Genomic DNA, 72089 nt, shown 5'->3' on the forward strand with positions numbered 1-72089 from the left:
CCAAGGCCGCCTGTTACTGTCCGAGACTTGCAGATTGCACTTCTTGAGGAGTGGAACAGTATTCCCCAAAGTCTGATCGATAACCTCATCGCATCCATGGCAAACAGGTGTGCAGCAGTCTTAGCTGTTCGAGGAGACCACACGCCCTATTAAAACTCATGCATCATGTCTAAACAGTACTTTTTTTTATCGTTTACATGTAACCAAATTGTTGCCCTAAATCATCTTTTCATGTTTTTTCCATATTTTCAAAGAATTAAAGCTTAATTCCAAATTTTTTTACGTCTTTTTTCTGTATTGCGCATTGATACGGCGTGTACTATCCTTTGTATGCCAATACGTGGCTGTCTCGCACGGTTTTCTTCACTTTTTTGCTTGCTCCCCTACTTGTTTTGAGCAGTGTATTTTAGAAACCTTGAATGAGTGCTAGGTGAACACAAGTGCTCCACTACGAACCATTCTCCCAAAAAGTGCTCCGTGGTCTAAAAAGTTTGGGAACCACCGCTCTAGGCCATGTACAGGGAGATTCTAAAATAACTTCACGCTTAAACGAGCCTCTAAAGCAGCGATTCCCAACGTGGTTTTTAACGCCCCCGCGGGCGTTCTGGAATGTTCCAGAGGGCGGTAGAAGCTACGGGTATAACATAGGATCCTATTAAATTGCTTTGGGGGCGATGGGAGAAAAAATTTCTGAAGAAGGGGGCAATGGGACAAAAAAAGGTTGGGAAACTATGCTCTAGAGTCTAGAGGCTGCAGTACTTGAGGTATTCTAGTTAAGTTTTACACAGGATGAAAGTAATGGACTGGCTTAAGTCCGTCTCAGCTTGAATAACTTGTGAACCGTTAGTATATATAAAAAAAGTATTCTAATAACTTCCCATTTTATATATGTCATTTATTCTATTGGGGGGGGGGCGTACATATGAAAGAAAATGTGAATATGCGAATGCCGTGAATGAAAAGATTCATCACGGGGGCTCCCGGGCCTTGTCAGCCCCATCTATGTAGAGACATGGAAACTGCTCGCATTCATTTAATCTACTTGCCCTCATTGTTTGTTAATATGTTTAATTTGTCACACTTGACGACTGAAACACCTACCACCCACCTCCTCCTCTAATTTTTAATTACATTCATATCTATAGGATTTCCATTTCCTCATCAGATGAATTATAATTATATATATATTTGTGGTATTTTCCTTTTATTCCACTCAAAAAATGCGCTTTGAATTATTTGCTGAACTAATTTAATTGTTTATGGTTTGTGAGGATCTATTAAATTTATATCGACTGCAAAATTAATGACGCCAAACAGGGTTTGAAACACTTTTTCTAGAAACTTTTCTGTTTGATAGCTTGCCATTTTTGACACTTTCTAGGCACTAGTCAAGTTTTTGTGCGTGTAATCAGCGTATCGACGGCACCCTAATTTTCGGTTTCAGTCCTTGATCAATCGGTAATAACTATAATTATTATATAACCACGCTTAATTTATCTTTCAAAATAAACGGTACTTTGCTGTAATTTCCGAGTGATGCAGAGAGTGTCTCAGATTCGCACAGTATGTGAACGGTGGAAAATACCTCTACATATTGCAAAACAGCACCAACTCCGCATATACGCTCCCTACTATAATAAAATCTGATTTGATTCCCATTCAGTTCCATACGAAGTGAATCTTTAAAATGCAGGTACCTTGAAACAGAATTTTGAGTTGTTAACGTTTTTAACTAGGCCGTCAATATGATATGTTTGAATGGAGTCGATTTAAGGCGGTATTCACCGACATGTCTTAAGCTATAGTCACAATTTTTTGATAAGAGATCGACACGGATTGGTTAAATTCAGGGTTTTAACCAATCTATGTTGATCTCTTATCGAAAAATTGTAACTACAGGCTTAAACCATGTCTGTGAATACGGCCCTTAAGCAACTAATTCGCAACAAAATATCATAAAGCCAACTTTTTCAGGAGAAAACTTCACAGTTGAAATTCTTTTTATTTAAATGGCTGCCGGTCACTTATTAAAACCAAAATGGTGGATAAAGCAATTCATAAAAGAAAAATTATAATATCAGTTATGAGTTGTAAGAAAATTTTTTATTATGCTCGTAGAAATTTCCTCTAGATAGAACTTATTTTAATTGTTAATAAAAGCAGCCCTGGTTTAAGGTACATACCCACATGCAAACATTCTACCGATAGCTGTTTTCTTATCGCAATTAGCATTTTAAATTTTTAATTTCCTGTTTCATAACAGGAAGTGCTTATTTTCTGATACGAAATAAGACTAACTGGAAATGTGAATTTTCATCTGATGGAATAATATGCTTACAAAAATATTTCAGTTATCAATTTTTATGTAATTTGCAAATCAACTTCTTGTAAGAATACCAAGTTTTTGTTTTCAAAATCTTGATGCTGATTAATTTTTGTTTGTTTGTGTAGTATTCATAAGAAGTAATATGTGGAGCTGTGTTGAATCAAAATATGTGTGTACCGATAAAAAGCGTTATTTAATCAGTATTGTGAGAGATACGTTAAGCCATTTTTTCTCTATCTTTATCATCATTGCGTGTTGGAGTTTTTTTATCCAATGGATAAAAAAGTAAATGAAACAAGAGCAAAATCAGCTGGCACGTGACTTAGACTACAGTCTGGTCGAAAGATGCCCCAAACGATTATTAAGATAGAAGTTGTCGACATATTTTCTGTTGTATACGAACTTGGCATCTACAAAAGTTTCCATTCACAATGCAAATTTTACTTTAGTTGAAGATCTCAGATGATGTAAGTTTTATATTATTTCAATTGGATAAATTAAAATATTTGTATAGAACAAAATTGTGGTGTCGAATTAAATCAGTGGCGTCGGAGCCGAGGGGGCTGGGGGTGATCGTACATTCACAGTAATTTGTGGCAGGGGGTCTGAAACATTTCCGACACCCCTGTTGTAAATGTATACTTTTGATATATTTAATTTAAATTATTTTGGAATTTTAATTTTATAGGGATTTTGCTATCGCTTAAAAAGGAAATTTTCATTTCTATGATGTTCATAATGTACGAAAAATAAACGAGAATTTCATTTGTGACTATTTTGCAAAGTATTCATTTTTTGTATCACAGACATGAAACTAACTATTGCAGCGAATCTGTGAAGAAACTTTATACAGAAACTATGTGGTTATGTAGAGATAAATTTATTTAAATATGCATTTATTATTATTACAAATTTTTAAAGCAAAATATATAGCCAATTAAATTCTGTTCTTGAATCCTACGCAATATATATAATCTAAGTTAATTAATTTCTTAAAAATTATCAGTAACTTTTTGTTTGATTGGAACTATGTTTTACCTTGCTGAAATCAATTTTTGAAGAAAATAAGGAATAATACAGGGTGGTCCAGAAGTCCTGACCCGTAAAAAAAAACAAAAAAAAAAACCATTAAAAATAGAGACAAACGGCTTAAAGAATTCAAAAGAGATTTCGAAGTTTTAGTACAAATTTTCTACATGCGCACCTTTAGTGATGCGGAGGATGTCCAGCCTTTATTGTATTTCTTGCCATGTTAGGTGTTACAAAAAATGGACGTATGGGTAGGAGTAAAATAGATAGAAGTGAAAAAAGTTTAAACCTTTTCTTTTCAATGCTTTAAGCCGTTTGTCTCTATCTTTAACAGTTTTTTTTAAAATAATTTTTCAAAACAGACTTCTGGACCACCTAGAATTGAATGCAAGTACAAATATGATAAAATGAATAAATCCACAAATTCAATTAAAAAGGTTAGTGCCAACAGCCCAAAAAAAATAAAATCAATAAATTATAAGAAAGAAAAAAAAGAAAGTTTTTTTTATTTCCATTCATTTTACTACCATCCTTACTTCCATTCTTAGTACCACCCATGTTGCAAATAACGTGGCGAGAAATGCTATACAAGTTTGACATCCTCCGCATTACTAAAGGTGTGTGTGTGCGAATGTAGAAATTTTGTAGTGAGGGTAAAAAACCTTCACTTTCGAATTACTCAAGCTGTTTGTCTCTATCTTTAATAGTTAACAGTTTTTTTTAATATTTTCCCAAAACAGGTCAGGATTTCTGGACTACCCTGTATCATCGTGTTCTAAGTCGAAGAAAAGATGGTAAAAAAAAGTGAAGGGGCAGGCAAGCTAGAAAGTGAAGGGGCAGGTGGCTAAAAATTCTTAGAAATTTCTTCACCGTTAGATCTTTTTTAGCGAGATCCCGTAACAGGTAGCCGAGGGAGATTAAACGAGTGTTTAGAATAACCAAAAAAAGCCCCCCTAAAAAGGGGGGGGATGTATAAGGTCGAGATGTGGAAAGCTTCTGATACTAGCATAGATTCTTGATACGAAAAAAGCATCAGTGGGGGTCAGGGTAAAGGAAAAAAAAACCAGAAAAAAAAGTCACAGCATTTATTGCCCCCATCTGGCTTCCAAAACAGGAGTCTGCTGTAACGGTTCCTTATGCGTCAGGTGTCTATACTATAAGCAAGGGCAAGGAGAAAACGGTCTCCTCCAGAGAAATGTTCCCACGGAAAGAAAAAAAAAATTCAGGGTTTTTGTAGGACCTATAACAAAATATATCAAGGAACAGCCAGGTGCGGAAGCAGGAAATTTGCTCATTATGGTTTAGACATGTTCCACAACTCTGCTCATTTCGAGCTGAACATCAACCGGACCAAGTGGTATTTATGAACAGTCCTGGGACTTCGAATATGCCGAAAAGTTCTCCCGACTTATTGTTTAGTGGTTTGTGTGATGGACGTTGAAGATGATCTGTTAACACTCAGCAAATATTAGGTAAGTCTTTTAAGATTTCATTCAAGAACTTAAAATTGACTAAAAAAATGAAAGTCAGTACAGTAAACACGGGCTACTTTGGCCCTGGAGTCCTTCTTTGTCCAGAAACGATAAAATAATAAAACGTACCCTGATGTAGAAAACTTTTTTCGGAAATAGTTTCTGTAGTACTGTAGGGTCAAAGTAGCCAGTGTTTACGGTATAGGATGTGCGATTATTATAATCAAGTCGTGTAGAAATGTAGAATTCTGGGTTTACCCCTCCTTCGTGTATTACTCCACTTCCAAGTGGAGCATTGATGAATTGCTCTCTTCAAAATGTTCCTATGATGCTCCACAGTCAGTGTCGTTCTGCCACTGTGTGGTCGTGTGGTTATAGTGACGGACTCGCATCACGCGAGGAAACGGGTTCAAACCATAGGCTCGGAAATCTAGGGGCTGAGGCCATTTGAGCTTCCCCCAATAAATTTTGTAGGGGGGCTGAGCCCTGCACAATAATTTCTGAAAAAACAATGCAATGCACCTTCCTCATCCTGCGTACGTGCTTGAGTCCCGTATATACGAGACGACCAGCAACTTTCAGCCCCTCCAATGCTTTCTTCATGCCGGCGCCTCTGGTTCAAACCCCACTGGCGGCACAGTGGTAATTGGCAAAGGTTGGGTTTCTGTGGCTCCCAACTTCGAGGCGTGAATGCGAGATGATCTTCCCATTGAAAAGTTTCTCCACTGAAAGCAACAGGTCTACAACAGTACAAATTCAATCATTATACTTCACTCATAGTTTGAAAAATAGATGGCAGCACTAAAAGTGGCATATAACACTAGATACGCACTCAGACTATTAGGAACACACACACTTCCGGCACAACTTACTCGGTAGTTAGTTGCTCATGGTGATCGATCGGAGTTGCGCTCGGTTTGAAAGAATGTCAGTGTCGATTGATTGACGGCATCATAAAGTCTGCTACAGAAGATGATTTGTTTTCTAATTTCCAGAAATTTGCTCAGAAAAGTTTTCAAAAATGCTTATTAATTATTGGAAGGATGTCAAATAATTTGAAACTAAGCACAGTGCATATCACAAGAGTTGAATTTTTTTTTCTTTTGCTGTGCTGATTTTTTAGCTATTCTGGTTAGATTAGATGTTTTTTTTTCAAAGATGGTGTGTCGGGTTATATGAAGTACTATAACTATCGCCTGAGTTGGTCTTTGAACCATCGACTTTACCACATTAAGACTATGCAGAATATCTCTTCAAGATGGGAAGTTTTTAAGATACAAGAGAAGAGATCTGGGAATAAAATGCGTGAATGACTTCTTGGGCAGAGAAGAAAGATTTTGCATCTGGGATTTTGGAAATGGACTATTACACCACCAACTATTAAAACAAATGATAAAAGTTTTAATTCTTTATCATTTTTAATAGGCTCATTAAATCTCGTTTTTGATGAATTTTAGTTAGTTTTATTCATTTTGAACCCCCCATCCCCACATTCCATATTACTTCCTAATTAAAAATTTTTTAACTACAGTCAACCCTCGGTTTACGAACTTAATTCGTTCCTGAAGTCTGTTCGTAAACCGAAACAAATTTTCCTATAAGAATCGATGTAAAATGAATTAATCCGTTCCAGGCGTCCCAAGTTTTCTGGTGTGAATTTTTGCATCAGCTCATATTGCTATGCATAACATGAAACGAATGAAAATCATTAAAGCAATAAGTTTCTGAAGAAATAACTACAGTATGAAAAAGACGAAATAAAAAACGATGCTAGGGACACACATGCCTGATTTCATTAATATCACTTATACTCCCAGTGTCAAAGCACTCAAAATCTCTGTCGACAACAAAATCTAGACAACATATCATCCAAGCCAAATTCATGGTTCTGTAAAATATTTGCTGCTAAGCTTTGTCAATGATAGCAAATGCAATACGCAATATGTAATGTAGAATATTAAAATAATGCTTTGAAAAGTCATTGAAAGTGTTAAATTTATGCGAAGGTTTTAACAGCTGGCTGATGTGAAGATATATTTAGGAGAGAGAGAAAATTCAACTGCTCCTGCGGGAAATCGAACACCACGTCTTTTCACTTTCAGTGCCCATGAGCTACAAGGAAAGATCGAGATATTAGTTGCCTCTGTAGTTTGTAGTGCAGTGTTTCTTAACCTTTTTTTTTGCCCGTGGCTCCCTTTGAACCATATTTTTTCCTCGTGGCTCCCCTTTCTTACCCAGAGTCTTCGACCCTCATCTAGAAGCAAGATCCTTTATACGTATTGAATTGTTTTTTCAGTGAATTTATACTGAACGAAAATTTTGCAAATAAGATTGGTCTCCAGCTCACTAGTCTAGAATTTATTGAGCTCCCTGCTAGGCCGTGTTCTATTCAGGGCCGTCTCAACATCATGAGCCCCCTAGGCCAAGTGATGTTATGGTAGTCCCATACTTAGCTGGAAATAAACAACCTACATTTTTCCTGCTTATTTTTAAAATTTACTGTACTATACAAAATATCATAAGGTGGGGTCACTTATGGACATGAGACCCCCCACCTTATGATAAAGTCAGTCCCACAAGACTGGGACTGACAGAGCTGTAGCCCGGGGCCTGATATGGTTTTCATAATTTTTTTTTGTTTTTCACACTATAATTTAATATAGAGGAGGGGGTCTGTGAAAAATCTAGCCGGGGGCCTGTGAAAAACCCCATCCTAGCGAACCTGCTGCAAAATGTAGGTGGTGAGGTCCGGGTGGGTCCATGCCCGAAGACGGCCCTGGTTTTATGGGTGGTTTTGTTGGATTCTGTAAGTGTATAGTCACTAATATAAAAGCTCTTTATTTCTTCAAACCTTAATTTTTCTCTCTGCCCTCTGCAGCCCTCCAAACCACCTGTCATGGTCCCTTTCTCCTTTTTCTTCCGTGGCCCCCTTGAAGTATCCCAGTACCACTAGGGGCCGTATGGCCCCCGGTTGAGAACCACTGGTCTAGTGCGTTTACCCGGAAAGGACCTGGGTTCGATTCCCCGCAGGGGCAGTTGAATTTTCTCTTTCCTAAATTTATCTTTGCATCAATCAGCTGTTGGAAACCTTCGTATGGATAGCGGGGAGTGACATCATACTCGGATGTTAGTTTTATGCCAAAAGTTACTGTAAAACATTTTTGAAAAAATTCTCTGATGTAGAGTCTTCTTGACAATTAAAATGACCTGCTGATTCATGGATGACAGAATGGATAATAGGAGTCGTATTTGAGGGCCTTTTATTACTCAGATGAAACCAAATTCTTCAACTAACTCCTCTCTCAAATAAAAAAAATAGTTACGTGACCTCAGGCTTCTCAAATAGCCTTCCCTCGGAAGGATATTTGAGAGTGTCCTCAAATATATCAAGGAACTTTTACAGTCCCTTTTGTGTGTTCGTAAACCAAATCATTTTTCGTTGTTCGTAAAGTGAACTGTTCGCAAACCAAGCCGTTCGTAAAGCGAGGGTTGACACTGTACCTTTTATTACGCACAAGACACGATACCATACACTGTGTCGATACAACGACAAGAATCCAAATTTTTTAAAAATATAGGTTTCTATCATCTTTTAACGGAATAGTTTTCTAGAAACAGTAAACTCTCTGTTTAGGAACTTAATTTGTTCCTGAAGTCCATGCTTAAACCAAATTGTTCGCAAACTGTAACAATATCTCTCATAGGAATCAATATGAAATGAATTAATCCGTTCCTGGGACCCCGAAATTTTCTAGTGTGAATTTTTACAACAGCTCCTGCGCACAACGTTAAAACCAATGAAAATAATTAAACTAACACTGAAAAAATTCCATAAGTATGGAATAGATGAAATGAAAATTATGACAGGGTCATGCTCGTTGTCATTATGTATTATCTTAGTGACGAGAGAAGCCCTCAAAATCTTTTCTCCAGCCAAATTCAGGGTTCTGTAACACACTTGCCGCACCAAGCTTCGTCAGTAAGAACTATGCAATGTAGGGTATTAAAATAATTCTTTTCAATATTCTTTGAGTTAGCTAATTCTATATACCACATATTATTGAAAAGCATCTTTGAAAAAATTCTTTGGTGTAGAGCTTCTTAAAGTTTAAAATAATCAGTTGTCTATGAGATGGAGAACAGGAATCATATTTCGGGGTGCGAGCTTAACTCCAACTTATTCAACCAATTCTACTGTCAAATAAAAAAAACTTGACATGTGGCCACAGACATCAGAAATATGCTTTTTTGGGGTTTATGCCGTTTTGCATGTTTGTAAGGCTTGTTTTTCTCTGGCTTGTGTGTTGATAAATCAAGATTAGTTCGTAAACCGTACCATTTTGTGTTGTTCGTAATCCGAATTGTTCGCAAACTGAGACATTTGTAAACCGAGGGTTGACTGCACATATCCATCGTTTCATTGTGCGCACATCTTGGGCGGAGATACGAAGGAGGGGCTGAATACGGGAAGGATTTGTGCGGGTGATACAATATATCCCCAGCGCGACCCAACCCGCAAGGGTAAAAGGCTTATATCCCTGGAGGGACAGAGCCTGGGTCGTGACTGGTCTGTCGGTGATACAATATATTCCGTGGAACTTCGGTTAACGAGTAATTCGCATTACGAGCAAAAAATTTGCGCTTTGTTTATTTATTTTCACGTTATCACAACTGAGCTGATGGTTTTTACTTTCGCCCCCACACGTGTTATGGAATTGTGGGTAATTATTCTCCTCTTAAGTCTCCAGTAAACGTGCCTCACTCGGAAAATTAACACACGTGAGAGTGTGAATATTTACGATATGAAACATTGTAGCCATGCGTATGAAGTTTTCTTCAAGTTCTGCTTGGAGGAAACTGTAGGCTGATTCGCATTACTTTATCTCTTATTTGCATCTTCACTATGATACGCAACTTTTTCTGAGAAATCACGTCCCTACAAGCCATGAAATGCAAAATTATTCAATTCGATAAGATTCATTTATTACAATCTTGAAAAATTACCATTCGTGAAACGTCAAACTTTTTCTCACAGGAGGAAAAGGATGATCAACCAAAAACGTGTGTCAACCAACATGTATGAGTTTGTTGTCAACTTTTTCCATTGACATTGAGATCTTTCAAAAGAACTCAGATACGTGATGTCATGAAAGTTTTAATTAGGAAATATCCATTTTGACTGGCAAATTTTCTAACTACTTTACCTACATAGATATAACTATCACTGTATTCTCTTTACTCTCCACATGAAATAATTAACTATTTGTGAAATATGTATAGAAATAGTATCTTGAGTTATAGTGAAGTTTTAAATAATTAAGGTTACGCAGAGATGCCTTTCTTTTATTCAGCAGTTTATTTATTCCTCATTCATCACAGTATCTCTTGATACATTTTATTGCAAATTTAAGCATAATACGAGTATTTACTATCACTTACCGATTATGACACTGACGTTACATAAATATTATAAACGTTTCATCGCATCAAAGCTTTTATAAACTGTTTTCTTTTCTTTCTACACTTAGATATCATAATCTCGAGAATCTCTATTAGCTTTTTTTTAATATCTTTTGAATCAGCGTCCAGACTAGAGTTTGTTTAGCTGTTGATCTCTGCAAACGTCAAATAAATCAGAGAATATCAAGGCCAATAAAATACAAGACCCGAATTTCGGAAAGGCGGAATCGCAATTCTTATCTAAAATATAACAGCTACTGTAAAACTTTAACATAATTCAAGGATGAAGCTTTATTATGTCACACACACACACCACTATTAGGTTTTTATATATATTTAGGTTATATATATGTGTGTGTGTGTATTCGTACTTGCTCTGCACTCGCCCATTTTATTCTTAATTCAATGATTTAGTTCAGTGGTTCTCAAACTTTTCTAACCCTGGCTCCCCAGAATAGTATAGTATAGAAAAGAATTACTTCAATGCACCGAACAGGCACAAATAACTGCACCAGGGGTCTTCAACGCATGGTCCGCGGGATACTTGCGGTCCGTCGAGCTCTTTAATAACATATGTGTAGTATAGCTTAGTGACCTACGGGTCTGGCTGAAACTGAAAATGTTGCCCTCGTTGTGTCAGCGGTTGAAACTCCTGCATTACACCATCTCCTCGCGACACCCCTAGAAGTCGCAACGTACACTTTGAGAACCACTGGTTTAGTTCGCTAAGATTCGACCTGTCAAGACTGATGGCCTCTTTATAAGAGAGGTTGATGGGGCCCTCATATCCCTGGGACCCCCGATTATGTTATTTTTTTAGATTATAAATTTATTATAGACGGGCCTGTGGTTAAATCTGGTATGGGGTCCATTGAAAATCTCAGCCTGGGGATCAAGACTCCTCAAAATTGAAATTACTCGCATTCTTAAAAAAACTACGACTTTTTGCGATTTTTATCATTATAAGAATGCGTATTTTGGAAGCTACAACTGACATTTCTCAATGAAACCATAATCATTTACACAAAAAAAACTAATTTGGAAATAATACAAATTTCATCCAGTACAGTGACTTGATGACATTGTGCCGTCTTCAAGCGCAGAGTTTACATTGATTGAAAATAATTTATTCTATTTTTTTAATGTATTCTATTATGTCTATTTTACTTTTTCATTATTTTCATAAATTAAAAATTGATCAAATTAAATTCAAACATATTTACACTTCAAACAATTACTCGCATTCTTCCAAAACATTCGAGAAAAATTCGAGTTAAACAAGAAATTTCAACTTTAAATTAGATAGAAAATTGAAGGGGAGTTCGTAAGAGTTCGAATTATCCAAAATTCGAATTAACCAAGTTCTACTGAGTATAAATTTTCCATACAGCATACATACTCAACCCATAACCCACCGGATAAATGTAAATGCCATAGAATTCTTTAGATGTAGCCATTGAGGTCAAACCCAATATGATACTTTATTAGCACTAGTGAAAGCTTTATATGAAAATCTTACGGACAATTGGTCTCGTGAAAGATTATGATATGGTTTTTGTTCAAACTTCTTCCGTTCCCATGTCGCCTGTGGGAGACACTAAACACACTTTGAAAAAACTCCACCTGGAAAAAGAAATGTTCACAGAGACCTCAAAATTAGTTCTAGATGTTGCAAACATTTGGTAGTAACTTATTCATACTCGTCTATTGTCATAAACTTATTTTATGCAGTTTTCACAGGTGAATTTCAAAATGACCTTGAAGACTGAGGTTAAAAGTGCATTAATCGATTTAAAATTAAATTTAAAAAATAATGAACCGTTTCATTTGATTATGGGCCGAAACCAGTTAGAAATACATTGAAGTGGCCAAAGACAGGTTAAATCACTTTAGTGACTCACGATCTTCAAAAAATTGAGCAACCCTGACTGCATGAAGACTCGAATATTTCAATTTGGACGATGGGAAAGTCAACATTATTGATTTTAAATGGTTTTTCATGAATAGGTATATCTTTGAGAGAGCTTTACACATATTATCTAAACACTATTATTATTATGGTGTGTGTAAAATGAAGCAAGATACCCTGTAATAAATCTGTATAGGAAGTGAGATAACTTGGAATTACAGTATTGATCTTTATACTTTGTTAGGTTCTTCCCAGGGCACAAACTGGCAATATATTCAAAATTTCTGCGCACACACTAAGCATAATTTTTAATCATAAACATTTATGTTACTTCATTATTTACTTCATAAAATAGCGAGCTTCCAGCTTCTTATCACAAAAGTTTCTTCCAAAATGTGAGGGCGCGGTATCCCGGTCGATAAGATGCTCACCTAAAGTACCAAAGGATGTTTAGAGGTGTCGCGAGTTCGATACCCAGTTCGTCCTTGTCAGAAAACTTTCCTGACACAGGGGTACAACAAAAAACGGCGACTTGACCGCAGCAAAAATTGCTACCGTAGGGAGTCCCCCATCGAGGGGTTAGCGCACCAACCTCTCGATGAGTATGAAAAACAAGCCTGCCGTTCGGAATCGGCAATAAATTGTAGGTCCCGGTCTAATTAGCCCTCGTGTGCAGAAAATGACCGTGGTGCGACAAAAATGATCAAATGATCTCCCAAAATGTCTGTATGACCATCTACGCGATAAAATGCATAATCAGATTGCCACAGAAATTAATTGTACTAGCAATACCATTACATTCAAAAATAAAATAATATACTGATTTTATATATATATATATATATAATAATAATAAGAATATCAGAATTTTAATAATTTCATTAACTATTTTTGTTTATTTATAATTATTTTTCTTTCAGTTTACTGAATCATCACCAACCGAACTGTCAAAGTTCTTCATGTGAAGCGCTCTCATCTTTTGATTGTCGCTCAGAAAGTGTGTTGATGTGCAAACTTTCGGGCAGCGATCAAATGCTGAGAAAAGGGCCTTAGTCTTCAAATTCCAAGTATTTGCTATTATCATTACCTACACGAAATTCTCATCGAAAAAAGTAAGTAGGCTATTGTTTTTAAATGAAAGTCACATAAAAATTCAAAAATGAGATGGACTATATGGATCACACAGAACATGTGACATAGAACATATGATAAATGAAAGATGTAAGAGCAAAATGGTATAGAATAAAGTCTCAAAGTGTAAAAAATTATAGGATAAGATGCATCGGGGTAAGTGAACCTATTATAATTTGTAAAATTCACTTATCTTCTGGGAACGGTCCCTGGCAGATTTTTATTTTGTACTTGGTGCGCTAGCTGCTCAAACAAGGTTATAAGAAGATGCCATTAATATGTAGAGAAGTTAGATTTATATATATATATATATATAAGATCACGTTATACTACCTGTTGTGCTCTTCCCATTTCAATTATTTCTGAAAGTGTGAGAATCGGCCTAACACATCGATTTTTTTAGTCTAGATCCACCTTTTCTTATTTTTAAATGTGTTATTATAATATAGTTATATATATATATATTTAAGAAAATGTAGGGACATTGAGGGGATTCCACTTTTCCCGCGTTTTTCTTGGATTTTGAAATTTCATTCACAGAGTATCAAAAACTATTTTAGAAGCAGAGGTTATTGACTGGGGTCTTGTCAAACTCACAAATAAAAAGTCAGTAAAGATGTTCGGCAGGCAACTAACCAAAGTAGAGATTCGTCTAAAAAATGAAATTCGGAAGAAGAATTTCTACTACATCTATCTTTCAGTGGCCCAACATTGAAGTATTATTACGGATGATGAAGTTCTGACATTTTTATCAGTTTTAAGTTGTCAAACTTAAAATTCCCATGTCCCTTCTTATTTGCCTCATCATGTCGTCTAATGTTTAGAATGGAAAGAAATTATAGAATTGTGAGTTTTCTATGTACACTATGCTAAGATTGCTAATTAGCTTTGTACTTTTAGAATAATGAGAATTTTAGGCTTTTATGTTTAAAATAATTTTTTTTCTTTTGCTTACACTTCTTTAATTTGAATAATTCAATACATTCAATAATATTAAATAATTCACGATCGTCATTTTATGAATTATTTTAACCCTTTGACTATTGATAGTGTAATTTAAAGTACCACTTTCCTTCTGCACCCCGTAACATCTCTTACATACGTTGTTGGGTGTTCGGAAGTATAACTACTTTACGATTACCAGATGATAGCTAATAATTTTCAGTTGTAATAAAATTCAGTTACATGTTTCACGCGAATGCGAACCGATCTCCTCTTTAAAAAGTCTCGCCACAGAGAGCAACAGGCCTACAAACAATACAAATGTAATTCAATCATAACACATCATTCACTTCACTTGGCAGCACTGAAAAATCACTTCCTATACGTTAGAGCAGTGGTTTTCAACCTTTTTTTTTGCCCATGGCCCCCTTTCAACCATTTCTCATTCCTGTGGCCCCCTTGCGAACATGACTAATTTTCTACTCCCCTTCCTTCCCCCCCCCCTCCGTTTTCCCCTTAGAAGATAGTTATTCAAAAATTGTCTGAAGTGTAAATATGTTTGAATTTAATTTGATCAATTTTTAATTTATGAAAATAATGTAAAAGTAAAATAGACATAATAGAATACAGTAAAAAAATAGAATAATTTATTTTCAATCAATGTAAACTCTGCGCTTGAAGACGGCACAATGTCATCAAGTTACAGTACTGGATGAAATTTGTATTATTTCCAAATTAGTTTTTTTTGTGTAAATGATTATGGTTTCATTGAGAAATGTCAGTTGTAGCTTCCAAAATACGCATTCTTATAATGATAAAAATCGCAAAAAGTCGTAGCAAACAGTTTTATTAATTTTATTCTCTCGCGGATAAAAGTAGTAATGCTACAAAGTAGTAATGCCACAAAGCTACCTTCAAGTGGCTTTGTAGTTCATAATGTGACCGCTCTCTTGCAAGCGAACGAAGCAAGGTGCGAGTTGGCTTAAACGCAGCGCAATATTTGTTGTTTAACACAGCACAATATTTCACATAACAGTCCGTACTATATTTAATATACAGGGCGCATAGCATGGGCGGCGATGCCCCCCCCCCCCAGAGTCAAAGGTGGAGTCGACTGATCTAATGTACATATGTACTGTATATATGAATTGACATCATCGTCATCGTACCCCCCAGCAATAATGACCGTGCCCCCCCCCCACGCTTCCAAGTCAATATCCACCTATGGCGCATAGGTAACGGGGCATATGGGGCCGTTCAAGTATTACGTCATCATCGATGGGGGGGGGGTTTCCGATTTGCTGACTTTTGATGACAAGGGGGGGGGCCTTGGATAATGCTTACGTCATCAACCACCCTTTATGAAAATATAAGTTGGATTCAGAGGGGCAGAGCTGATGACGAAATTTTGCTGACAAGGGGGGGGGGAGAGGGGGTCGGAGTTTTGCTGACTTTTGCTGACAAAGGGAGGGTCAAAAATGGCCGAAAATTTCCTTACGTAATACTTGAACGGCCCCTATGGCATCTTACTGGCGAACCATTGGTCCTAGAGCCATACTTCCAGTTGAAAAAAGTACCCGAATAATGTGTAGTATTTGATATTTGATTCATGTTGCCAGGGGTTACATAATTATCAAAATAAAAAAGTTGACTTTTTATACAGACACCCTGTGCCCCAAAACCCAATCGAAAAGTTCTTTTCCTGTCTCCAACAAAAAAAAATCAACGTTTCCAAGTGCAATATTCACTGAGATATTCGAAGAAAGTTGAAAAAAAACAGCATTAAATGCGGGGAAACTATTTTACCCGCATTTAACGCAGTTTTTTCTCAAATTCTCTCAGTTTTTCGAATTTGCATATCTCGGTGAATATTGCACTTAAAAACGTGAAATTAATTTAGTTGGCATCGGGAAAGACAGAGACTTCAACTTCTTAATTGGGTTCTTTGGCACACGGGGACGGTATAAAAAGTTGCTTTTTTTATCTTATAACTATACAACCTCTTACAACATGAATGATATATCTGAGTTGGACACGTGATTTGGATACTTTTCTAATTGGAAGTAAGTCTCTAAGACTAACGGCTCGCCAGCAAAGTGCCATACGCCCTGTTACCCATGCAGCTTGCATATACACGTAAAAAATAGTTTGAGACGAAATATATTCGACTTTCGTTTTAACGAATACCGTTTTAACAGAAAAAATATTGTTTTAACGAAAACTTTTCTAATCCCCGGATAAGTTTACATAGGAACAATATAAAAATCTGGAATTCCTTTGTAACGAAATTTCGTTATTACCAAGTGATTTCTCCGGTCTCTTGGAGTTTGACTGTATTTCCGCCCAAAAAAATCTGACATTTTTGCACTGAAGTAATTGAACTTGGGCAATTTGATATGAAAACAGTCTTTTTTATAATGATTATGTCCTTTTTACTTTTATAAATTTAGGAAGGAAACAAAAGGAAGAAAGAGTGGGGGGGGGGGGAAGAAAAATGGCCAAGAGGGGCTCGGTTGTGCGTGAATGCCTCGAAATTCCACTTGTCCACAAGGGGATTCGTGCCTCACTCCCAGTTGTATGAAAAAATTTCACATTTATGAAACGTTTGATTAATCTCTATATATATATATATATATAGCTCTTTCAATATTAAAATATTTCATTTATACGAAGCACAATTTCAATTATTTGACATTTTCATTTTGACTCCAAATCTTTGGCATTTAGACATCATTTCCAACTATCAAATCCACGCAGTTTTTACAGATTGTGAAAACGCGTCCCTGAATTGGTTTTGCATGAGTATTATCAACAATAAAAACCATAAATTTTAGGTTGACAGATACAGAGACGCATTGAGCCGGTTATGGACATTTCAAAGTTAAGACTTAAGTGAGAATTTATTGCACTTTTCTGAGAAATCAGCAGACGCAGTGAGTCTCAAATAAAAGGATTTAAATTGCTTTGAATGTGCTCATACGCCCTTTTAGAATTTTTTTTCTAATGTCCACAACATTTTTCTTGCAGGATAGGAAAATTGCATTGAAAATATTTGAGATGTTGTAGGGCTTAAGTAGTAGGGCAGTCAATAGGAAGCATTACAGTATCGATTAAAAAACTCTAAAGATGTGGTGTGAATCTTAGAGGAAGTCCCAATACATTATCTGCCTGGATTGAATATAGAAACCAATCAGCAAACCAAATGACGTTAAGACCGTCTTAAATATGTTTAAAATTTCGTTTTTCCTGTTAAATTGAAAGGAATGGCATATGGACACTTGCGATTGAAACAACCGTAATTTTATGCAATTACAATTTCTTAAGTTATACAGTACTGTAGTTTTAAAAAATTAAATTTCGCTGGTATTTTTCCTCATGCATGATTTTGTCTCTTGGAGTTCGTTATAACTGAATTTGACTTTATTTCTTTCCAGCAAAGGCAATGAATTGCCACCCCTCAAAATTCATTAAAAAAATACCCCAGAGCAATCGTTCTTCATTCGATTTTCTGATCCCCATCAGATTTTTTCAGTGCCGGCTGAAGATAGCTTTGTGCTAAACTAGATGGCTATCCGTCCGTAATTGCATGAAAACGATGGGTTTTTTTACAAGCTTTCATTTTTCACCCATTTACTTGGATTACTTTACTACCAGCACCCCAAAGAATGTCAATAAATGGTCAACAAATCTTTGTTTTCTTTATGGCAGCCCTCTTTGAATGAAAAGTGTCTTCGAACACACATAATTTTCTATCTTTACAGTTATTCCATTTTGCTTAAACCTCTTCTATAGTTTGTGTCAGGGCGTACTGTCACCCCCAAGTCGTAAAACCACCGCGATTACATGCAACACTTTTTTATTTCCTTCCTCATGTTAATGTTATTTGAATAGGGGAAAAAGTTCGAAAAAGATATTCTACGCATTTGTTGTGAAATTAAATTTTTTTAGTCAGAGTGACTAAAAAAAGTTTAATTTCACAAACTTCTCTTCGTGGTCCCCGTATCGGCAGCCGTGGCTCTCCTTTTGCGAGATTTTCATCCGTAGCCCCCTGGAATATCCTAGGGCCCCTAGGGCCATATGGCCCCGGTTGAGAACCACTGCGTTAGAGGTTCCATAGGAATAGTAACGTGGGAGTGTGTCTGGTTTTTCAGTACTGAAAAAACAAACACAACACTAGGTACGCACTCAGACGTATTAGGTACACACACAATTACACTTCCGGCACAACTCACTAGGTAGTAAATCGCCCATAGATTGTGATAGACGTGAGTTGTGCTCGGTTTGAAAGAAAAAAGTTACATGTTTCACCCCCCTATAAAAGTATAATGAAGTTACACTGCTTTGTGTAATGCAGTAAAACAAGATTTTTACAAAGTGTCCCCAACAGCAAATTACGGTTCTCTTTGGTGGTAAATTAAATAAATATTCATGCAAATGTATTATTCAACATATCTGAATTGTTGAATTCGTATTTCTTATTTTTATTGTAAGCGTATAGTGCTGACGAATTTTTAAAGTACCAGGTATTGATTGTGTGCTAAATGGCTTTTTGAAAAAAAAGCATTTTTTTAAGGCTTTAATTAGAACTAAAATAACCTACCAAAAATTTTCACACGCACACGAACGCACGCACGAGATAATTATTTCATTCATTTTATAATGTGGTAGATAAAGGATTAAAGTACAATCAGCTGTGAGTAGTTTAAGTTGATCCCACTCATCGAGGCTAGTGGAATCCACGACCAATTAAAAATGAAATTAATGTTTGAAAAAAGGAACACTGAAGAAAATTAGTTCGAAACATTAGCTCTAAAAAGAACATGATTCAACAAACTTGCACTCATATTCTCAGGAAATTTCGATGACTTCTGCAACGTAGACACTAGGGTGAAATTGGTTTTATGAAATCAGCTGTTCCCTTTATCGAAATATTAAAAATGAATGGTGCGAAATAGTTTAGCACAGGGGTTCTCAAACTTTTTCCATCCGCGGCTCACCTTTCCCTAATGCCGGGGAAGGGGATTATACTATAAAAGTTTGACAGAAGATATTTTATAAAACTTGAAAAAAACAACTAATAAGCGTATCAGTTACATTCGAGTCAACAGGCTTATTGGTTGTATTTTTGTAGTTTCGGAAAAGGTATTTTATAAAACTTTTATAGTGTAATCTCGGCCTACTCAACGGTGCGGCTATCAATCAATCCGCATTCTCCCCAGAGCAGTTCAACAAAGAATCGCTTCGAAGAACCTTTGTCAGGACCATCGCTCCACGACACCCCTGAAAAATGTTGGTAGCACACAGTTTGAGAACCCCTACTTTAGTAAGTAATTTCGTTTTGATGAACGATGGTCATTGAACATCAAGGGTTTCATTATAACTAAGACATTCGATTTATGTTCGATCAAAAACACTTATGCACATGTATTCCCGACTGCGATTAGATCTCAGACTTGTACAGTCAGATTAAGAATTTTTAGACTTGGTTGGGAATCATTGATCTCCAGAAAATCATATGCTAGTTATATCGACTCTTACGTTATAGATCGCATATTCTAAGAAAAGTAATATAATTTTTTCAATCACGTACATATAAACTCTTGGGTCAACAGTTTTATGTGTATAATTATGACGTTTTGACTGAACCCACACAATGTGTAAGGCAGGATCTAGAATAAATCGCAAGCGCTCTAAACATTTTTTAAATCAAAATTTAGTCAAAAGTTCTCATGAATAGAAAAAATACACATTACAAATTTAATAGAAAAAATACAGATTACAAACTTATTCATATCAATACTGTATTCAATGTAGGTAATATCAGTCACACATGATGCTATCATGATACCCTCGTGACTCGATATACAACGCTGAAACTGTAATATCTGTTCTTTTTGATAAGAATTCTCGATAATTTCTCTCATCATTGTTTCCCAGTCAAATATTTGGTGATGTGATTAAAAGTAAGCTCAAAATATTTTGATATAAATGATGAATATTATTACTACGTATTAAAAGTAAGTACTCAAATATAAATCTAGATGTCATTTTGAAGGTATCTTCATTATTAGTAAATGACACTGAAAACATTAAGACACAATTTTGAGTATTTCCTTAGTCATCACGAAAAAGTATCTTCTGTAATCGTTTTTTTCATCAATGTTGACAGACGTAACAATCAAAACTCATACGTATCATCTATTCTGTAGGACAATCACGTATTTTTAACCATGCTGATGGTATTTCTTCATATTAAGTATATATAGATTAGGGTGCAAAATAACATAGGTGCAAGTCATGGTAACATCTGTCAAAGCCTATATATTAAAAAGAGAGCACGAATTTTTCATCCAGCGTTCATATAGCGTTTTGACTTTTTCAAGGTGAGGTAAGACAATCGTTAGCCACTGCTAAGGTAAGATAAGTTTATGCTTCAAGCATTTGTTCTTTTTTAACATTTCGGTTTTCTTTAGAGATGTTTCATTCTGTCATTGTAATCTTCATTGTAGAGAAAAACTAAAACAATGACAACATTATTGTCATAAGATGGTTCTCGGACCACTGCAAGTGGTTCCAAAAGACATATTTCAGTATAAAGCATAAATTAGAATAAAAAATATTGCAAGTGGCTATGGCACAGGGAAATGTGCCCTTTGGTTTCTTTGGTATTTGACCAAGGGAGTTCATGGATGAATGCTAAATGAGAACTACTACCCCTAAACAGTGGATACCAAATGTTGTACGGTGGACTAGGGTTCCATAAAATTGGTTATCGGTCTCATAAGCAAAAAGTTTTGCAAGATATGTGAAATTCTAAAGTCATCCCCAAGGGTGCCACGAGCATAAAAGTTTAGAAATGTCTTAGAGCAGTGATCCCCCGAAAGATGTGCTTCGGCACTCTAATGTGACATGAGATATCTTGGGAGTCAAATTATATCGAAACTATAGTCCGTTTCAGGTTAACTTTGCAGTGAAGAGGAAGCTACGAGGGAACCTCATCACTCGTTGCTATGGCAACAAAAGCCTCTTAACCAATGTATCGATGCGCGGCCTCTATAAGGTATGGACGATTTCTAGGATACCGCGAAAATGTCGTTGTGGTTGCTATAGATTTTTGGATAATGGTAACCAATATTTTTTCTCATTTAAAAATTTCAAACGAGGAAACATCGGTTCAAAACGATATTTTTCCTTTTTTTTTCACAAAATCATTAAAAAAATTGAAATATTTATATATGTATATGTATATATTATATATGTATAAATGATCATCATAAAACTCCGATTTATGGGAACTTTATTTTGCGGCGAAGGAGTACACTCTCTACCTTTCTCTCCACTGCAAAGTTAACCTGAAACGAACTATAGTAATAAGGCCGTGATTCCCGAAAACTTTGTCATCGCCATTTAGGGTGTTGCCTAAGTGTCTAGAGATGAGACTGGGATGCCACAAGATATATCAACATTTCCAACAGTACCATGAACGTAAAAGGCTTGGAAATTCCTGATTCATAGCTAGCTTATGGATGCTCTTTTTTCAAAATACCGTGTCCCACAATACGAATATCCAATTTCCTATAATTACGGGCTTTTAAAACGTGTTAAAAATTGCTTTGAATTAAAACCAGGCAAAGTTTCTTTTCGCTTCAAAAATCTATAACAAATACAGTGGCAGCAACAACACCAAACAATAGCCTGCTATTTGAAAAGTGAAGTGAATTGCAGAGACTCGACTGGCCAACATGCTAGCCTGATCTAAACCCTATAAAAAATGTTCAAAGACTCATTGTGTGTTCACAAGTTATACGAAAGCTTCAGTTTTGCCTAATTGAAGTGAGCCGTGGAAGATGTAAGGAAAAATATATATGGACGGAACCACTCTTAAAAGTCTTGTAGGGGTTGGATAAATATAATATATTTATTTTCATTCATTACAATGATGGCCCCGTGAATTTTTAATTTGATCGGACCAAATTAATTTTTATGGAAGACCCAAAAATATCACTATTCAAAAATATCACATTCATTTTCATTTATAAATCAATAAAAATGTATTTGCTGATGCATTTTTCAGAGTATTCCTGTTATGTGATGTTAGCACACAAAAATACCTAATTAGACCGGGCTTATAATTAACTTGTAATTTTTTACCTAATTACAACCTTAGTGTGCATAAAATGACCGTAGTACAGAAAGAAGTGGTCCAAGATCGTTCTCGAATCGTCAAAATAACGTATTTTAAAGAGAATAATTGCGCTATTGTTTGAAGTTGAAAGGTGAAATTGTATATTAAAAAAATTAGATAAATTCTGGCCATTAACGAAAGAGTGCTTACTTTTGGTACTGCATACAACTCCTGTCTATCGACACAAGGCAACTGAGACTACTGAAATATTCTGAAACACTGGAATATTTTAATAATTCAGTTTTAGACTCAACTGTGGAATACAAAATATAAATTTATATGAAGTGTAGTATAGATTTTTTTTTCGGTAATTTTATGATATAACATTTAATAAAACTTGAAAAATATAGTATTTATAAAGACTACCATTTCAAACCACATTAGCATGACTTATTTTCGGGTGAACGGCCCTGTTTGTCAACAGAAGATTAAATGTAGTTGGGGTCACAATCCTTGTACTTTGCACTTTTACTTTGTGAGTTTAACAGTAGTTACGAAGAACGAATATAAAATAATTTAAATGGTGTTGCAGCAAAACAATAACTTTTTTTTTATCTTAGATGTGGCTTTTTATTATGACTCCCCTGTCATAATATTTTCATTGACTGTTTTCGTTTTGTTTTAGTCCGACGATGGCGAAACAATTCCCCTTTTTCATTGCAGTTTTGGCTGTAGTATCTGGTAAGTACTAATTACATTTCGATAATAGACACTCTAAATATACTTTTGATGATTTGAAAGCATCATCTATTAAATTGTCCCTATGCCCAGTGCCGTCTTAATGCATGGGCCCACCTGAGCACGGCCCGGGGGCCTCAAGAGAACGCGGGTCTCACAAAAATGAGAACCAGTTAAAATTTTCGAGAATTTGCTAGGGGGAATCTGAAAAATCGCTTAGCCCTGGGGCCCATGATGCTCTAAAGACGGCTCTGCCTATGCCCCCTCCCGTATCTCCACCCATGCCAGTAAATCATAATCCGGCTTTTATTTCATTAACCCTTGGCCGTAGAGGTATGGTTTCAGTTTAAAAAATGCTAAAAATATGTTCAGAAATCACCCTATAGCAGTTTTTTGAGTGAAAAAACACAATGTCGCAAAATAAAAAATCTAAATTTTTATACGGTCCTCCTGTCCTCTAACTTAGAATTAGAAAGTTGTTACCTTGTCGCTCCTGAGCCTAACAAAAATAAAAAACTGTCATGTTTTCAATTGCAATATTTGCTCAGATATTTTAATTCAAAAATCAGGGAAAAGATGGGAAAGAACAGCATAATGAGGTTTTCCGTTAGTTTATGCCGTTCTTTTCCTCACATTTTCTCCAATTTTCGAATTAAAATATCTCAGCGAATATTGCTGTTAAAAACATGAAATGTTTTTGTTGGGCTCAGAAGAGAGAGAGCAACAACTTTCTAATTCGAAGTTGGAGGACAGGAAGGACTGCATAAAAATTTATTGTGAATTTGAATTTGTATTTGTATTAAATTTTTTATTTTATGACACACTGTATTTTCACTCTCAGAACCGGTACAGGGGGATTTTTGAACACATTTTGAGCATTTTTTAAATTGTAACCATACCTTTACGACGAACGGTTGATGAGATAATGGCCGAGTTAGGACTTATAGGACACCCTGCATTTATTGCAAACATGCTGCACTAGTCAAATGTTTTTACCATTGAGCTTAGATTAAATGTCGAAGATTACTTACTCTCCGTCATGGAGGTGTAAGGGGATGTTAGATGATTTAAACATTCGCTTTATACACACCTTTATTTTCTTTAGGTCAGGGATTTTTCCATCTAGGTTCCATAATTTACGTAATGTTAAAGTTTAGGAAAAGTTCTGTTTCAATCATCATGGTATGTGTTTTTTATCTATGTAGTAAAAAATATACTAAGTATGAAATTATATTTTTCCTTTTTTAGTTCGTTTCACCCAGAGTGTGTGTCCAGCAGAACAAGAGAAAGAGTACAGTTATGAAGGAGCCAATGGTAAATTTAATCACTTGATCTTGATTCAGACAACCACATCATCCAATATAACGATATGTGATAAGTAAAAAAAAAAAAAAAGTGGCAGATAAATAATTCATATCTTTTGAACGTAAATTAGGCGTATCTTTACGTCTAATTATGAGTTAATGCATCAGTTTAACACGTCTGACGATCACCTCAGACCTGCGAAAATCACCTGATGATAACAACTACAATAGGAAGTACGAAAGACTGGTTATCGAGCGGAGATGAAGATGAAATTCGGAAAGAAAATTCACGATGCCTCTGTGGGGCATCGTGAATTTTCTTCGTATAACAGCGGAGCGTGATATTGTTTCTCTCTGAACAACCACAATATTAAGTACGTTTTAAGGACAAATTCAAACCAATGAAGTCTTTTTGACCTGAGAAATTCTCTTTCATATGATTTACCTGCTTCATTATGTGTGATCAGCGTTCCGTTCCCATTTCAGGTCCATCAAATTGGGGTGGTCAATGTAATACAGGAAGTAACCAGTCACCGATTGATATTCCCGAAGGTGTGTTTAGAGCTTTCAACGGGAAACTTGGATACTTCTCATATAGGATCCCTGTCAAAGGCCAGATCGAAAACAATGGTCACACAGGTGAGTTTTAAGCGCGATTTGACTAACTATGGACAGAGAATTTTGTGTTTCGAATTTACCTAAAAGTTTAGTTTTTACGTTGCCTAATGAGAATACATTTTTGATGTTGTTGGCAGTTCAAATTACACCAAATGATGAGCAGACCAGAGCGATAATAGTGCAATTCTCTATTTACAAACTTCAACAATTCCACTTCCATTGGGGTGACGGTTCGAATAAGACCAAAGGCTCCGAGCATACTGTTGGTGGCCGCTCATACGCTATGGAAGTAATAATTTCCATTTTTTTTTCTTTGATTATATACAGACATAGAGTAATGCTATCCTCTGTATCCAACAATTGATTCGAAGAATAGAATCTACCTGAAAGCACAATATATTCATACGTATTGCATGTCAAAAAAATATGAATGTCAAATATATCTAAAATGAAAACATAGATGGTGGAATGTTGTCACAAGTTTGTAAGTCTAGTGAAATCTGGTAAATTCAAGTCAAGTCTAGTAAAGTCTAGTAAATTCAAGTTAAGTCTAGTGAAGTCTAGTAAATTCAAGTTAAGTCTAGTGAATCATGCAGCCACAAGTATTAGTTGGTTTTCTGCGGTTTTCCAGCTTCGAGGCCCGAATGTGAGCCGGTCTCCCATTTGAAAAAGTCTCTCCGCAGAGAGCAAGCAGGACTACAATACGATACCTACAAAAGACGAAAATTCAAGCATTTCCATTTTTACTTCAGAAAATGCAATCTAGATGGCAGCATGAACATCAAACAAGTGCAACTGGACAATATAAATATGTTAGGGCCAAGCATACGCTCAGAACGCACATTCCGGCATGTGCCGATTCGTTAGAAATTCCGTAGAGGAATGTGTACGAGGTGCATGTTCGGTTCAGTAGTAGTAGCCACAAGTATTTACGTGTTTGTCAAACTTTTTTAATTATCGCCAGACATTTATGACAATATACAAGCTGCATAGCTAACACTTCGCACCGCAAATTACTGGCGAAACGTTGATCCTAGAGGCATACTTCCAATTAGAAAAAGTATCCAAATAACGTGTAGTACTCAGATACGTCATTCATATTGCAAGAGGTTGTATAGATATTAAAGTAATAAAATTAACTTTCCATACAGACACCCTGTGACCAAAAGGAAAGTTGTTGCTCTGTTTCTCCAGAGGTAAAAAAAAAAGTCCACGTTCCTAAGTACAATATTTGCTGAAATATTTGAATTCAAAAATCTGAGAAAAGTTACGAAAAAACACCATATAAAAAAAAAACTAACGAAAAACGCTTTTCCCCCTCATTTATGCTGTTTTTCCCAATTTTTTGAAATGAAATATTTTAATTTAAAAATGTGTAATTTTTTTATGACCTTATGAGAGATAAGGCAATAATTTTGTAATTAGGTTTTTGAGCACAGGGTGCCCGTATAAAAAGTCAATTTTTTAAATTTGATTTAATTTTATTTCACTAAGAATATTTTTCTCTGATTCATTTGATGACGGTAATGACATGCTCAGATATTTATTATGTAAACAGGTTTTTTTTCCCGAAATGTTTCCACCCACCATGAACCTTTGAGATCAACTACCAGTGGGCGGAGTCAGCTTTTGTTAAAATTTTGATAACGGAAGGATAAGGCACCAGGAATATACCAAGTGGACTCATCGTCTTCCATTTTAGAGCGACAAAACCAGTTTTCTGTTCAAAGTGATGTCTAATCGTTAAAAAATCGGCATAGAGAAGAGCTATCGACTCACACTTCTCACAAATATGATGTATGAGCCAGCCTGGGGTTTTCAGGAACTCTACAGAAGGAAAGAGACGGCGTATTTTTCCTTTCCTTCGGGGTAGCATAAGAATATGTGTACAGCATAAAGCTAGAGTATTTCTCTTCCTCGGTTTATTATTCTTGCAATTCGGGGGAGTGAAGCACTATCACTTGCACAAAATCAGAAAAAAATATTCTTCTTGAAAAATGGCGTGTCATTTTACGGAGGGTTTAGTAATTCCCACTGTGACAGTCATAAAGCGGATCAGTGAAATTTGAAAAATTACGGAAAGGGTTAAACAAAGATCTGGTAGAGCTCCCTGGTTTATTTGGTCAAAAAATTGCTCGACTTTAGCGTGTCGGTTGGCCCTCAAATTCGCCGAAGCCGACGTTTGCCTCTCACATCAATGGCACTTGGTTGCATTCCCTGTTTCCACTTCGGGAATACACGGTGGTACCATTTGTATAATTATTCCTTCCAAGTTTCACACACATTGTGATGTTTGGCTGGACGTCTTTTATGAAAATATGATAAATTGATTGTGTGTTAAACGCTTGACAGTGAGGACTGGCACATTTACAGAATGTTCATACTTCACATTATTTTCACACCAAGCCAAGCCAATTCGCGTCACGAGCTTGTGCAGATTTTCAAAGTAGGATGTAGTCACATTAATGTAAATTGACCGTGCATATATGAATACTGAAAAAAAAATTTTAGACATCATTTTTTTCCCCTTAGATGCATCTAGTTCACAGAAGAGGTAATGGTCAGCTAGCAGTTATAGGAGTTTTTTTCGAAGTGAGTGACATCTGTTTATAATGTCTATAGTAATTTTACTATATTTATTAATAGTAATTTGATGCAAAAAAAAATCTTTCCTGCATAAGAATAGATAGTTCTTTCATGATTACAATGAGTAAATAATTACTGTAATAAAAAAAAACTGAAAGATGCCACAAGTGCTATACATAAATGTGATGTTCATGAAGACATATCGTGGAGTTGTGTTAGAATTTTCCAAGAAGTTAAATTTTCTATGAAAGTTTATTCATTTGATAATAATGTAATACAATGTGGTTTTTGATTGTTTTATTGGTTTTTATAACCAGGAAACATCTACAGACAATGAAAAACTATCATCTCTCATCAAAGCTGTTAATAAAGTGCAATATAATGGAGATGAAGCATCACTTCCGGAACCAATAAATTTAGATGCCATTCTGCCTAAATGTACCGACACTTATTACCGATACATCGGTTCATTAACCACTCCTCCATGTACAGAGAACGTTATTTGGATAGTGCTGAGAGATCCAGTCCCGATATCGACCGAACAAGTATAATAATTTATTTTTCAAATATTTTAGTATTATTTCGATTATAATTAATCTATAATGGTACTCTAAGTAAAGTTTAGGTATGATATTCAGTTTTGCAAGCTGTATTTTTCTGTTTAACCCTTTATCTACCGATGGTACTTTAAAGTAGCACCAGGTTAGGTAATTTATTATGTACCAACTCATTATTTGAAAAAAAAACCAGTATTTTTTTTGTTTAATTAGAACTAAAATAACCTCCCAGATAATTTACATACAGATACAAACACAAAGGCCACAACAGACGAATTGCCCAATTATGTGGCTGAAAAAAGATGTCCATAAAAAATATAGATGACTAATATAACCAAAATACAGCAAGGAAATATAAAAGTATATATCCCGAAAGAAAAAAAAAAACGAATAATTGATAATAAACAATACACTGCCCATAAAAAAATTATTTCTGTCTTATTTAAGTATAGATAGCTTCTTTTGATTTATCTCACTATGTTTATCGTACTTCTTTTTAAACGTATCAATTGTGTTAGAATTCACGATCCCCTGAGGTAAGCCATTTCATTTATTAACACAATCCTAAGAACACTTCGATCATACTCCCGACAACTGTGTTTCTCTAATGTAAACATATTCAAGAAATCAAGTCTCTCTTTTGTGCCAACAAGTTGTCTTGTATGCTAACAAGATCACGCGTAGCTCTGCTCTACAACCCCCTAGACCAAGTCTATGTACCTCTGTAGGTATGGTCTCCAAAACTTTACGGCATACCCCAGTCCAGGACGAACTAAGCCTTGGAAAATTGGAAGCATGACTTTATTAGAACGCGAGGAGACCTTTTTAAGAATGAAACCCCCGCGTGCATTCTATTCGCTTTTTTGACCACCGCTGAACAATGTTCAGAGAAACCTAAGCCACTCGTCAATGAGAATATCCAAATCCGTAACCCAAGTTGCATGCGGGACAGTAATTCCATTCAACTCGTAAGTGAAACGTGGGTTGTTCGAACCAAAATGAGCGACCACACACTTATAAATAATATACCCTGCACTTATAAATAATTATTCTCTCATTATTATCATTATATTTTTATTTATTATCATTATATTTTTATTTATTATCATTATATTTTTATTTATTATCATTATATTTTTATTTATTATCATTATATTTTTATTTATTATCATTATATTTTTATTTATTATCATTATATTTTTATTTATTATCATTATATTTTTATTTATTATCATTATATTTTTATTTATTATCATTATATTTTTATTTATTATCATTATATTTTTATTTATTATCATTATATTTTTATTATATTTTTTTATAATATGATAGATAAAGGGTTAAAGAAAATATCGAGTCCATAATTGGCAATTAGATTATTTAAAGTAGAACGTAACTTACTGTTGATGTCAGATCTCGACATAAAATCGATTAAAAGACATTTCTTGACTGTACGTGCAAGTCAAACTTCGATATACATAAAGGCTGTTTCAAAAATAAATGACAAAATCGCAGAAGAGCAGAAAAAAAACAATTTTTTTGTCAAAGAACGATATTATCGACCGACCTAAACAGCGTTCTGTAACACCTAAACGCGGCATTCTTAGTCACACAATCTCTAATAACATTTTGCAAAGCATCTGGCGCACTATTTTCAGAAAACTCTGTATCTATTTTTATTAATGTATGACCAAAAATACCATTTTTTTGTTTAGTCACGACTCCTCATTGGAAAATTTACATTATTTTGAAAACTGTTGCTCCCAATGGCGGTGTCCAACTCACACACTTTATTATAATTAATATTGTCAAATTCTTAAAAGTAGTGTTGATTTGAATTTTAGTCGTAAATGGTATCATATTATAAATGAATCATAATTTTGATTTTCAGCTAAAAGCATTTAGAAAGCAAGTATCCGTGGAAAAAGAAAATGATACTAATGGCAACTGCAATTTAGTGAACAACTACCGTCCCGTTCAACCATTGAATGGAAGAAAAATCACTCTGACCAACCCAAGATGTTTGTAGCATCTAATGATTGTTGAATGAGTATTATCACACACATATGCTCGTTGTTTTTCGAGTCTTATACTCAGAATAGTAATAATTATATGAACACTTTCTTTTCAATAAAGTTTTATGTTATATTTCCTTTAATTTTATTTTTGTCTTTGTGATGAATTCAAACATACTACATAAAACACTACTGGCACAATGAAATAAAAGAAAAACTAGTATAGGCTATTACATGTGAATTTCATCGCGACGTTACCTATATACGTCATTGCCTACACCCGCCAGAGAGTATGGTCGAAATCGATTTAACGTCACTATTCATTTCGAAGAATTTTGGTGCGATAACGAGTTTGGCTTTATATCGAACCACGGTTTAATACGTGTAATCTCTAGAAGTGAAAAACGTACTTACTGAGAAAATTTCTGGCTCTAAGCGGGGTTAGAGCTCTGTAACGGGATTCGACCGACATTAGGGGTTGCTGTAACGGGGTTAAACTTATATTATGTGAATGGTATCTAAAGAAATTTTTTAGAGCAGCTTAGAAAATGACTGGTTATCACAATTTTAGTGACATTCAGTTTTACATTTCAGGGACGTGGCTTAATAGTTTTAGCTGTATCCAGGGTCACAACTAGCAGAGGGGAGCAGGTGGTTCTGGTACCTTGGGTGCTGGACCAGAAGAAGAGCCGAATCCAGAATCCACCCTTTGTTTGCTCCTACACGCAAGGGGCACCAAAATTCCGGCTTGTCTCTGGTGATAAAGTATCTAGTTACGGCCCTGGATGTAGCATGTTTCCAAGTTAGGAGCCGTTCAAGTATTACGTAAGCAGAATTTCAGTCATTTTTGACCCTCCCACCTTAACAGAAAAAGTTAGAAGCTGGGCCAAAGCCTTATACTAGTGAGACTAGTACTAGTCTCTATCTATGAGCCTTCAGCTGCCCCCCCCCCTCCCGGAGGAATAAGCTGAGGGATTGGGGAGAAGAACATAGACTCCCTCCAAAGCGACAAAATATTTTTGTAAAAAAATGACTATATGGAATTACAATAAATGTTTGCAAATTTTAAATGTTTTTCAGAACCCAGTAATGATGACTTCTCTGAAATATTAACCCTGTGTTACTTAACCTGTTGTAAATGTCTCCCAGTGTGCCCCTTAAAGTTTGTCCTACGTAGGCTCCTAGAGTTGGCTAACCCGCATGCCGTGGTATCAGGACTGGAATTCGCCATGCTATCAAGAATGGCTCAAGAAAGCTTTCAAAAATCAAAGAAATTCTATTCCATTTTTCAATCAAAAATAAATTCTCTCCAACTTTTAAACAATCCTTTTCTCATGAATGATGGTCTTGCAGGCTGTGCCAAACTTATTATTTACCATGTGGTAGGTACTCTTAAAATAAGTATGTGATCACTTTGTATTCAATGTGTTTCTGTTCGGTTTTTCATCTTTGGGCATAGTTGCTGGAAGTCCCACGTGTACGAGATTTAGACTAGGCCCCATGGTATAATAAAATTACATTGTATATCCATGAATTCTTGGGGGGGGGGGGGATCGAGTCCTCTACAAAGAAGTAAGAGCCCAAGCATCCTGAATCCTCAAGTTCCGGTGTCTATGCCCAACATAGTGTATGTAAGAGAAACTTCTAACGATATACGTACATACACGATGTGCATTGTGATAATCAAATTTATGGCTGAAAAATAAAAACAATGTTAAACTCAAAAGAGTGACAAACTGAACATTTTTATGAAAATAAGAGGACGGCCAAACCATATTTTATAGGAACAGAGAGAATACTTATCTCTCGTAAAAATGGGACGTGTTTGGTCTGCCTGTTCAAATTCGTAAAATGGCACGCGCATCGTAAACAATCTTGATTATGATACAGCTTGGAAGGTTTGCCACGTCTGTGTTAAACCCTTCCATGTCCAGCATTTATTCTGTGGGTTGGGACTTTCTCAACAGGATAAGTGCACCATAAAAGTCTCTAGCCACCCAAACGTGGTTTGAAGAACATTCTGGGGGCATGACTTGCCTACCTAAGTTACCAGATGTGAAATTTACCGACCACATTTAGGATACTATGCAACGCGCTTTGGAACTGACAAACCCAGCAACTTGAAATACAACAGTATCGTGAACCGATCGGACCACTCTTGTAGATGCGTATATATAGTGCCAATTGCATACAGATTATTTCTGTAATCCACAAACCCATGTAAAGAGAGCTATCTAGTGTTACACCGATGTACTAGTTTTTCTCGAACTTCAATGTTTAATTGAAAAACATAATCAGAAGATTCTTCGATCAATAAATAAGTATTACGTTAGATACGAATTACTAAGAAAAAAAAATATACATAAAAATAATTTTTACATGAGAACTGATTTGAAATAATGGATTTATTTTCTTTAGTACAATAATTTTTTCATCTGTATACATGAAAGAAAATGCAACAGAAAATTTCTATAGATTTATAATTCGAATTAAATATCCAAATTAACAATATACTCATATGTAAACGGCATAAAAACTATTCACTTTCCAGTAGGTAGAATTGAAGCTATGTTTCCTGGTATGGGAACTGGAAGAATGTCCAATAATGATCCAACGCACATACCACGCTCGGAAGCACCCTGAAAAATTCGCAAAAACTGTTTACAACAAAAATTATGCTATACAAAAATATTTAGATTCCAATTATTTTGTTGACAAAGAACTTTATTGAGTTAGAACCACTTTTCTTTCCTCAAATTTGCAATAACTCGAATAGGCTAAATTTCTAAAGGGAATGTATGAGTTAGAGATGCTTATTGCATTTGCCATTTTTTAGATTCAGCCTAATTATATATTCACGTTAGTTTCGTTAAATCAGAATAAAGTCAATTAGAATTAATTTCTATTGCGTCCAAAGAAGTTAACATCTCTTTGCTTTGTCAATTCTTTAATATTTTGGTGAACTGAAATTACCAATTAGATGACAAAATTCGATTGCTTTAAACTCAACACAGCTAGAAAATAGGTGTATTTTTTTGTAACAAGAAATTGACGAGGATTCTCTGGAGTTGTTAGTAAGCTGACTTGCACCAGTCAATTTCTGTTTCCAAGTTGTTTCTACGGTGTCCTCAGTTTTACGTTGCCTTAGCGATGAAGTCAATTTTATAATACGTCGAAATACTATTGAAGGCATCAAACAAGCAAGATATGATGTTAGGTTTTTCAAATCTGGTTTTTGAGAAAAAGAAATTGACTTTGTCATTGCCCACAAGGGTGAGGATGGCAGGTCTCCAGCCCGGGGACCAGAGAAAAATCTTATTATCTTTGATTTTTTTGAACTAAATAAATTCACTATAGAGGAGTCCGCCAAAGATTTCAGCCTAGGGGTCCGGCTCCAGGATGTGGGGACCATGGACTCTGCTGATGTCACGTGATGTTATGTAGCTAAAACTTCTTTCGTTTCTTGGAGGACTACATTTTAGACACTTAATTTCTAATGATTTAAATTAATATTAAATTTCTAATTTTACGTTTGATATCTTAATTAGTTAATTTAAATAATTATATATATATATATATATATATATATATATATACTACTTACAACACAGTCGTATCCAGGCAAGCAAGGACATCTAAGAATCCCCGCTCCACAAAGTTTTCCTATTAAGTTGCAAAAAACAGAAAATTAGAGAACCATTTATTGTATATTCTCAGAGACCTTGACGTAACGGTACGCTTCGGACTAAGAAAAAATATCGTTGTAGGGGGATTATCATATGTATCGAGAGATAGCGTCATCATCATCAGGGATGGCCAAATTTATGCTATTGTTGGCATCACTTCTGAATTGGCTTTGTTAGTATCACCATAAAATGCATTTATGAGTATTTATTCACAGCAAAAAATACTAGATTAGTTGATGAGTAAAATTCATTTTTAGTTTATTCCACCCTCTGTAAAGTAGTTTACCGCCCAACAATTTTGTGTACTACACAAAAAGTAGCTTCACGGCAAATTCATTAACATTTTCGAAGAATAGATAGCGGAAAACACCGATGTTATTGAACAATCTCAAAAACTGGTTAGGAATGTAAAAATACAGTGTATTTTATATATATATATATATATATATATATATATATATATATATATATATATATATATATATATATATATATAATACATATATACATATATTATATATATATATATATATATATATACAAATTATATATAAAAATTATATATAAAAATTATATATAAATATAAAAAATATCGCTGTAGTGTGTCGAAATATTCTCTAAAAATATCATTATACAGTGGAACCTCCCATGACGGACACTCTGTTAGTAGATAACTTCCGCTAACGGACACTTTAAAAAAAAAAAATTACATCAATGGGCTTCAATGTACAGTAGAAACCCGTTGAACGCTACCATCCGAACCAAAGAATTTTCGTGCTATAACGAGTTTGGCGTTACAATCATGGTTAGAATGAAGTCGTTTCAGAGAAGCTTCTTTACATAAATTCATACGTTTATTATATGAACTACCGTATCTCAGTGTCTTATTAATGTTACTCAATAAATAAAATAACCTATTTTATAACGAAACGATGAACCTCTCCGCTAATTGTACGAAGTACAGATGGCACTGGGTACCAAGCGAAGATAATTGGAGTCATTCCTCTGTGGGAAATCGAACCACCAACCTCGCACTTTCTGGGCACGCGCCTGTCTGTCTTCTGTAGTTTAATGGTTAGAACACGCGCCCGGAAAATGCAAGGTTGGTGGTTCGATTCCCCACAGAGGAATGTGTCTTTTCTTTCCAATTATCTTCGCTTAGTATCCAGTCATCTGTGCTTCGCACCTATTTTATATGCATTCAAATTTATGATCAGAAAATTCGCAAAATTGTAAAAACTGTACGATTACTTGAATATTTCTTGATATGAGACTTAAGAAATGCATATACACTTACCTTTGTAATTATTTTAATTCTGCATAGATTTAGCAACGCATTCCAAAAGGGAAAAAAAACCAAATAAACAAAGGGAAATAATGGTGACATTGCTTTTAGTCCGTTTTGGTTTGATAATCACAAATTTTCCGTTTTCCAGATATCGAAAGAACAACTCCTTTCGACATGATTTAACGAAACAAATCGAGGGAGATGATAGCACGTGAAATGTAATGATCAGCAAGTAAAAATATGCACTGTTGAAGAACTTTCCTTGGCAGACTGGAACAAACTGGTGCAGTACGCTCATTGTACACTTTCTCTTATCAATAAATCTGTTTCGTTGAATACGTTGGTTGTTTTGTTCCCTACACGCGTTCAGGTATTCAATGTGCTTTCTAAGACCCCTTGACTGCACAATTCTTTATTCTTCAATTCATTTGCTCTAAAATATTGTTACGCAGACCTATAATAACAGTTGAATTTTAAAAGGATAAATCCTCAATTAAGTAAATCCAATTAAATAAATCCTCTTTTCGGGAAAAAAGAAGCTGTGGTGGTCGAGTGGTTATAGTGACGGACTCGCGATGCGAGGATTCGGGTTCGAACCCCACAGTGGTGGTCGGCTGAAGTTGGTTTTCTGTGGTTCCCAACTTCAAGGCGCAAATGAGAGCCGATCTCCCCGTTAAAAAGTCTCGCCACAGAGAGCAACAGTCCTACAACGATAAATCATTCAATCATAACACTTCACTCATAGTTAGAAAAACTGGTGGCAGATGGCAGCCCTACACATAACAAGCATTACAGAGAAACAAAAAACTTCACGTCAGGTTTCACTACACGTACACGCACTTTCCCGACATGCTATTTTATATGTATAGATTTGTTGACTGAAAATTTGTGGCGCTAAGCGGGGTTGGTGCTACAACGGGAGAGAGGCTGCATAACGGGGTTTAACTGTATTTTACTACCCGTTAACGGATACTCCCCGTCAGCGGACAACTGCCAAAGGTACCCGTTATTAAGAGGTTTCACTGTAGGGGGGATTTATCCTATAAAGCAGTGCTTCTCAAACTCTTGTTACTTGTGTCTTCTTTGCCTATCTATTCATCGTCATTCTGCGGCTCTCCAGACCAGTTTAGTAGATATTGTGAATTCATAAAAGAACCACTTAAAGCACAAATAGGCACGCACGGCACATCAATACTTCCAGCTCGCCGAGACGTTCCTGAAAAAAGCTGACGAAGCCCACTTTGAGAAACAATGGTGTAAATGATATCGTTGTGTCGAAAGTTTAACATTAGACTAGGTAATTCCAAACATGATTGGAAAAAATATCGTTGTAGAGGGTTTTACCGTTACATCGAATATCGTTGTAGCGAGGTTTCATTGTATGTGATTGCTTCAATGGTAAACGGAAATTCATTCTGCAAAAAATCTCGGGGTAATAAAAATATAATTTAATGACACAATACGAAAATATGCCACAGTTTTTGGATCTTTTGACCGATAAGAATATTGACGCATAATAAAATACGCCTCATCTACAGAAATATTTGCTTTCATAAAAGATAAATCTTTATCTCACTCGGTCGAAACTATGTATCTTTAAAGTTTCGGTTTCCGCATGCAATTCTTCATGTTTAAACAGAATAAAACACAAATTTTATTCATATTTTCTACGTAAAAAACAAAAAAAAAGCATGAAATATATATATTTATGTTTAGTATACGAAAAATCATCATTCTCATCAATAGAGATTACGGTGATTACAAAGTGACTGCGCATTCCGTATATTTTTTCATTTTTCGATCCCATTCTGATAAAAGGGTTCAGTTTTTTTCCCGTACTTTCGATAAAACAAACTTTAATTTGTCTTCATTGAAATTGTGGCTATAGGTGATTGCATAACTTAACAACAACAGTATTCGTCGTTCTACAGGGTGCATAGGGAAGTGTTTTCGATCAGAAATGACTTGCGAATGAAGAGAGCTACAGACAACTATGCATATTATGTAACGTTATACTAAACTGATTTAGATGTATCTAGGTGTCATAAGCCCCGTTCATATGGGAAATAGAAAAAGCGGGTTTAAAACCCACTTCAAGAATTTTCACCAATAACTGCTCTCCATTTCTTTCCTTACGAAGGAAAAAAAACGTCAAGCGGGTGCGAGAACTCCCAATGCTACCGCAATATTTTGCACAAGTGAACGGTACAGCTTTCTTAGTTGGCAAGTCATTTCAGGTAGAAAGGACTTTCTTATGCACCCTTCATGTATATAAATTTTGCATTTAAATCACATATTTGTCAGTTTAAACTTTTTCATCACAAATATTCTGATTCACTTCAGATTTGCTGCATTAAGTTTGAATTAAAATGGAGTTCGGCTCTTTATTACCGTAGTAATTGCCGCTTTTATGGAAAACTTGTTCAAACACACGCAACATATAAATGATATTTTTACACTATTCCAAAATATGTAATTCATGTCTTTTATATGCCGGTAGGCAACATTGCCAGTTATAAGCATGATAGACAGGTGGTATTGCAATGATGAAGCAACTTTGTACAATATTTTCTGTCACTTTCACGTGTAAATATTAAACTATGTTTTATGAATTTAATAATGGCAGTAATTGAACATGCTTCTAATGCAGACTTTTAAGACACTTCAAAAGAAAAAAAAAGTTTGTCCAAGTTTTTTTTTTTGAACCAAAAAATATCTGTTTTTTAAGGAAAAAAATTGACCCACACACACAAGGGCTTTAATACTGCTACATACACCTCATGAACATTCTGGCATTCTGGTTTTCATGAACATTCTTCCGAGGAATTTCTAATAAATTGCTATGAGCGTGGGATTTTTTTCATCACGAAGCTAATAACTACTTTTACAGTTCAGAAAGCGATGCGCTCCCAGAAACTAGTGCCTTATGGGCATGTTCATTCACAACGAGTACAAAAGCAAAGCAAGAGGCGAACAACGCCAGAATTTTCGATTGGCTGAAGCAAGACATTTCATTGGATATATATCTTGCCAACTCATCTGAAATTTTCTGTTCCATTGAAGACAAAACTGCTCTGCAATACTTAAGATGATATTTTGACGTGAATCTTTTGTAAATGACCTAGTACATCAGATTCAGACTTATTCGTATTCTGTGCAATCGATAGATTTATGCACCGTAATTGCATGGCTTGGTAATCGACGTGGGTGCAAAGAAACAAATCACGAGTCAAAAAATTCCTAAGAGTAATTGCAGATAATCTTCGGACTTGGAACCACAACATAAGAAGAAGTTACCATTCCCTTCGCAGGACAATCGGTATGATTCGTATGACCATTGTCCTGAACATGGATCAAAGGGACGGTGCAGATTCTGCAAAAATGGGTACTCAACTGTGTTTTGGTCAAATTGCAAAAGGAGTGTTTTGTACCACATAATAACTGTTTAAAGCTTTCCATATCAAACTGTAAAGTGTTTAAAAAAAATTCTACCTCATTATATTCAAATTATCTGTAGTGGTACTAGATTATATATTTTTTTCAAGTTTTGAAAAACTTGAATTCTTATTTATGTTTATATACATTTACCTTATTTTTTGCTAATTTTCCTTATACAGGTGACATTAGTTTCGTTTTTCCATAATGCTACTGGATTGAAAATGTTGCTTACAGGCAATATTCCGTTTTTTTTCCCAGATATTAAAAATAATTTTTTTCCCCATATAATGGCAATTTCCATATCTCTCTAGATACCTCTATTACCCTATATAACTTTATAGCATATTTCAGTGTTTGCCAATTAAAGGGTTAATGAGTTCGTGACAGAAACTTTAACATGTTACCAGTTGATCCCAGTTTTTCACATCGACGGAAAACGATCCCTACACAGCATTCATCAGCAGCACACATTCTTCCATTACAAAGAGACTGACTATGAACAGTTACCTACGGTACAGAAATGGGACATCGTTATGTATATAAACTGCACTTTTATAGTTATATAATGCTTAACACCTTGAACTGCAATTTATTTTCAGGCAGCAGAGCTCAGACAGACAATTTCATGTTGAGCTGGACTTGTCATTTCAGTTCAAGGGGTTAAGGATATCTGAAAAAATGGGTTAAATATATCTCGCACAATGTTGAAATACTTTTTTGTCATGGTTTTTATATTCCACCGAAAGTTAGAAAAAAAAATTAATTGGCACCATATTGACAATGCATACAATAGCAAATAATTTTTCAAGACTTATTCACCCTGTATGGATTATGTGGATAAAAATATTATTTTTCACTAGTGGGCGCCCAGCCAGGATTTTTCGCAAGGTCTGTCTATAGTAGATTTGGTGTGAAAAACCAAAAAAATAACAATAATAATAAGTCTGGTCCCCAGGGCTGGAGCGCTGTCAGCGTCCCCTCCCCGGGGGGCATGGAGAGAGAGTAGTGGATTTGCTCAGGAAGGATTAAAACAAATTTTCCATTTATACTATACTATACATCAGCGGTTCTCAACCTTTTCTAACTCGCTTTTCAGTGTATAATTCCTAGCGCCCTGTTTGACTCGAGGAGCCCTTTTTAGTATATAATTAATATGGCAGAACCCTTTAGAGGCTTCTTTTTTTTATTTATTTATGAAATTTACTGATTGATTTTACTTTTCTCGAACGGCTGATTTACGATTTCATGAGACCTCATATACCATGCGACGAAAAAAAATTTAAGGAAAAATGATTGTTTTCTGTTTTTAAAAAAAATTATTAGGGAAAAAATTTCCAGTTTGAAAATCAGAGTAAAATTTCCGAAAATTGCATTTTTGAAAAGTCATAAAAAATTAAATTTCTTTGCAAACAAATTTTAAAAAATACTATGACACTGTCATTAGACTCTTTAATTTCAAAAATGTTCATTTCGTGCAAAAATTAATTGAAAATTTTTTTAAACAAAGCGTTGCGCAAGTGCAACGTCAGTCAAAAATGGGTTACGACTAAGAAGACAGCATCGAAATTTTATTAGTACCGTTCAGAAAAAATTGAAGACTTTACGAACCATATTCCGCAGATTGTGTGACCATTATTTTTGAATGAAAGCTATTCATTATACGTAATGTATCTTACAAGAGTCTATACTCTATATATGTCTTACATATATGGTAAGAAAATACTTACTACGAGGGAAAAGACACATATTAAAATAACAGTTTTCATGGTCAGTCAGCTCGTTGTGAAAGACGTTACGGCAAAACAAATATGTCTTATTACTCCTTTGCACTTTGGTTTGGATTTTTTTATATACATCCAGGAAATATACCGCAAATGTTCTTTTTAGATAATTCTACATCAAAACACCACAGCTGGGTAAATACATTTCCTTCGTAGAATGTAATTAACTGAATTACTGTTTCAAGCAATTAAAATAAACACGTTGTGATGAAGCCAAGAACGTAAATTGAAGAACACATGGCAGTTTTTATTTTATAACCTTGAATTTTGTTTATTTGAGAATTCTGAAAGAGTAGAAAATTAGATCGCTGAATGTTTGTTTTTTGGTACGATTCATATTAAAGTACAACTTTTATCAAAGGGCATAAAATAAGAAAGTTAGGTTATTCAGAAGATTTTGCAGCCGCAACTAATGGTTAGATCGACATAAAAAAAACCCTCGTACACGTACTCTATTTAAAGAATGCACTCAACGAATAGAAAATACAGTTAAAAAAACTCTCGGTTTAGGGCAGTTTATGTCAGTGTGATGTGAAACTTTCTGACTTTTTTTACAGGGGGTACAACAGAAACGGAGACAACATGACCATAGAAAATACTGGTCCCACACCGAGGGGTATGTCTACCAACCTCTCGGTGAGTATAAAAAGACGAAATAAATTGTAGGTCCCTGACTAATTAGCCCTCGTGTGCAGAAAATGACCGTGGTGCGACAAAAATGATCAAATATTACGTGAATTTGTATCCACATTCTTCTTAGGGCGATATTTTTTCGAAGAAATGACAACTAAGTGTCTTTAGACAATGCTCTGTGACTGCAGCTAGATACCGTGACCAGGGGCGTGCACACGATCGATATTTGGGAGGGTGGAGGTGACACAAAAATTTTCTTCCAATGAAATTTTGAGTCATAACTTTCAAATTGCATTTTAAATTAACAGAAATTGATTAAAATAGCATATAAAATAAATTTTCTTTCGATATATATATATTTTTTACTAAAGTATCTTAATTTTTTGTCTGCTTCGGGGGGGGGGGGGGTTGGGATAAATTTGAATTTGATCAATTTCTTAGTCTTAATTAAGCCAGCTCTTCCTTCATGCTGACGAGCAATGTCATCCTAGTCACCATAATTTGCAGGTTCGAGGTTATTGTATTGATAAAAAGAAATTTATTCGTTCATCTTTTTTTCCAAGTAAAGTGAAGAGGATATTCGGTCTAACCAGTAAATGGCGTGGATCTATCTTAAAAGAGAAGGGAAGAGCGAAAGTTTCTCAAGGGTCAGAAATAAAATATCACTCAACTACACTCCATTCACTCTCTCTCTCCCACATTATCACTCAACAACTTCACTCATAATTTTTTGCCAAAATTTCCCAAATTTTAATTTAAGTTCCATTTGAAGACTCTTTGAAGAGACCTGGTCATCGTCTCAGTTTGATACCAAATATTCCTTAGTGTAAGGAATTAATTAAAGGAATTTCATAATTTGTGTGGGTAAAGTATTTTTGGAGTATCCATTTATGCTCGCTGTTGTGTTCTGTATTTTGATTATATTGTCACACATTCGTTTCAAAGAACTAAATACTCCCACAAACATAGGCGTTCAAAGGACTTTCTCAAGGGATGTGCGTTCGTTTTCTCAATTTTTACTGAAAAAAAAACACCAAAAATCTAAAAAAAAAAAGTGGTTTTAATTTTATCCGGGAAATTATTTTTCGTATATTGGATCCATGTATGAAACCCAAAAAAGACTCGTAACGTATTTTACTATTCCTACTGTGCAAAGATTAAGAAGAAAGTGTTGTAATCTGGGTTGTTTCTGGACTAATTTCAGCAATAAAACTAAATCTGCTCAGTATTCATAATTTTTCACCATATTTACTATCAATAGACGACTTTTCTTCCCTAAAGTCAACGCCATGCTCCAGAATCAGGCTGCCAAAATACAGTAATACTTCGTATCATATTAGGAAAAATTGATTCAAGTGGCGGGAGTTATCATTCGGACACTTGGGCTGCTCACCATGCCCTGTCCTAAATCAAATATAGAGCCTATGGAACTTATTAACTATAGAGAAGTCTAAGTATATATAGTCATTCCTCGGTATATAAAAGATGTTGGTGAAACCTTGATGCAAATCTGGCTAAAAAAATATGTTGAGATATTGTATGACTTCATAAAATTAATTTATGCCAACGACGAGTACGTGTTATTAGGTGATCCAACAAAGTTTTAGAGTGCGTGACCTTTTTTGATCAGGTAATGTATTTTTAGTGTACCTTTAAATGGCTGCCTGTGGGAAACGCATAGCACAGGTTGAGACCCACTGCACTGTGAGTGTGCTCTAGATCAGTGTTTCTCAACCACCGGGCCGTGATATCATTCATAACGGGCCGCGACTGATCTGCCGTTCCCTTTTCTCCCACTCATGTTCCGTTAATCATGTGTTTGACCGGGTCCCACATACAAAATAATATCTAGAGCAGGTGTTGCCATAGTGCACACGCCTACCTGCTTTTACCAGCTCAAACTGCTTTTACCCGCTCTTTTTAACCGGAATTAATTATTTATTTTTCTCGCTTGACCTGCTCGCCGCTTGCACTTTAAAACGCATATACTTTCCTCTAAGTATTCGTTTTATAGTGGAATAGTAAACCCAACTGAGTTTTTTTATAACGATTAATTATCGTTATTACTAATCGTTGATTAATTATGACATAATATAAGCGAAATCCTTATTTAACAATTAATTAACGATAATTAAGAATTATACTGAATCCAACTATATTCTGATGGTTAGTTGTTAATACTAATCGTTAATTAGCTATGACATGATAAAAGCGAAATCATCAATTAATTCATAATTAGTCATTAATTAAGGGTAATTAATAATTATAGTGAATCCAATGGAGTTTTTGTAACGATTAATTATTGTTGATATTAATCGTTGATTAGTTATGATGACATGATAAAAGCGAAATCGCTAGTTAATCATTAATTAATAATTATAGTGAATCCAATGGAGCTTTTGTAACGATTAATTATTGTTGATACTAATCGTTGATTAGTTATGATGACATGATAAAAGCGAAATCGCTAGTTAATCATTAATTAATAAGTATAGTGAATCCAATGGAGCTTTTGTGACGATTAATTGTTCCATTACTAATCGTTAACTAGTTATGACATAATAAAAGCGAAATCGTTAATTAGTCATTAATCAATTAAGGATAATTGATGGTTATATTGAATCCAATGCAGTTTTTATGACGGTTAGTTGTTAATACTAATCGTTAATTAGTTATGCCATAATAAAAGCAAAATCATTAAAATTAAGCATAATTTCGTTGGATTTTGTTTTATCGTTAACTAGATCCAACGGAATTTTCTAACGAATTGTCGTCTTTCTAATCAAAATTAGCTATGACAATAAAAGCCAAATCGCTGATTAATCGTCAATTAATTAACTATAATTAGCGATTACACTGAATGCATTACAACTTCGAGGCGAGTCCTATTCATTTTGTGGACGTTCGTCATTCTTTCATGTTTAATTTTATGATAAATATTATCAGTTAACCCACTTGATAGCTCCATGATGCCAACTGATCATGCAGGTGGTCACTCCCACGAGCATTGCACTATAACGACCACCGGCTAGAATCGCGCGGGATCATCTCGCTTTCTGCAAGTGCCGCGGTTTGAGCCATAATGCGAAAAGCGGTGCACTATCGACGTACCCTAAAGCAGTAATGCGACATTTTTTTAAGAATCAGTCAATAGCTCGTAACGTCGTAGAAAGGCATTGTGGACAGTTCGAAGTCTCAAAGTCGGAAATCGATTTGAAATTGTCAGTGAGGGATAAAATATAGTCAATCATATTGCCAAAAGATCTTGCTCTCAAATGCACTTAAATGCGTCGCATTTCTTATGAGAGTAGGATGAACTTAATAGCATGATTGTAGATGAAATACTGATCATTTGAATAAATTTTAAACGAGTTTTACCCCCTGATTTTCATGAGTAGGCTTATAGCTCATTTTTTCTGTTTTTTATGTGGCTTTTCATCGTGTAATTTACGAAACTGAGTGGAAAATCGGTTTTTCCTAACTTTTCATTTCTAGACGGTTTATTAACTCTTTCACAAGAAAAATCACCATCAACCGACTATTATATCTTCGAGCCCACGTGATCAAATGTTTTACGGCTTTCAAACTTCTTATGATCGATTGAATATTTTCATCTTGTAAACAGAACTCGAATCGTATAAAACAGAAATTAAAAGCACCAATTTTTTTTTCACCGTAATAGTAATTCAGTAGTAACATTTGCATACATTTTTACTCTAGTTTTGTCGAATAAACTAATCTATATACATACAAAATAATACGTCCTGACTGCTTCATCGTCGCCGAGCCGAAACCGCTGAAGCCATAAATATGAAATTTGGTGAGTAGTTTCATTTTATAATGCAAAGACTCACTAAGGGGCTTTTCAAAATTCGACCCCCAAGAGCGTCATAAAAGGGTTCAAAGGTTACCGAGAGGAATCACGCCGAGCCGAAATCGCTGAATCTACAAATATGAAATTTGGCAGTATTTTCATTTCATGACGTAAGGACTACTACTACTACACCGTACATGCACCTCGTACACATTCATCTACGGAATTTCTAACGAGTGACGTAAAGACTAACTAAGAAGGAGTTTTTTTTTAAATTCAACCCCTAAGGGGGTCATAAAGGGGTTCAAAGGTTAAATGTGGCGATCATAGCTGAGCCGAAACCACTGAAGCTATAAATACGAAATTTGGTCAGAATAATTTTTTATAATGTAGATACCTACTAAGATGGGATTTATGAAAATTCAAGCCCCAGGGGGGTTATGAGGCGTTCAGATGTTATATGGGGAATCATCACAAAGTAATTTTCAGATTACCAAATCCACGCAAGCGAAGCCGCGGGTAACACAGCTAGTAATATATAAAAATAATAGAGACATCTTTTATTGATGATTCATTTCCATTTATTTTATTCGTGAATAATGACACATCCAAGTTGACGTTCGACATGAAACTTTTTAGATCGGTACACCAGTACTTGTCATAGGCATTAGCGTTGAACTGAATGTGCTTGGTGTGATTTGATGACGTCGACAAGTTCCTAGACCGAACATCTGCAAAATAAAAAGAAAGAAAAACACATTGTTGGTACAAAAAAAGTTATTTATCACGTATTTTGGTGTCTGAATGTAATGTTAATCAGTTTGGTTCATCGATTATCATTTCATGTTTACGAGAGCACGTTACATGGAAGTCAGTTTTTTGAGCCTGTCTCATAGACATTTCTATCTGTTCACCGACACAGTTTAAACTACAACCGCAGGCGAAAGGTTTGAAGATCGACACGGATTGGTTAAATTCGGGATTTTTAACAATCCGTGTCGATCTCTAATCCTTCAACCTGCGATTGTAGTTTAAACTCTGTCGGTGAATACGGCCGTATATATGTATATGTACGGGGCATTCATAATTAAAAGACCCTATTTTAAAGTAGCCTGCAGGCGAAACTAGTTATCAGAAAATTGTGAAGTTTTGTGGAGGACTTCATGAGAAGCGATCAGAATTTGTTTCGGGGGGGGGGAATTAGTTACACGTGTCGCCACCAGAGGGCGTTTTATTAAGAATGACACATTTAGGCAAACGTTTACATTATTAACAATTGTTAAGCACTTTTACAATTGTTAAGCACTTTTACAATTGTTATTGCAACAAAAGATGCTCCACATGATGGCCATCATTTTCAGATACCATGTGAAATCGCAAGATGGCATGTTCCACAATTGACCGAAGTGTGTGGGGGAAATGTTCGGCACGTGGCGTGAAATACTGCCTTTGAGCTCAGGTAAAGTTCTTGGATCGTCACGACTTACCAGACGTTCCAGATTCCCCCAAAGACAAAAATCGTATGAATTAAGGTCTGGGGAGGCCATAGATTTGGGAAGTGCCGGCTGATGACACGTTCTTCTGCAAAATGTGTTTTAAGATCATTCTTAAACACACACTGCAATGTGTGGAGGAGCTCCGTCTTGCATAAAAATTGTGTCTGCGAGGCAGTGACATGCTTGCAGAGCCGGAACAATTTCGTTCTGTAACAGCAATGCATATCGCTTCCCGGTGATCGAACATGTCACTGGACTTGTAGAGCGTAACTCCTCGTAGAAGTAGGGACTGAGAATAAATATGATGCAGTAAATCCACACCATACTGTCACTTTTGGTGAATGCAACGGAACCTCTAAGATAGCGTGCGGATTTTCTGGTTCCCAAATTCGGCAGTTGCGAGTATTGACTGCACCATCCAAGTGAAAATGCGCTTTGTCTGTCCAGAAGATATTCGAAGGCCATTCTGAATCGACCTCAATGGGAGCTAGAAACTGCAGTGAGAACCGGAGTCGAGTGTCATAATCATGTAGATGCAACCACTGTACAAGTGAAAGTTTGTACGGAAAATATCGGATGATATTCCACATGATCTTATGGACAGTCGAACGTGGCCTATCCAACGTCTGTACTGCTGCTACACGCCTGACACTAGTGATACCACGAGAATTTGAATCTTTGTCCTCTTCCACTTGAAGCGAAACCTCTTGTACTGCGTCTATAGAAATGGGTCTTCTTTTTCTTCCAGGACGAACAGCCAACGATCCTATGGTTTCAAATTTCGTTATCATACTCCGAAGTTTTTAACATTCATTAGACCTTTTCGAATCCTCTTCCAAGTACGATATTTCCGTAGAGCAGTTGCGGAATTGCTGTTTTGGTAAAACAATTTAACCAAGAAAGAGCGATCTCGTAAATTATCGTCATTGTGAACAGCAGCAAACACATTGAGAAACAAGATCTCCGTATATGTTTCTAGGTTTTATAACAGCTGCTGCGTGACATCACATAAATTTACATGTTTACTACAGCTATTCAAAGTGAAACGCCCTCTGGTGGCTACATGAACTGATTTTTTCCCCCTGAAAAAAATTCCCATCACACTTCATGAAGTCCTCCACAAAATTTCACACTTTTCTTATGACTGGTTTCGCCTGTAGGCTACTTTAAAATAGGGTTTTTTAATTATGAACGCCCTGTATATACAGGGTGTCTGTAAGTGCTAGCACAGCCTTTATCTCATCAACCGTGCGTCGTAAAAGTATGATTCTAATTTAAAAAATTCTCAACAGACGTTCAAAAATGACTCTGTATGAGTTTTGAGAACGAAAATACAACACAATGTGTAACAAAATAAAAAATCTAATTTTTTACACGGTCCCCTTACACTTGAACTTCCAGTTAAAAAGTTGTTACCCTGTCTTCCCTGATGCAAACAAAAAAGATTCCATGTTTCTAAGTGCAATATTCAGATATATTCAAATTCGAAAAACGGAGGAAATTTAGGAAAGAACAGCGTTAAGTGCGGAAAAACCGTTTTACCCGTGTGAGTGCAGAGATGAATTTTCCTTCCCTGAAGCACCGATATCTCTTCACTCAGCCAATTTTTCCGTGTGGGTTGCATTGGCAGGAGAGACGTCTTTCTACGCAAATATATTTTGGTATCGTCATTCTAGAACTTGCCATTGTCTTCAGAGAAGGAAATATCCATTGATGGGTGAATAGGGTCATTAAGAACGCTAAAATACTCACGCTAAAATGACCCTTGTTCGGGTCATTTGCCCGTACATACGTGCTCGAACACGCTAATGACCCCCAGAACATCCGATTAAAATATCAGATAACCCTTCCTTCTGAGAGTTTTGCACAGTAGATGCAGTAAAATACAATATATTAAGACTTCTTTTTGGTCAAACAATTCAATATACGAAATGAATGACGCTATATATCCATACCTGTAGTTCACAATGGTGACCAGTCCTGCATAAGCACACGTAGGGATTGTTTCCACACAAGTCACCTACGAAAATACAAAGATATGAATCTCATTTTGTCACAATACAGTCATTTCATGTGCGTATAGATGCGCTAATTAGACAAGTATGTCAGCGTACGTCTCGGGGAGGTTTGCGAGCTGGAAATACTGTCCATCTCGCCTACGTTTTGGCAAGCTGGAAATATTGTTTTTTGTGCCTATTTTATGATTTCACGTGGTTCTTTTATAATTGGAAACATCTAATAAACTATTCTGGGGAGCCGCAGATAAACCAGGAATTGGGTAACGAAGCCGCGAGTGGCAAAAGTTCGAGAACCACTAATATAGATCAAGATATAGTAATAACAGCACCATTCAAGGCTGAAAAATCTGCAAGGTAAACATACGACAAAACCGAATACAAACTAAGTTCTCAGATATAGCATCAATATTTTATCGAATGCTCAAGGAATCTATGTTATCGAATGCTCAAGGAATCTATGTTATCGAATGCTCAAGGAATCTATGTTATCGAATGCTCAAGGAATCTATGTTATCGAATGCTCAAGGAATCTATGTTATCGAATGCTCAAGGAATCTATGTTATCGAATGCTCAAGGAATCTATGTTATCGAATGCTCAAGGAATCTATGTTATCGAATGCTCAAGGAATCTATGTTATCGAATGCTCAAGGAATCTATGTTATCGAATGCTCAAGGAATCTATGTTATCGAATGCTCAAGGAATCTATGTTATCGAATGCTCAAGGAATCTATGTTATCGAATGCTCAAGGAATCTATGTTATCGAATGCTCAAGGAATCTATGTTATCGAATGCTCAAGGAATCTATGTTATCGAATGCTCAAGGAATCTATGTTATCGAATGCTAAAGAAATCAAGCTGTTTCTCGTAATCATGAATATACATCCATGTTAAAGACAAAGAAAAATAATGAAGTGATTCTCATATATGCATGAAGCAATGTCATACTGCTGAGATATTCGACTAATGTGTCTGTATCCCGGTAAAACTCTTCGAAGACAATAACCACTATTTCATGACAGCAATAAAGATTTTTACCTGCTTTGCCCATTTTACGGCACCACTGGAAAAACATGCCAACGCAGCATTCGTCTTTGGCACAAATTGAAGAACCACAACTTTTTTCTCCTTGGCTGTACGGAATGATCTGAAAATTGAATTGAAGTAAAATAGAATATCAGTCATCTATGGAACAACATTTTGTTTCGTAGAGAAAAAAATATTTTCATTTCTGATAAAGAGAGAAATGTACATAAACGTCTACCTCTTCACATAAAACGTTTATATTTAGTCTACGTTGTTAACGTTTGTATTTAGTCTACGTTGTTAACGTTTGTATTTAGTCTACGTTGTTAACGTTTGTATTTAGTCTACGTTGTTAACGTTTGTATTTAGTCTACGTTGTTAACGTTTGTATTTAGTCTACGTTGTTAACGTTTGTATTTAGTCTACGTTGTTAACGTTTGTATTTAGTCTACGTTGTTAACGTTTGTATTTAGTCTACGTTGTTAACGTTTGTATTTAGTCTACGTTGTTAACGTTTGTATTTAGTCTACGTTGTTAACGTTTGTATTTAGTCTACGTTGTTAACGTTTGTATTTAGTCTACGTTGTTAACGTTTGTATTTATTCCACGTTTGCATGAACTATGACTAAATAGTATAACAAAATCAAACAATATACTTATTATAATAACCACGTACTGTACTTACCACAATAAACAGTATGTAAATAAGCACCGCAACATTCATGTCTATCAAAAATGTTCGCATGTCTTTTAACAAGTATAGGACATCTGAGTTCAACCGCAACAGAATAATTATAACCACGAGTTCAACCACAATTGAAGTATTCGAAGCTTGTGAAGAGCGATCCACATGCACTATCAACAGAAGAAAATAAATGCAGTTTCTCGTTCATGATCAAATAATTTAGAAGCAATCATAATTTTAAAGGGAAAACAAACACAGATTTGCATATAAATTAGAACACCCCACAGAGTGTACATATTTTGAACTGTTTAGACACATGGTTCACAACAAGTTAATTCCTTTGATAAAACGGGAACAAATCAAAAATTGCTATTCATTGGAAACATCTGTTCTCTTCAGAACTGGAAAATACTAATAATGAAACAACAGGGGGGGGGAAGGGGGTGAAGACCATAAATTTGTACCCTGCTGTTATTAGACTTGATAAAAAATGAAAATCAAAAGAACCATTAAAGTTTGTTTCAAGACGAAATGAAAAATGTTTTAATATACAGGGGTAAACGTGACGTGTTCTGCCAAGCGAAAGGGGGTGATAGACGAGCCCAAGGGGAACACCCTACCAACAATGTCATATCTTGAACCGTTTTCGAGTTAAGGTGGATAATTGATTATGGAAAAAAAATGCGTTAAGTCTGAAAAACCCTTGAATTTGTGAAGTCTCTGAAAGGCCTACGTGCGTACTAAGCACATATTTGGAAAGAATGGAAAAATCTTATAGAGTGACATCAATTTCATTGAAATATCTGAATTTAATGGCGAGCTACAAGCGCTGAAAATTGGCAAAATTCAAAATTGATGTCGCAAACACCGTCTTTGCTACAATCGATCAAATTTACCAAAAACTTGTCCATTGTACCAGCTTTCGAAAGAGCCTGCAATAAACCCTGTCTGTGTTCTGGTTCGGGAAATTTTTGTTTGCGATACATCATTGAAATCAGTGTTTGTCGAAGTAGATATTCGACGAAAATTCAAAATTGGTGGATACAGATTTTGGTGACAATTTGATTTTGCAAAAAAAATTCTATATGGTAACTTTACATCATCTGCAGCAAAGGTGTTCGACCTTTTCTAGTCGCGAGCACTGTGTGTACCCAATTATCAAAAGAAGAGCACCCTTACGGCAAGTTTGGCATACAAATGCATGAAATGAGAATGATTTTAATCCTCAAATGAAATTTGCAGATGGTGTTTTATTGGAACGTTGATCAAGTGCTCGTGAGCACGAAATCGGACTGGAGCACCCTGGGTTCTCGCGAATAACGATTTGAAGATGCCTAATCTACAAGATATCTACAGTTAATGACGAGCTTCAAGAGCTGAGAGATTGGTAAAGTGAAAAATTAAATTGTCGCCAAAACCTACTAAAATTACTTCGACGAGCGCAGATTTCAGTGATATATTGCAAATGAAACACTGAATTTTTCTTTTGAACTAAATCACCGACAAGATTTATTGTAGACTTTCGAACGCTGTTGCAATGGACAAGTTTATGGTAAATTTTGCCTATTGTAGCTAGAAGGGCGTTTACGTAATTGGCGATGAAAAATTCGATGATTAAAAACTAACTGTAACATACAACTTGACGTTTTTGAAATTGGATAACATTAATATAATCCTAATTATAAATTGAGGAAAAACCGGTTTTTTTCCTTCAATTCTGTTATAGGCGTGCCTTATTTTTTTGATCGTTTATACGCAATAACAAAAACGTTTTTTGCTTTGATGAAAGTAGCACTACGTCTGTCATAATATGGTTTGTCTCGTTTAAATTAATAAAAAATCACTAACAATTCCGAGAGATCAGATTTTTTTTCACGTTCCAACTTCTAAGTTTCCGAAGATATACATATTGCATCGTCTGAACGAGTGGGCCCAGGGTGGCCCAAATGAAGAGGAGCCTCACAAAAATTAGATATTATTGAAATTTTCAAAGATACATGTAAAGTGTGTGTTGCGCCTTGCATATATGTAAATAATATTAAAATTTACTCTGGACAATTATTTTTTTCATGCAATAAATTCACTGTAGAAAGGCCCATGGAAAGTCTGGCTTGGGGACCCACCAAAAATCCCAGTCTATCGGTCCTGCCTTAGATGTGGGCTGGGGGCATGGTTGCGCCACGGCTTTTGATTGTAATTCTGCAACTCAGTTAACTTGATTAGCACAATAAGCTTGTTGAATGAAATCGACCACAGTTACAAACATCTAACACATATAGTTTAAAATTTTTACGACCTCTCATTTATGTAATGAGTGTGAATATGAGTTATGAGTATAAAACCATATTTAGAGAACAAATAGTAAAGAGATGGATTTCACACATTGTAAAAATTGAAAACTAACAAGGGAGGACATGATTTTTGGTTAAAAAAATTACGAAACGAAATATAAGACCATCTCAAGGGGGTGGCAAAATTAGTAATGCCTAATACGGCGAGAGCCTGAAGTCTGTATCTGCTAAGAGGTCTCCTAAATATGCCCCTGAATGAAATTGTATCAGAAAAAAAGACCAAGTTATGCGTGAATCATGTAGGCTAGAATAAATTTCGAAGTTGTCAAAATCTTTCTTCTATAAAAAGGTAAAGTAAATTTATTAACATTTCAGAGCAATAAAAATCAATTGCAATCACATGAAAATTAAAAATCTTCTTTGCCACTTGTATAAATCGGTATGAAAATGTGACTGCATGAATATAAAAAAAATCAGAAAAAAACCACTAATTATTTTGAATATATCGATTCATAAAATAGTATCATTAACAGTTTCTGACTGAATCGTTGCTAGTATTTTACTGTTCCCACCAGTCACCTTCGTCAAGTTACCATTTTACATTTCCATTGAAGCTTTTCACGCGTAACAGTTTCGATGAAATTTTAAAATAACTCAAGAAATATATATTTCCGTTTTATTGATCAACATATATGATCAAGACGACAGCATAAAAAAACGATCGCGTAGTAAACAACATGCACTGTATGCACCTTTCCTCAAGAAATTTGAATTGATAGTTGATCATTTTTGTCGCACCACGGTCATTTTCTGCACACGTGGGCTAATTAGACCGGGACCCACAATTTATTGGCGATTCCGAACGGCAGTCTTTTTTTTTCATACTCACCGAGAGGTAGTAATTTTTTTCGGTGGTCATGTCGTCGTTGCTGTTGTACCCCTGTGTCAGGAAAGTTTTCTGACAAGGACAAACCGAGTATCGAACTCGTGACATATCCAAGCATCCTTTGGTACTTTAGGCGAGTATCTTATCGACCAGACTTGATATATATATATATATATATATATATATATATATATATATATATATAGTGAAGGAGAACAAATTATCACATTTTGGCAAAAAAAGTGTTGATTTTGGGAAAACAATCTTTCCAATAGATGTCGTTTAGCTAACGTTTTACAGATCTATTGATAAATTTGCCAATATGGTGGAGGCGAATGTATTACGTAATGCAACACGTAATACAAGGTTAACATCACTATACATGAACAGGAAAAAAAACGCCAATCGTGAAAGAAAACAACTTCTATAACGGGATTGAATATTTCACAGTTCAATTTCAAAAGCCTACAACATTCAGCTGAGTCTAAATTTTACTTTCGTTGGTTGTTTGGCGTGTAATGACCGTTGCAAAAATGACGCGTCAAAAAAAAAAAAATTCAAAACGTTATAACTCATTAAATATTCGTCTAATCCCAAAACGAAACACACTTTTCTATATTAGTTTTTCACAAGAAATCACGCGTGTAAAATTATTGGACGGTCGATAGTTGGCACCCTGTATACACCATGTTTTCAAAAGTCTGTCTTTTTTGGAGATAAGACATTTTTTCTCGAATTTATAGAAAAATACAGGGCAAATCGTTCTGAAATTTCGGTCACGTGAGCCCTATGCTTGTACACACAATTTTGAGTGAAATTTCAGTCACAAGTGCTTTTAGGGGACAAAAAATTAAATAAGAAAAAAAGTTTTTTGATTAACCCTTTAATAAAAAATTGCAAATGATTTGTAACTTTCACAAAATATTGTAATAACTTCACGCAATACTGTGTACATTTTCGTGAGAATAGCACTTATATTCATGAAGATATAAACGTTTTCTATAAAAATTCCAATTTTCATCGCATGTTTTTCGCTTATAACATGCGGAGTTTTTAACCAATTTTTATGAAGTTCACATGAGGTACTCTGTGTAGGAATTTAGAATGTGACAGTTTATTATTAATTGAGATATGAGAATGAAGAATAATTGAATGTCATGAATATCCAGAAAGACATACGTGATATTGTGAGTTTTAATTTAAGTCAGTGGCTGAGAGTACCCGGAGAATAAGGGATTTTCCACACATTGATATTTCGATTATTTTATGCTACGTATTTGATTACGTTAACGCGAATCCAATGATACCATCCTGATATTAGTATCACTTATGGTCTAGGCGCCAGGTTCGGGGGCCCACTTTCGTATCGAAATTGTTTTACGCTTTTACTCGGGAATTTGGCAACATAAATAGAAGGCAATGGTGTCATCTGATAGATATTTTTGAGCAAATCCAATGATACCCCTCGGGTTTTAATAGCTTTTCCAGTCTGGGCGCCAGATCCATGGCTCGTATTCGTAACGAAATTATTTGGTTACGAATATGGGCCGTGGGTCTGGTATAATTTATTATTAAAACAATTATTGTTTTACGCTATATCTCGAGAGGTTCGTAACGCAAATAAAAGACAATGGTATCGTTTGTAAGATATTTCAAATTCCGATGATACCCTATACGGATATTAATACATCTTCCGGTCTGGGCACCAGGCTCACGCCCTTTATTCGTAACGAAATTGTTTTATGCTATATCTCGAGAAGTTCGCAACACAAATAAAGGATATTTGTATCGTCTGTTAGCTGGAAACAGACGATACAAATATCGTCTTTCTTTACCAAAGAAAAATCTGGATATATTAATTTTATTGTATCAGTACCTACTACACACACCGCGCGCGATTCAAGGCAAAAAAAAAATAAAAAAAATAAAAAACAAATACTGACCGAAGGCCGAGATAAACGAAGGTGAATTTAAAGGAAGATGAAAAACTGAACATCACTTTTATTTTACATTATGTATTTCCGCGTGGCGCAAAATGGACGAGGCATCAATTGATAGACAAGCACAACATTTATTAACAGAAACACAACATTAACATGAAAAAACAACTAATAAAATAACCACGTACGTCTCACACAATGAACCCTCACACACAACCGTCATGACACTTAACCCCTTTGCTTACAAGCTTTTGGCAAGAAATTCGTATGATCTTTATTTGACGAATCGGCGATTAATGTGGTAACTTTGTCCTAACCTAACCGTACGTTAGGAAAAAGGAAAAGAAGGTGAAATAAAAAATGTAGAAGAAAAGGAAGAAAAAACAAATGAAAGGAAAACAGTATAATAGATAAGTACAGATAACAGAGAGGATAGAGATAAGGAAGTAGGTATATAGGAAGTATATAGATTTCTCTTTTCACCCTCACCTTACCTGGTCACTTTCGCTCTTATATGTATATAGTAGAAATATTTTTAATAATTTTTTTTTTTTATTTCCACGTATGTGATATATATTTCTACTATAGATAGATAGATAGAACCGCTCACAACCCCGGACTGATGCAAAGTAAGGTGCTTTGCATCAGTCCGGGGTTGTGAGCGGTTCTATCTATCTATCTATAGTAGAAATATATATCACATACGTGGAAATAAAAATCACTAATAGGAGTATAGAAATAAACGGAAGGTAAAAAGAAAAACTTCGTAGGGTTACAGCAAATCCTCCCGATGATGTGGATAGAGGAAAGAAAACAGAGGGAACTTGTTTAATTTATTCCACCGCCGTTTGAACGCAATATTACGCCCTTGACTATAAAGTGGTAAATAACGAACTTTCTTCTTTCTTCTCTCTTCCTGACGAAAGTCCGCAGTCGAAGCGCCATCTAAAATGCGATTAAAACGTTACAGTATGGAATACAGTAGGGTTCGTGGGCCATAGTGGAAAAAAAGTGCGTGAGGTGGTGTGCTATATGATATAGTGAGCTCATTCCTCTCACACACTCATGCAGATGCAAAAGGTAAGTTGCTAGTATGTCCAGAGTGTTCAGTTTGGAATTAAGTCTTGATTATTCAAGTCTGAGGAATTTTTTTAATGCATTTTCTCTTAGCTTGACCTTTTAAGTGGGTTTTTAAAATTTTAGCATGTTATAATGCTGATTATAAATTATGATAACTTCTACAGTAGAAATCACTAAACCTTCTAGAAATTTTCACCTATTTTCAAGAAGAATATTTTTTCCCGATTGCTCGGGGTGTGATAAATGCTTCCCTCCAACACAAAATAATAGTCATAATAAAAAACAAGGAAGAAGAAAATACTTTTCTATTTAATAACAGAATAATATAATAATAATAGCGATAACAATAATAAATAATAATAAAATAATAAAATAATAATAATAAAATAATAATAATAAAATAATAATAATAAAATAATAATAATAAAATAATAATAATAAAATAATAATAATAAAATAATAATAATAAAATAATAATAATAAAATAATAATAATAAAATAATAATAATAAAATAATAATAATAAAAAAACAAAATAAATAAATAAATAATAAAAATAAATAACAGAAAATACATATTTTCTGTTGTACGCAATGTTCCTATACTAAAACATCCATCCCTTTCTGTCGGCAGACTTTGACCAAAAGCTGACTCTGCCCACTGGCAGTTGATTGACCAGGCAAGGGAGGGAAGGAAAACATGTTATCAGGTGAAGAAAACGTATAACGGTATCTGGATTTGTCAATGCCGAAATCAGAGGGCTTTAGAACCCGAGATATTTCGGAATAGCCAAAATAAAGTGGTTCAAGTTAGACGACATATCTCGGGATTGCCACTGTAAGGGTAAATACATTATATATGAAATGCCACAAAATCGTTCTGAAAGAGAAAGAGAGGTGTATGTGGAAACTGGTCCGGAGTTCGAAAATAAACTAATCTGGTTCAGGTAACAGTTACTCATTAGACTCATTTTGATTTGCAACTAAATACTCGTATCAGCTAAAATGTTCGTTAGATTCGTTAGCCAGGCGGCGAAAAAAATCTTCGTTATCCGAAAAAATTCAAAAAGATACACATGATATCTTATGTAAGAAGAAATATCATTGTTTACGGAAGATATAGGAAGTTGAGATATGAGAAAATCCATTAAAAAAATTCATGGAATGATTTCAGTGAATACAGTAAGACTTAATTCGAAACTGAACGCTCTGGACATACTAAGAACTTATCTTTTCCATCTGCATGAGTGTGCGAGAGAAATGAACTGACTTAAATCACAAAAGTGATATGTATGTTAAAGTGATGAACACCAGGTTTGAGACGGACTTGAAGTTGTGTTGAAGAAATTCTGATCTGTTTTTATCATTAACAGTTTGATAAATAGAATCATTATTAGTGGCAAGTCCCTAATAGAGGGCGGTTGTGTGTTTCTGGCAAATTTTATCATCAACATAAAAAAAACACACAATGGAGGGAAAACTGAGTCTCATAAAAGAAAAGTGTTAAAATTTATATAAGATATAGAGATTTAAGGTATTTGAAATAACCGAATCGTTAGCGTTGTTGACGAAATCCTCCTACCATTCAAGCAAATAAACATCAATACCAAGATTCCATAGTATGAGAAATAATTTATTATAAGAGACTTTTTTTTTATTAAACACTTCAGAAAAACTGAGAAAAATAACGTCAGTTTTATGAATTTTATTGATAGCGATAATGAATAAAAAGAGCTAATTGAGAACATTACTTTGAACTTATAAAAATACAAATTACACAGAGCCGTCTTTAGGGGCGTACGACAGGTGTGCCTGAGTGGCATGGTGGTAAGATGCTCGTGTACCATCGTGAAGGTTGTTGTTGTCTGGGTACCGGGTTCGAACCCAAGGGAGGATATAGATAAGATATTTTCTCTAACGAACTCGAGGTGACTACCGATCGACAGCGCCTTTACTTCCAACCCATCTCACTAATGGCAGTAAATTGCAATACAGCGATATGGCCGGAGTTGGTGTTTGGTGGAGTAGGTGCGGTCGCGCATGTTTTTGGGAGGCCCGCGCTTACAGTAATAATAATTATTTTCATAAATTTTGGAATTATTCATTTTCATCTAGAAAGAAATAATTCAGGAATTTTCTGAACTTCTGAACATCATTTTTAGAATTCTGAATTTTCATCAATTTCCGGAATTATTTGTTTCATTTATTTTGAATTTTCATCTATTTCCGGAATTACTTCTTACATTTATCCCGAATTTTCGTGAATTAGAAAAGTATTTCTAGCATTTATTCTAAATTTTCATAATTTTAATTCTCTGAATTTCCGATTTCCGTCTCCCACAGAATATATGAAATTCGGGGCAGAGACCCGAAATTATTAAGATTCCTCTGGTGCTCGGCTATTGTTTTCACAAAGGGCCCCAAGGCGGACTTGAATTTACATATTTGCAGAAATTAAGTAGGCATTTACTTTTTAACTAAATATTAATTCTCAGATAAATAAGCCTGCCAGCATTCATGTGGCAATTTCACCAACTTACGGATGTCTAAACTTGATTTGAAGTGAATTTTATCTAAAGTTATCAATTTAAGTGAAAAGTTCTCAACGATATCCAAGTGGAAGATTTGAATTTCTAAAACTTCTTAAAAATTTATGTGCTAAGCGCCAGATTATATTTATCCAAGGATTCTCTCTCTATCTTTCTCTTAGAGAATGCTCGGGTAGTAGAGAAACCTTGTCCAATTATCGTCCGGTGAGTTTGACGAGTTCCCTCTCGAAAATTTTGGAAATTATAATCAAAAAGCAATCGGTGAAGTGGATGCACGAGTATAATGTATTGGCGGAAAACCAGCATGGGTTCCAGTATGGAAGGGAAAGTCGTATGTAACATATCTTCTTTCTTTCTATGATCATGTGAATAAAGGCCGAAACACACTACACTGACGTGACATGATTTCACGTCATGTCAGAGACGCTGTGAATTCTGATTCGTGGAAATTCTGGGACTTGAGAATTCCGCGTCACAGAATTTCCACTAATCAGAATTCACGCGTTTATCACGCCATGTCAGTGTAGTGTGTCTCGGCTTTTGTATCTTTGCCCAAAGACAAAGGTACAAACTCCGACGTTGTATATCTTGATTTCCAAAAGGCATTCAACATGGGGTGCAACATGGTAAACTTTTGCAGCGTTTGCGTGAGATTTGCATTTGGAGCAACTTGTTGAAGTGGATAGAATCGTGGTTGCGAGATAGATCACAGAGGGTTATGATCAACGGGGTCTTTGTACCATTGGGATCTCTGAGTGTCCTTGTACCATTCTTTTTTCACTTTTTATAGATAAACTTGATCAGGGTATCAATGGGATTATTAGCAAAGTCGCTGATGACGTGAAGCTAATGGGGGTGATCGGGAATTCAAGCTATAGGGAGTTTCTCCAGACGAACTTAAATATGATCGCGGCATGGGCAAATGAATCGAGCATGAGTTTTAGCGTTGATAGTTGCATGGGCACTTAATTTGATTCGTGCAACCTACGTTTCACTTACGAGTTAAATGGTAATATCATTCTAGATGCAAATAGGATCACTGATTTTGCAATTCTCATTGACGAGCGGCTTATGTTTTCTGAACATTGCCTCGAGTTGGTCAAAAAACCGAATAGAATACGCGGTTTCGTTCTTAAAAAGGTGCCTTCGCGTTCTCCTAAATTGATCCTTCCACTTTTTTGAGGCTTTATTCGTCTTGGACTGAAGTATGCCGTAAGGTTTTGGAGACCAATATCTACAGAGGGACATAGACTTGGCTGACATGGTGCAGAGAAGAGCCATGTACGCTGTAGTTGATCCACTGGGCTTGAACTACGAAGAGAGACATGGTTTTTCTGAATAAGTTTACATTAGAAGAACGCAGGTGTCGGGGCGGGATATGATTCACGTTTTTATAATTTTCATTAGAATGGATAGGAAAGACTACGGGTTATTAATATACCGTCAATTGAGTGTTCCGACAAGTGAACACCAGTATCGATTAGTAAAGTTGTGATATCACAGGATTTTTTAACGGGATTGTAAATAAATGGAATAACTGACCTCTGGGAGTCGTGAATTCTAGCACAATTGACACGTTTAAAAAGAAATACGATGTTAATAATGGGATGATTCGAAAAGTTGTCAATACTTAGATAAGACAACTGTAATTTTTTATGGACAGTGTGTGTGTGTGTGTGTGTGTGTGTGTGTATTTTATTTTATCATAATCATTAATTTTTTATTAGTTTTATTTTAGTGTGTATCATTTTTTGCGTGATAATTGCTCTTATTTTGAGTTTCTGTATTTTCGTTATATTTGACATCCATATTTTTTATGGGCGTGATTTTTCAGCCACCTCGTTGGGCATTTTGCCTGTTGTGGCCTTTGTATTTGTATACTGTTAGCGAAATAGCGTTTTGTATAAGTGTTATTGAGATTAATTATTTGACGAATGATTATATATATAACTAATATATCACTATAAATTTTACCTGTTGAATATACTTTTATTCAATTCATGAAAATGAAACTTAATTCAAATGTTTTTGTATACATTAAAAACAAGATAATCCACGTATAATAAGATCACACGGAAGGTTTATCAGAAAACGTTCACATTTTATTTTTCATTTATTGGTTACATAATATTTTCATTCATCCATTCGTTCAGAAATAGAAAAATATTTCCTTTCGGTATTATTCGGCCCAGTCCTCCATGCATCACCAAAAAATATCATTTAGTTTCCTGTTCCAATTATTGACTCACTAATATTGACCAATGGAATAGGAAGAGACGGTAAACCCGCTGAAGATATGCCAACAGCTGAACTAGAAGGTGGAGCAGGCAACAATGGGAATGGCAGAATAGAAGAGGAATTACCCAAGGGGAGAGATGGGAGAAATGGGATATTATTCACGCCTCCACCAGGTAAAGTTAAGTTATTAAATAGTGGGAATGGAACCGATGAAATGAATTGAAATGGGAAATTTGTCAAGGAAAAGGGAAGTGATGTCAATGCTGAAGTGGGAGGGCCACCAGGTAAACTAATAGGTGGGATGGGAAACGGTAATGGCGGAAAAGGTATAGGTCCAGCAGCGGAGTTTCCAGATAACCCAGGAACTGACGATAATGGCGGAAACGGCAGGCCAGAGGGCGAGTTTCCATTTGGAAACGGAAGCTGTGGCAAATTTACAGATGGTAAACCAAAAGGTAATTTAATAGATGGCAATTGTGGAGAAGGAACACAGATTCCTATTCCCTGAAAACGAAACGATGATAAAACTATCAGTTTTTATCAAATTTGCATGAATAAAGGTAATAAGAGAGAAAATATATAACTTTTTTTAATTACATACATGTACTTGACAGATAATACTTCATACGAAGTGTCACAGATCTCTACCGCTAAAATCAAAGGGGTGATAGTACACGCGTCAAGACAAACCCTTTTTGCGATGGAACCTATAGGTTGCAACCCACCTATGTAGGGGATAGATGCATCACCTCACTTCAGCAGTCACCGAAATATGGCAGCAACTTTGCTGACATCATGAAGAGTGACAGGAAACTTCCATACACGGTGTGAGAGGGAAAAAACAATTTTTGTTCCAGTCAGGAAATTTTACGGAAGGAAAAATCGCCCCTCTCTCTAACGGAAGGAAATATTTTTCCCTCTCAATAACAGTACTTTACTATGTTTTTCTTCCCTTTTTTGGCACTAATGCTTAAATACTACGTAATTTGCACTAAGTAGTAAAGGCATTGCAACCGTAAGCGGATACCGGCCTCCCGGAAGGGGGGCAAATCACCGAAAGTACGTATAATGGAGTGGAGAGGGGGTGAATGTTTACCTCCGCCGTCCGCCTATGCCAATAATATAATTTTTCAACTGAACGGGGAAGGCCCTCTATATCAGTGGTTCTCAACCTCAAGCCCGCGGCCCGGTTTCATTTATTTTTGTGAGTCGAAGGCCCGGCAAAACACAAGACCAACGGAAAATGAATGAGGAAAAATGAAACGGCTAATCACTCGCGGCCCGGTACTAGGCCGCGGACCGGCGGTTGAGAAACTCTGCTCTATATCCACCTATATTTGTGATCCTAGTTTCCACAGCAAAAACTGTTTGTCTTGACGTATTATCACACCACTTATTTAAGTAGAGGAGTTCTAGAACAACCTGTACAAGGTGCTCTATAAATCTTAATTCGGCCTTTATCTGATCTATCGTTCGTCGTAGAGGTATGGCTCTAATTTAAAAAATGCTCAAAATGTGTTCAAGAATCACTCTGTACCAGTTTCGATAGTAAAGATATAGTGTGCCATAAAATAAAATTATATAAATTTTAATACGACTTTCCTGTCCTCCAACTTCCAATTAGAAAGTTCTTGCCCTGTCTTTCCTGTGGCCAACAAAAAAATTTCATGTTTCTAAGTGCAATATTTACTGAGATATTTTCAAAAACCGGAGAAAAGTCGGGAAAGAACAGCATGAATGAGAGAAAAAAAACATTTTCCGTTAGTTTATGCTGTTTTTCCAAACTTTTCTCCGATTTTTGAATTTAAATATCTTAGCGAATATTGGAGATGAAAACATGGAATTTTTTTGTTGGCCTCACACACACACATACACACACAAGAAAGACAGCGCAACAACTTTTTAATTAGAAGCAAGAGGGCAGGGAAGTTAGAAGACCGTATAAAAATTTGGATTTTTAATTTTATTGCACACCATATTTTCCCTCTCGAAACTGGTACAAAGTGATTTCTGAACACATTTTAAGCATTTCATACCTCTACGTTCTACGACGAACAGTTGATGAGATAAAGGCCGCATTAGGATAAACAGGACAACCTCTATATACTGTATGTGAATGCACTGCTTTAAATGAGAAAAAGAGTTTAAAATATATGAATATATCTTACTCCTCTCAACGGGACACAAAACAATCCATTCTGGCACGGACATGCAAAAGAACCACATGGTGTTCCTAAAACAGGAAATGAAATTTTTAGTAAAGTAAATTTTACAAATAACATCTTGATGCATACAAAGAGTGTCTGAAAGGGGATTGAAAATTCCATGGTGGATATGTGCGTAAAATATGGAAAAATGATCAACAAAAAGAGAGGTCAATTCACCTGTGACACTCCTGTGAATGGTGATTCGGAAAAATTTAAAATTTTTTTACCACTCCAAATCAGAAAAATTCTAGTTGTTATAATTTGCTTCTTTATTTATTCTGAAAATAATTACTTCGTGACAGTTGGATAAAAATTTGCAATTGAAATAAAAATCGGCGATTGAAGTTCTTGATCTTTGACACTTTTTCCCTTAATGAAAAAAGTCCTAAAATTTTTTCAAGGTTTCAAAAAGACACGGAAAGTGTCAAAAATTAAACATTTCTATCGTTCGATAATATCTCAAAAAGTTTTTTCCCCCCTTCTTTCAATTACTACGGGGTGGATTTCTTTCATTACAATAAAGAGCAAATTTTATCAACTCTTTGAGCGGTAAGGCAGACCTTTTGCCCTCAACCCTTCCTTTACATGGCCTAGCAAAAAAGTAGTAAACCCCCTTCGAAATGCCATATCTTTTTTAACGCAAGGGGCTTTCTTCCGATTTTCAACAGATGCACACTGCTGTGATTTTCCAACTATAAGACGCGAATACGCGCGAGCCGGTCTCTCATTTGAAAAAGTCTCTCCGCGGAGAGCAGGCAAACCTGCAACACGATACTTACATAACATGAAAAATTTAAGCGTTTATCATCTTTACTTCAAATATGGAAGACAGGTGGCAGCACCAGCAGAACATGAAACAAATACAACTCTGACAACATTTATACGTTAGGGCTAGAAATTCCGCAAAGGAATGTGTACGGTATTACTGACAGATGCAAACTGATGGTTATAAGGAAAAGTGCTCCATTGACAAATGAACTTTAAAAAATATCTGGGCTTGTGTGTGTCAATTCTAAAATAGAAGGATTTTAATGAGGCAAGATATCTTGTCAATGCTGCTTGAAGGGCTAACTGACATGTAAAAGAGTTGGATTTTATATTTATTCCAATTAATTTTATGTAGATGACACTACACAGGAAAAGGTCAGCAATAATTGTTCCCATCAATTAACATATTTCCATAATTTACCGCTCAGTTTCAATTAGATTTATCAAGTCAAATGTCGAAATGTAGAAGTGTGTTTCTCAGTTTCCATAGGCTGAATTTCATTTAGATATTGTCGTTACGCCTACCATTCGTGAAACCTTGATCTATAAGCCTACTCGTTGGAATGTGGCAATACTTCGAATTAAGGTTTTCAACAACTGGCTGATGCGAAGATGAATTTGGGAAAGAAAGAAAATTCACAACTGCTCTCGCGCAGGGAAGCGAACCCTCGTCCTCTCACTTGCCGGGTGAGCTCCCTAGACTACAAAGGCCACGAATATCTCAATCTTTCTTTAGAGCTCGTGTGCACTGAACGGGACCGTACAAGGACGGTCGGACCTAATTCAGTCCAAAGGTCACAACTACTGAACACTGCAACCAGATAGTGACTCATCCAAGGATGATGTCACTCTCTGCTATGCATACTAAGGTTTTTAACAGCTGGCTGTTTTAAAAAACGTGCTTAAAATGTGTTCAGTTAAAGTTATTTTGTACAAGTTTTGACAGTGAAAATACAGTGAGTTATAAAAGTTGCCCTGGTTAATTTTTTATCTCCTGCTTCTGACACAAGATGGAATTGATGTCAACTTTCGTTTCTCTTTTTTCTTGTCTTTTTCTTTTTATTCTTATGATTCTTATGTTTAACACTCATAATTATTATGAGGCAACACTCAATGTGGGAGGTTATCATACAATTCCCCTGCGTGTGTGAATCACCTTTTATTGAACTAAATTCTGATTTTGAAAATAGTGATTTGTTTATAATAAATTTCATACCTTTTGGGCTGTTATGTCGTGTTCCAGGCTTCTTTGAAGTAGACGTTTCGTCCACTACTGCGGTGGACATCTTCAGTGCTGTTTTTGACAAGCGAGGAGACGAAACGATCGTCCTTGGATGACCATTGTCCACTGACGCGTTTGCTGGAAACGCGGGAGGATCAACCTCGTCGGTGCGACGTCGAGGGGATTGGAGTCTTCAAATTTGAATGAGGGATCCGAATTCGAGGGTCATGAACTCCACTTCCAAGAGACATCGATACCCTCTCTTCAGAAACACATTTCTACTCCCGACTAAACTGAGAAGCTATTGGGATCGTTAAGCACAAAGATGATTTCAATAGGTTTTTTGAGCAAGATATGGCACCCGACAATCCGAAATACCAAGATCAGGACGATTGTAAAATCAAATCTTTCGAATTCAGATCCCCCCCCCCCATTCAAATTTAAAGACTCCGATCCCCACCCACCCAATCAGAAGCCGCCACGTCCCATCAACCTGAACACGTCACTTTCTATACGTCACAACGACGAGGTTGATCCTTCCGCGTTTCCAGCAAAAGCGTCAGTGGACAACGGTCATCCAAGGAGGTCGTTTCGTCTCCTCGCTTTTCTAAAACAGCACTGAAGATGTCCACCGCAGTAGTGGACGAAGAGTCTGCTTCAAAGAAGCCTGGAACACGACATAACAGCCCGAAAAGTATGAAATTTGTTATCTCCGGCCGTGAAAGCCTGCTTTCTCTTTTCAATGATTTGCTTATTCATGGTAACGACTTATCCCCTTGTCTTTTAACTTCTAATCAGAAATTTGTTGTCCTGTTTCTTCTGGGCGTCGCAAAAAATTCCACGTGCCTTACTGGAATATTCGTTGAGATATTTGAAGTTAAAAAAATTGGGAAAAAAGAGCATTATTTAACGGACAATGCTTCTTTTCCTCATTTATGTTGGTCTTTCCCAACTTTTCTCTCATTTTTGAATTCTATATAATATCTCAGCGAATATTGCACTTGGAAACGTGAAATTTTTTTTTGTTACCCTCAGAAGAGACAGGGTAACAACTTTCTAATTGGGTTTTTAAGACAGGGTGTCCATATAATTATTTAGATTATTTATTTTGTGAGACACTGTATTTTCACTCTCAAAACTGGTACAGAGTGTGATTACTGAAAATATTTTGAGTATTTTTTAAATTCGAACCATATTCTACGACGAACGGTTAATGAGATAAAGGCCAAAGCAGGACTTACAGCAGGGCTAGAGAAATCGCAAAAAATCTAGGCGCCAGAAAATATTTTTAGGCACCAAAAAATTTTGACTCGAAGGAAGAGGTTCCAAAATTACGCTGCTTTTGACTTTTTCAGGGCACAGTCGCCCTCTTACATGTAGTCAGATATACTGATATAAATTCCATACATTGTGTTGCTCTCTGCCTTGAACTTAGAAACTACACAAAGAAAATTTTAGAAGCCAATACGAATTTTTTAGTGGCCATGATGATCTGACTCTTGCGATCCAGTCCTGACTTACTGGACACCCTGTATATGAAATATATAGTGTAGTACTTATTTGGTTTTCTGTGGTTCCCAACTTCAAGGCGCAAATGCGAGCCGATCTCCCCGTTAAAAAGTCTCGCCACAGAGAGCAACAGTCCTACAAACAGTACAAATATTCAGTCACTACACATCACTCACTTCACTTCTGAGATATAGATGGCAGCACTGAAAAATCATACACAACACTAGATACGCACTCAACTGTTAGGTACACGCACTTACACTTCCGGCACAACTCACTAGGTAGTAAATTGCTTATGGCAATAGACCTGAGTTGTGCTCGGTTTGAAAAAAAAAAAAAAAAAAGTGTAGTACTTATATATATTACCTATGGAACCAATTTTCATGCAACGTTTCAAAACCATGCCCATGCAACATTCGTCAGATCGACAAGCCCTAAGCCCACACATTTCAGTAAGGAGGTTTTGGCAGCCAACCGATACCTGTAAAATTTCGAACATTTGATGTGTTCTACATGAACAAAACATACATTTAGTTCTCAAGGCTGAGAACCGATTCATGAACACATGACCGTTGCTCATGGATAGAAATACTTCTGAGATATCATATATATAATCATTGATAATGATTTCTTGGATAAATGTCAAAAATTTTTAAGACTCACCGCGAAAGCAAACAAACATATTAAAGTTGCAACATTCATTTTTGAAACCTTTTTAGATGTACCAGCATGAAATATTCGGTAGATTTTGATGCAACATCCAAGTCGAGCTACTATTTAAAGATAATTTAAAGCGTATCTTAATTAACACAACAATCTGTATTTTGTTTTAATGGAAGCGCAAAACAGTTTTTAGCAGGTGTTCCACGGTTGATCAACAGCATCTGTGAAGGTAGAAAAATTACATTATGGCATTGAAAATATATCTCACTCATTTTCCTTCGAGCCATATTATAAGGAAATGAAATAATTACTTATAATTGACTGTGAGTACATATTTTCACTGTAATGACAAAAACCTACACTCGTGTGCAAAATTAAGAGAATTTGCACATTTTGTCTATTTTCACAAAAAGTACTGAACCAAAGGTACTAATAATGCCACCAAAGAAGTATGCAAATATTCAGTGTCGAATACGTAAGCGTACACGTGCGTGTGGGCGGAGCTGTGACCACGGAGGGGATGACAAGGGCACGAGGCGTTTTCCATGATTCGTGTGCTCGTACTCCTCGGTGACATTCGCTGTGTTTCTCGCAAGAGTTTTTGGTAAATTTTATAAGCTATCAGGTAAAATGAGTAGCCACAAACGTATGGATGACGGAATGAGATGGAGAATCGTCGGTAGATCAGAGGCAGGGCAATCAAAAGTGCAGGTGGCTACAGAACTCGATGTTACGGCCAGTGTCGTCTGCAATTTAAAGAAACAGTTTCAGGACACTACTTCACCAAACACCAACTCTGGCCATATCGCTATATTGCAATTTACTGCCATTAGTGAGATTGGCTGAAAGCGAAGGCACTGTCTATCGGTGGTCGCCTGGAGTTCATTAGGGAAAATATCATATCGATATCCTCCCTTGGGTTCGAACCGGGACCCTGACAACAACCTTCACGATGGTAGACGAGCATCTTACCACCATGCCACTCGGACACGTTTCAGGACACTGGGTCCATATCGAAAAGACCTGGACAAGGTCGTCGAAAAGCCACGACGACCAATGAGGATCGTTATTTGACACTTTCAGTGTGGCATCACACGACTGCTACAGCATCACAGCTCTCACGTGAGCTGCATGCTGCCACTGGAACTCGAGTTTCACGGTTTACTGTTGCCAGAAGGCTTCATGAGAGATTGCTTTATACCAGAAGACCAGCTGTTTGCGTCCCGCTAACTGCAGCACACAAGAGAGCGTGTTCAGCATGGTGCAGACAATATCAGCCTTGGACCAGACTTCAGTGCAGCACCGTGCTCTTCACAAATGAGTCGAGATTCAACCTGGACATTGATTCTCGACGTACACTCATCTGGAGAGAGCCTGGTACCCGATACCATCTCTCCCACATCAGAGAAATGGACCACTATGGCAGTGCCTTCTTAACGCATGGGCCCACCCGGGCACGACCCGGGGGCCTCAATAGAAAACGGCCTCACAAAAGTTAGATTTTGTTGAAATTTCCTAGAATTTACCTGTTAGGGCCTCAGAAAAACCACTTGGCCCGGGGGCCAATGATGCTCTTAAGACGGCCCTGCACTATGGTGGTGAAGATGTCATGGTCTGGGCAGGCATCATGTTGGACGACCGCACACCCGCTCGATGTGTTTGGCAGATGGTCCGTGACTGCTAGGAGGTATAGATAGGAGATTTTAGAGCCCTATGTCCGACTTTCGGGGGCGCAGTTGGCCCTCGGTTCCTGTTCATGAACGACAACGCTCGTCTACATCGGGCTCACCTGTTCAACGATTATCTGGAAAGTGAGTATATTCGGCGTATGGATTGGCCAGCCACATCTCTTGATCTAAACCCTATAGAACATGTCTGGGACGCTCTTGGAAGGGAAATCGCATCTCGCCATCCCCCTCCGAGAAGAGGGTACCATACCCCATTTTAGACTCATTTTCGGTTCGATCTCGCAACGTAGATTTTGGACATTTCTTCAATGATAAGCCTTACTGACAATCATGCGTGCATACTATGACTTTTGTATGGTGCATCTCTTACTCTGTTATAACTGTGTATTCGTACCAAATTTTATTAAAATCTGTCCACTACTTTTTCAGAAATTCGACATAATGTGCTAATTCTCTTAATTTTGCACACGAGTGTATACTATATAACGAATTATGTTGTTGTTGACAATTATTGAAGACTAAAACAAAATTGTTCGTCTACAAACGAGATGAAAAATTTAATAGGATCCATAATGGAATCCGTACGTTCACTCTTTTTACTATTAAAGGAGAGATTCGTGACTATAAGACCAAGACCCTTTGTACACTGTCAGTCTATGAGTTCATCTACTAGAGACTTGACATTCAGAAGGAAGTTGGTACTTACGAAGGTTTTTAATAGCTGGCAGCTTTTTTTCAGAAACCAATCGGTTTTTCCACAACTAAACCAGTAAGTACCAACTAAGGCGACTGGGATAAGGAAGCTATATCCAATGGCTATAGTATCAACTTATCCAAGGCTGATGTCACTCTCCGCTATCCATGCGAAGATTTTTAACAGCTGGCTGGTGCGAAGATGAATTTTAGGAAAGAGAAAAAATTCAAGTGTCCTTGCAGGGAATCGAACTCACGTCCTCTCACTTGCCAGGTAAGCCATGTACGGTCCCGTTCAGTGCATTCGAGCTCTGAGGAAATACTGAGATATTTGTTGGCTTTGTAGTCTAGGGCAGTAGTGCGCAAAATTTTTGAATTGCGACCCCCTTTTGACCAAACAATTTATCGGTGACACCTACATAAGCTAACCATATATCCCGGTTTTACGGGACATTCTGATTCCCCCCCCCCTCCCTGTAAACGTGCTGTCCCGAAAGCCCTTTTCGGAACGCTTGTTCTGATTTTAATTAGGCGATATTGACTTTCAAAGATATTCTGTTTTTTAAATGTCATAAATAAATATCTACTTTGTTTTTTGATGTGCTTAGTGTCCCTCATGCAAGATGGAAGTGTAGCGAGGTGTATGGTCCTTGATGTTCGTATATAAGGTGATTAAGAAATTATTTTTTGAATCCGATTTCAAAATGATTCTACATTTGCAATCGACCATTAAAAAAATTGTTCATAAAACGTAGGCACATTCCCCCCCCCATATATTGACATATTACTTATCATTCTATTCTGTGTTTTTAATTGTTAAGAAATATAAAATTTTGACATCGGATGATTCTCTCCCAGGTTCTTTTTTTCGCAAGGGCATTGCACATTCGTGATTCTGGCATGACGGAGCCGATAATATTGATTATTGTACAAGTAGAATTTGATAAAATCACATTGTATGGTACATGGTAATCAGCTCAGCTGAATAAAGGCATTCTTTAGTTCTAACATATTTTTAAATAAAAATGAATTTCTTATATGGAAGTTTTTATTTTGGAAAATCTCTCGCGATGGAATGATACAAGAATTGGCGAAGGCAAGTATTCAGGTGGGCTTGAAAATGAATCTGCAAAAGACTAAAGTTATGTTCAACCCCTTTGCGTTGAAGAGGACAATCTTGCTCAACAACACAGAGATAGAAGAAGTAGAAAGCTATGTATACCTGGGACAAGAAATTATTATGGACAACGGAATCATTAATGAAATAAACAGAAGGATCAGGATTGGATGGAGCACTTTTGGCAAAAACTGTGTAATTCTGAAGAGTCACATGCCATTATGCCTGAAAAGAAAAGTGTTTAACCAGTGTGTGCTACAAGCACTGACTTATGGAGATGAAACATGGACACTCACAAGCAAGACGATACAAAGGCTACAGACAACGCAAAGGAGCATGGAAAGAGGTATGCTAGGCATCACAAGGAGAGACAGAAAACGAATCACTTGGATAAGGAACCACACAAAGGTATATGATATCATGGAAAGAATTAAACGTTTGAAATGGAAATGGGCTAGATATATTGCAAGAAGACAGCATCACAAGTATTCTAGATTGGTACCGCCGTGGTGTTAAACGTCCGAGGTGTCCCCACGCAAGATGGATTCACGAGATCAGGAAAGTGGCAGGAGTCAACTGGATGGCTAAAGCATCAGACAGAGCAGAATGGAAAAATTTAGAGGAGACTTTCATATCCAGTAGTGGATTGAAAATGGTTGTTGATGATGATGAAATAAAATAAATAAATATGTGGTAGGAAAAACCGGGCATAAAGTTAAAACTACCTGTCAGACCAGACAAGGCCCGGGCTCTGTCCCATTAGAGATATAACGGCCCTATACACCCGGTTGTATATTTCGCAAGTGGACCACTATTCCGCGATTGTACGATTTTTTTCATGCAGCCAATCACGTTACTTCATCCTTTACGATAATTCGCGTAACTCAACGATATCTTCTTTTTCATATCTGATCCCATAGCAGCGGTGCAAACAAGGTAGATATTTCAACCGCTGTTCCGCGAGACATTTCGCATTTGCAAACGCTTCGGATCTCGCTATTTTCAATGCAATATGAACGATTTTATTTTTTAAACCAACAAATTTATACACTGAGAGCACAAACTGAAATATTCGAACAGCTAAAGGTGGATCACGATTTAAAAATTTTCAAAATGAGGTAGAAAATCTTTGCAAATTTTAGTAAAATATGTGTTCAATTTA

General features: G+C 36.0%; 4 protein-coding genes across 7 annotated transcripts; 1 reads left to right on the forward strand and 3 right to left on the reverse strand.

The window, feature by feature from the left end:
* The first annotated feature begins 20175 nt into the window (after positions 1-20175).
* On the forward strand, positions 20176-30355 carry LOC149085270 (putative carbonic anhydrase 3). Of its 4 annotated transcripts, none has more exons than XM_089233187.1 (8): positions 20176-20232; positions 23080-23135; positions 24381-24446; positions 24923-25075; positions 25192-25343; positions 27587-27646; positions 27958-28185; positions 30089-30355. In XM_089233187.1, the coding sequence occupies exons 2-8, from the start codon at positions 23087-23089 to the stop codon at positions 30224-30226; spliced, it is 846 nt and encodes a 281-aa protein (XP_089089313.1). In that variant the 5' UTR covers positions 20176-20232; positions 23080-23086; the 3' UTR covers positions 30227-30355. The 4 variants fall into 4 exon arrangements, with proteins under 4 accessions (XP_089089313.1, XP_089089310.1, XP_089089311.1 ...); XM_089233184.1 differs by having other exon boundaries at positions 20205-20684; XM_089233185.1 differs by having other exon boundaries at positions 20205-20286.
* A 2250-nt stretch (positions 30356-32605) lies between these two features.
* LOC149085271 (peptide 1-like) lies at positions 32606-40471 on the reverse strand. The gene is made up of 4 exons (XM_089233188.1): positions 40352-40471; positions 39029-39131; positions 33817-33875; positions 32606-32851 (listed from the first exon to the last, which is right to left on the reverse strand). Exons 1-4 carry the CDS (start codon positions 40388-40390, stop codon positions 32753-32755), a joined length of 300 nt encoding a protein of 99 aa, XP_089089314.1. The 5' UTR covers positions 40391-40471; the 3' UTR covers positions 32606-32752.
* A 4951-nt stretch (positions 40472-45422) lies between these two features.
* LOC149085272 (U1-hexatoxin-Iw1a-like) lies at positions 45423-50297 on the reverse strand. The gene is made up of 4 exons (XM_089233189.1): positions 50079-50297; positions 49406-49514; positions 48304-48368; positions 45423-45583 (listed from the first exon to the last, which is right to left on the reverse strand). The coding sequence occupies exons 1-4, from the start codon at positions 50136-50138 to the stop codon at positions 45488-45490; spliced, it is 330 nt and encodes a 109-aa protein (XP_089089315.1). The 5' UTR covers positions 50139-50297; the 3' UTR covers positions 45423-45487.
* Positions 50298-60902: 10605 nt separating this feature from the next.
* Positions 60903-67652, reverse strand: LOC149085273 (uncharacterized). The gene is made up of 4 exons (XM_089233190.1): positions 67430-67652; positions 67133-67247; positions 63229-63293; positions 60903-61564 (listed from the first exon to the last, which is right to left on the reverse strand). Exons 1-4 carry the CDS (start codon positions 67466-67468, stop codon positions 61043-61045), a joined length of 741 nt encoding a protein of 246 aa, XP_089089316.1. The 5' UTR covers positions 67469-67652; the 3' UTR covers positions 60903-61042.
* Positions 67653-72089: the final 4437 nt, after the last annotated feature.

Source organism: Pholcus phalangioides, unplaced genomic scaffold (genome assembly GCF_987345545.1).
Source record: "Pholcus phalangioides strain wild (caught in Gottingen) unplaced genomic scaffold, Ppha-v1.0 ptg000007l_1, whole genome shotgun sequence".
Lineage (NCBI taxonomy): Eukaryota > Metazoa > Arthropoda > Arachnida > Araneae > Pholcidae > Pholcus > Pholcus phalangioides.

Bases quoted from the DNA above. Each gene is read 5' to 3' on its own strand.
- LOC149085270 (XM_089233187.1), top strand. From the start codon at position 23,087: ATGGCGAAACAATTCCCCTTTTTCATTGCAGTTTTGGCTGTAGTATCT. The intron at 25,076-25,191 runs GTGAGTTTTAAG...TGTTGTTGGCAG, and splicing joins CGAAAACAATGGTCACACAG to TTCAAATTACACCAAATGAT. The intron at 25,344-27,586 runs GTAATAATTTCC...TTTTCCCCTTAG, and splicing joins GCCGCTCATACGCTATGGAA to ATGCATCTAGTTCACAGAAG.
- LOC149085271 (XM_089233188.1), bottom strand. From the start codon at position 40,390: ATGAAAACTGTTATTTTAATATGTGTCTTTTCCCTCGTA. The intron at 39,132-40,351 runs GTAAGTATTTTC...TCTGTACCGTAG, and splicing joins TATGTGTCTTTTCCCTCGTA to GTAACTGTTCATAGTCAGTC. The intron at 32,852-33,816 runs GTAAGTAGTATA...CGAATTTTTCAG, and splicing joins TGCCTGGATACGACTGTGTT to GGTGCTTCCGAGCGTGGTAT.
- LOC149085272 (XM_089233189.1), bottom strand. From the start codon at position 50,138: ATGCGAACATTTTTGATAGACATGAATGTTGCGGTGCTTATTTACATA. The intron at 49,515-50,078 runs GTAAGTACAGTA...TTCAATTTTCAG, and splicing joins TTTACATACTGTTTATTGTG to ATCATTCCGTACAGCCAAGG. The intron at 45,584-48,303 runs GTATGGATATAT...TTTATTTTGCAG, and splicing joins GTCACCATTGTGAACTACAG to ATGTTCGGTCTAGGAACTTG.
- LOC149085273 (XM_089233190.1), bottom strand. From the start codon at position 67,468: ATGAATGTTGCAACTTTAATATGTTTGTTTGCTTTCGCG. The intron at 67,248-67,429 runs GTGAGTCTTAAA...GAAATTTTACAG, and splicing joins TATGTTTGTTTGCTTTCGCG to GTATCGGTTGGCTGCCAAAA. The intron at 61,565-63,228 runs GTAAGATATATT...TTTCGTTTTCAG, and splicing joins TTTGTGTCCCGTTGAGAGGA to GGAATAGGAATCTGTGTTCC.